Here is a 72,089-nt window from a genome sequence, read left to right on the forward strand (position 1 = left end):
CAAACGTCTACTTCACCCGGAAAATCATATCGTACGTGAATACTGCAAGATGGTTAGGAAATCGTTAAGCGAACACCCATTCCACCCAAAAAAAAGGTATGACTAAACACCGCAAGATGAAGAGACAAGAAACATACAAACCCTATACCACCTGAAAATTATACCATACATGAACACCGTAAGATGGCTAGGAAATCGCTAAGCGAACACCCGCTCCACCCAGAAATCACGATACGACTGAACACCGCAAGATGGCTAGAAAACCAATATGTAAACTCTAAACCACCTGAAAATCATATTGTATGTGAACACTGTAAGATGGCTAGGAAATTAATAAGTGAACTCCTGCTCCACCTGAAAATCACAGTATGACTAACACCGCAAGATGGCTAGGAAATAATAAGATATGCGAATATAACCAACAAGCCACAAGAGGGCACCATTAGTTTATCAAAGCCACGAGGGCAAATATGCGATCTAAGCCGTGTAAGACAAATATGCGATCCAAGCCGTGTAAGGCAAATAGGGACTGCAAGATAGTGTGTTCATGACAGGTTTCATTCATTACATCACTTGATCGCAGACGGCAAACATATACTTAATTAACAATGTACAACTAAAGATAGCATGTTATCATCAATCATTTATGCTTATTATAATTAAAAAGATATGTTCATTATCTAACATAGGAATCAGGTACGTAACGAATCAGTATATTCACATAATGAGATAAATAACTTAATGAGAGAAATCTTATCATCTTCTATGTCTAGATCGATGAAATTAAGTGGGAAGTTCAAAGGGTTAGTCCTCACCTTATGATTTAGTTTGTGTTGTCAGAAAGTGTGTGTACTTCTTAAGATTGAATCCTACTCAATTGAAATTACAAGGGGTCGGCTCGATCTTACATTGACTATCTTGATTTTTGCTTAGAGCTCAAATATGATGAATTCAAGAGACGTGTAAGGTTCCTACATATTCAAATAAAATTTAGAATTAAACACTTTCATCTATCATGACTTTAGAACTTAGCATATGGAGGTGCTACTTACCTATTCCACTGAGTCAACCCAACTTAGATTTGGGTCCAAGCACCACTCAACACCAACTAAGTCAACTCAAACAAGCTTTGCATGTTAACCAACAAGTAGAGGTAGCCGCATACTCCCTCTCTCCTCACCTTCTTTCACTCTCCTTCTCCCTTCCTTTCTTTCTTTCTTTCACTCCCCCTCTCTCATTCCATGCTGGAATGTCCAGCTAGACCTGGACTAGGCCCATGTCTAACTCAACCCAGCTGACTTGGATGGACTCGATTTCCACCGAATCAACTCGGCAGCCACCAAAAACCCAACTCCCTCTCTTCTTCCTTTCTCCTTTTCTTCTTCTTCTTTCTCACTCCTCTTCTTCTGCTAGAACACCCAGCAGCAACTCCAGCCTAAAACAAGGCTTTCAACCTTGCTGAATACTTAACTGGGTCAGGTCAGCAAGTCAGCTCGACCCGCCAGTGCACCTCCTTCTTCTCTCCCTTACACCCTCTCTCCCTCTCTCTACCTCTTGTTGTCTAACCCTCTATCCTCAGCACTGCCAGCAAACTCGCACACAACAAGCTAGTAAGCCGCAACCCGGGCAACGGACCAGTGCAGCACAGCTCGGGTCTTCTCACCCTCTCCGTTCTTCTCATTTCCACCTTCTTCTTCCTTCTTTTCTTTCTTTTTTATTTTTGACATCACCTGCAAACTCAAGGTTTGAACTGAACTAGCCGAAGTCGGTTCCGACTCGCCTAAAACCCAGCAGATGCGGCAGAGGAGGAGGTGGTGCTCTCTGAGAAGAAACTCCAGCTCCAATGGTGGATCGCCATCCGATGGATTTTTCTTTAATTTGAGTCTTTGGGACAGTAAGAATCAATCCAAGGGAGCTTACAGGAGGGAGGTTTCCGAGCTTCGGGGTGATTTTCCCGGTGGGTTCGGTGATTTCACCAGTTTCTAGGGTTGTTGTAAGAATGGGGAAGACCCGGATTGTAGTCGATTTTTACTTTTCTTATAGCGTCCCCCTAACCCATACAACATCCTCGAATTGAAAAAAATGCTCCTCATTTGCTCTGTTGCTGGGAGATGGTTAGGGGTGCACATTTAACCAATAGAACTGTGGATCCGAACCGGAACTGTTGGATCGGTCCGGATTGGTCCGATTCTAGACAGTACCGGTTCTGGTTTCGGTTCCAAAATTGTAAAAACCGTTGGATACGATTCGGTTTCAGTTTAGGGGCATGTAGAACCGAATCGAACCGTTACCCGAGCCGTGGAACCAATCTGTTGAACCGTGGCCCAGAACCGTGGATTTGAACCTTAGATCCGAACCGTTGATCCCAACTTAAAGATTAAAACCAAAAAAACCTTATCTCTTTCTCATTCTCTCACGATCTCCCTCTCTCTCGCCATCTCTCTTTGGTCGTCCCTCTCTCTCACTCGCCGTCTCTCTCTCTCTCTCTCTCTCTCTCTCTCTCTCTCTCTCTCACCGGAAATCTTGAAGCTCCCCATACCTGCTCAGCTCGCCGGAAATCTCCCTATGCAGCTCCCAATACTTGGTAGAGAATAGAGTTGCATTATTCTTTTACATTTTTAATTGACAGCTGATAGAGAAAAATATTAAGAAGAATGTTTTCTTTTTTTTAACACACCCAAATCTATAGAATAGTAGATTTGTTGTTTTAGGATGTAATTTGGTGAATTGGAGTTTTTTCTTAGTAGAAAATGAAGTAATATTTTGTGTCTTCCATTATGTTTTTAATTGATAGCTTGTAGAAAAGGAGATCAGGAAGATTTTTCTTAAAATATTCAAATCAATATAATAGTAGAGTTTTTGTTTTAAGATGTGATTTAATGATTTAAAGAGTTTTTGGTTGTTGGATTTTATTTTTTTCACCTTTTTTTCTTTTGTTGAATTTTCTAAAAACCCAGAACCGTGGAACCGAACCGGTTTTCATGGTCCGGTTCTGGTTCGGTTCTAGTGTGCTAACGGTCCGGTTCCAGTTCCAAAAATCCCAAAACCATTAGAAACGGTTCGGTTCCAGTTTTACCCCAGAACCAGACCAAACCGACTAGTGTGCACCCCTAGAGATGGTTATAGGGAGCCAACACAACCAAAACGGGCTGCTGTTTTTCTCCCCGGTATAGAGGAAACCCTAAAACATGTCACTTGAAGTGGATGACTAGGATTGCTTTGTGGTGAACGGTTAAGATGGAAAGAAACGAAGTCACGCGGATCGCCAGCCTTGCGGCAGCAAACAGTTTCCATTTCTAGAAAGATCGTTGCACACAACCATCTTGCACTCGTGATTGTGTAGTTTCACGTGGGAGGAAATGTGTGAAACTCTGGGGGTTCGGTCTAAATCTCCTATCCTTCAAGATGGACGGTTCAGATCGACACTTTGGATCCTGATGGTGGCCCATTGACGAACGCATGGTGGCAGCCCGGTTTAAACGGCATGGGAGGGAAAAGCTGGAGAGAAATCTCCTTTTCGAGAGAAATCGGGTCAAACCCAGTTTGACTAGGTTTCCAGTCCAGTGCATGGCGGGTGTGCAACTGCTGCGCACTTGCGCCACGTGAGTGGGGTCCATCATGAGGACTTCAACCAATCCACTCCGTTCGTTTGTTTTGTTGACCCACATTAGAGCCCAGTCCAAGGAATGAGGTAGATCCTTGGCTTAGGTGGGCCATACACACCAAGTTCGTGTTTGATCAGTGCTTTACGCGGCCCATAGTAACGTTAAGTGAAATCTGGTCCGTCCATCAAATCCCAATGGTCCAAATATGACCCCTGACCAAAGATCAAGCTTATCCAACTCAGGTGGGCCATACTTTAAAATCTCAAACTTTAATCATGGATTCTCGCTGATCTGATGGTCAGATCCTTCCAAATCTGTTTGCCAGTAGACCTAATGGTTTATAATCACATTTAGGATAAATTTGACAGCTATTCAAGTACTTAAATGGTCTTACACTTCGATTGATCTCACGATTGTGAATCCCGTCTCCTTTATCGTTCCAGAACAAGTTATCAACGGTCCTAAGAGTCAATTGGAACATCTAGGTGAAATCTAATGGTCGCTTTGGATGATCAGAACCCTAGACAGATGATGAGGGGGTCCTAATCTAATGATCATCCTTATATCTAACCATTGATCCTCAATTTCAACGGTCGAATCTTATGGTCCAACAACATAATTGTTTCATATTCACTTCTCACTAGTCCTAAACGCCCTAAGACTGTATAAGTGGAAGTCTGACCACTAATATTGTACATATAGGATCCATTAATTTCCTATAGACTAGATAACTGCTTATCCAAAGGTTCTAGGGGTCCAAGGACTACCCACCTAATGGTTAGGTTTGGATTTGAGGCCCAACCCTTACATTCTAGTCGTGTGTCGCTCGCAACCTATTTATAAGGTTAACGATTGATGGATTTGATGATACATCACTATAGGGTGGACGGTCAAATTCTCTTATCAAGGAAATCAAGTCTTATAAATAGGTTCTTCGCATAATGTGATGGCCCATTTTTAGAAATTGATAGATGGATGACTCAATTTATGGGTGAGGATCCTTTTACTGGTCAAAATTAAGTTAGGATGAAGGTAAATGTTTAGATGAGTTGACTTTGTGTTTGTTCTAAACTTATTTCTCCCGTAACACCCGGGTACTAAAAAATATAGAGTGTTACATCTAGTCCATGCGCCATTTAAAATGGACGCACATTGCATTGTGATCGGGTAGACGTCATTCCTACTCTCTAAAATTAAAAAGATGCATCCAACTCTCCATCCTCCGGTGAAGAAGATAAGAAGCTTTGAACGGTAGAGTGCAAAGAGACGTCGGGGTGGACCTCACTGGCTGTCCGTCTTTCACTCGTAAGAAGGTTTCAACGGTGGGTGTTTAATTACCACTATTTTAAATGGTGTGGCCTACCTTTTTTTTTTTTTTTTTTTTTGATCTGCCTGAAAATTTTGGAACGTGGCCAACATGATGCTGGCCATCTGATGGACGGATTGGATATGTCACAAACACGTCAGAGTGGGGTTTCAATTTAGAACCCATCACGTTGACCCACCTTTATCTAGGTTATCAGAGTAAAAAGTAAAACAGGAAAAAAAAAACACGTTTTTGATCAGGTGGGCCTCAAGAACATGGAAAAGATTAGCATCTTAGAAAAATTGCCTTCTGATTCTGTTTCAGCAGCGTGCAAGGGTGAGGGGGACACCAAAACTCAACTCGATCCACAGCTATAAAGTCGGCCACACGATAGGAAACAAACGGGAAGGGGATGCCAACCACAGGTTTGTTTGTGCGCCTTGTTTGTTACTTTTGCATATTCCATCAGGGGGCCGACCTGACTTTTGAATCAGGATGGATTCTCAATTGAATATGAGTCAGTCACTGTAGGCTTTCAGCCGTCCCTTTGGCTGTGAGTAATCAATGGGAAGACAATCTACTGAGAGTGAATTCATTGAATCTGGCCTATCCTGGTGGGGCCCACCTAATGCCTTTGAGTGTGAGTAATCAATGGGAAGACAATCTACAGAGAGTGAATTCATTGAATCTGGCTTATCCTGGGTGGGCCCACCTAATGGACGTCCTGTATTAATGTTATACCGTGGTCGCAAGTGGACCCCATCTGGTAATGTGTGATTAGTGTTCATTAGTCGCGACGCACATGGAACTGGTTTTCCCCTAGAATTTGTACTGATGGACACGTGTCCAGAGCACAACTACCCACGTGTGGATGCAGGTGTAAACGTTTTGCTATATCACACGCATGCGCAGCCGGCCACATTGACGTAATCCCACGTGCCAATATGATACACGTGTAGAGCCCACCATGTGAGTTTTGATTAAATGGACCAAGACACATGCCGGCCTACTTACCTGTTTGGTCACGAAATCAAATGGATGGATGAAAAGCTTAGTATCGTTATCCATCTTTTACATTCATTGTGGTCCGCCGCGAGATGAATACCACAGGCTGTATTATGAGTGACGGGTGGGCCCCACATGATAAATCGATCAGATGCTGTGTCGATGTACGGATATGGTACATACGCGTGTACGGTTATTTAGTGAGTTTCAAGATTGGAAAGGTGGTCTTTCGGTCTCGGTTCATATGCTCTGCACCAATTATTACATGAGGGATACTTGCAGCCGAACTTTGCGGGATCGGATTCGGTAGTACCCCTACAGTACCGACGTCGGTGCTGGAGGAGCTCTGTGAGAGCCAACATGATTTATGTGTATTATCCATGCCGTCCATACATTTTTAAAGATCATTTTAGTGCATGATCCAAAAAAAGAGGCATACCTAAATATCCTGTGGACCACACCACAGGAAAAAGTGGTGATTGAACACCAGTGATTAAAGACTTCGTAGGGCCCACTGTAATTTTATTTTTATTTTTATTTTATTTTTTTTGTCACCCAACCTGTTGATTAGATCACAAAGACCTGGATGAAGGAAAATCACGAATATCATCTTGGTACAAAACTGTTGTGGCTCCACAGAAGTTTTTAATGGTGGCCGTTCAATCACTATTGTTTCCTTTGGTGTGATCCACTTAAAGATTTGGATCTGCCAATTTTCGGGTTCATCACCTAAATTGATCTGGAAAAATGGATGGACGGTGTGGAAAAAACACATACATCATGGTGGGCCCACGAAGCTTTTCCAGGACTGACCGGGCGCAGATCGGGTACTACCCGACCGGGCCAGCTAGAGATGGATCGGGGCTTACCGTGATCTATATGTTTGATCCACGCCGCTTATCTATTTTGAAAGATCATTTGATGTCTTAGACTAAAAATATGCAGGTAGAAGGTTCAATCAAGCAAAAAACATGAAGTAGTTGACAGCTCCGGTGTACCACACCAAAGGAAGCTGCAGTGATAATGACACCTACAGTTGAAACCTTTCTAGGGGCACCGTGATGTGTTTTTTTTTACCAGTGAAAAAATAAATATCAGCTTGATCCAAAACTTCTCGAGCTCCCAATAAGTTTTTAACGGTGAAGTACAATGCCTAATTTGTGGTCCACTTAAGCCTTGCTCCTGCCTAATGTCTCGTATAATACCTTCATCTGAGAAAGTGATTAACGGCATGAATAAAACACTTACATCACGGTGGGCCCCACAGAGCCCAATCCACGTCCTTTTTAAGTCATGGTGATGCATTTTGGCTGGTTTCGCAGCCACGGGCGCGGATTGGATTTGACAAGGTCACCAGCCAAATCGCTACTGAAGTGACGTCACCAAGCTCAGTGGACTCCACAGGATGCATGTGTTGTATCTATACGGTCCAACTATTTTTAGAGATCGTTTCATGGCATCACAAATAGAATGAAATATATCTAAAGAACAAGTAGACCCCACCATAGAAAATAGTGGGGGCAGTGACGTCCACTGTTCAAAACTTCTTAGGGGCAACAGTAGTTTCCAATGAAGCTGATATTTTTGTTTTCACTTCATCTATCTCTACATTAACTTATGGATAGGATGGATCTCAAAAATACATCACCATGGGCCCTATGAATGTTTCAACGGTGAGTTGTGACGGCTCCCACGGTTTAACGTGGTGGGTCCACTTGAAATTTAGATCTATCTCATTCACTTTGTAATGCCATTTACAAACTCACCAACATGATGTCAAAGTAAAAGGTCAATTATCATCACCGATTTCCTGATGGTGTGCATGTTGATTCTTCTATGTATTTTCATGATATTTTCTCTGCTGCAAATCCTTGAACGGATGTTCATTTTCTTCTTCTATTTTGTGCTCACTGTTAAGGTTGCTAGACATGGTTAATCCATGAACCAGTACCCTAGTATTTTTATAAGAATTCAGTTGATTTTTTTTTTTTAAATTATTTTTTAAAAGAAAAATGGCAAAAGTATATTATAAACAATTGCCAAAAAGGCAAAGGAATTATACAACAGAAGGGCTAACAACCACCGAGTCTAATTAGATGATGAGAATGTAAAAATATTAACGAGACTAAGAACCAAGCTGGTTAGGAGTGAGTTGGTATGAGCTGTGAGAGATGATAAATGATATGAAGACACGACAGGCTCAGTTGGAGGAAATATTGCATACCCTCATGTCACAACAACTCCAATTATATCCTCAGTGGTAACTTGAATGCCATATTTAAATTATACAAGTAGTATAAAATTGTCACTAATAATCTTTTATTTTAATAATTTTGTAGATTTTTCTAAATATTGGTGTTATCTTCCCAGGCCCTACCACATTATCGATGACGCACACTTGTTTATTCATTTTTATTAGACAATTTGGACATGTGTACTTTTTTATGTTTTGGATACTTATAAATTTAAATTTAATTTAATTTAATTATTTTTATATTTCAATGGATGATGATGAATATTGATTAATAGAGGTTATTTTGTTTGATTAAGTAGGTTAAAAAAAAAATTGATATCATTTTGTGATATGTAATGGCGACGTGTTAGCTCATCGCTAATATTTTGTGAAAAGTTATTAGGTCGTTTCAAATAATTAACTCATTAGCAATGACTTGTTGTTTTTGTCACTAAATAGAATTTGTGATATCGTATTTGCGATATAATTGACAACAATCAACACTCGTCGCCACAAAGGCTTTTGCGACGACTTTATGATTTCTTTAGTAATAAGTGGACTCGTTGCAAAATGTCTTTATTCGCGACGGGTTTTATATTTAGCGACGTTTTACGATATGTAATGGCGACGTGTAAACTTATCGCAAATAAGCTATATTTAGTGATAATTTATTAAGTCGTCGTAAATAATTAGTATTTGCAATAAAATTGGCAATAAGCAATACTCATTGCAAAAAAGCTTTTGCGACAAGCGTGAGGTTATTAGTGACGATGAGGACTTATCGCAAAACATCTTTATTCATAACAACTTTTATATTTAGCAATGTTTTACGATATGCAATGGCGACATGTAAACTCGTCGCAAATAAGATATATTTAGCAATGATTTATTAAGTCGTCACAAATAATTATTATTTGTAACAAAATTGACGACAAGCAACACTCGCCGCAAAAAAAATTTTGTGACAAATTTGGGTTTGTTAGCGATGACGAGGACTTATCGCAAAACGTTTTTATTCGCGATAAGTCTTATATTTAGCGACGTTTTCCGATATGCAATAGTGACGTGTCAACTCGTCGCTAATTAACTATATTTTGCGACAGGTTATTAGTCGTCGCAAATAATTGAGTTATTGATGCAACGAGCAACACTCGTCACAAGAAGTTTTTAGCGACGAGTTTGGAGTTTTTGGTGACGAGTTGACTTGTCGCGAAAAGACTGAATTGTTGTAGTGATATGTGCTTAGTGTGTCCTGATTTCATATTATTTTTCAGTTTTTTTATAATTTACAGAAAAATCATTATTTATGTATTATTCTTGACACAATAAAGATGGGTGATACCATCCACCTTTTAAGAAAGATTCTCTATGTGTCTATGAAAAAGAGAGGCTTCAAAAATCAGAAAACTGAGCATTGATAGCATCTCAGTAGAAACATCTTAAAGCAGGGATAAATTTGAACTCCAGCTGAAGAGGGATATGTTGAGGTCCTCCAACGTGATGAGCTAGAAGAAAGGTAATGAGCATAGCTGGCAAAACTCCTTTTGTTCTCAAACCAATTAAACTCATCCTCTGGAACAATACTATTGTTTTAACTTTTCTTTTCAGCAAGAAAATAATTAGACTTTGTAGTTTTAATGAGATTTAAAGGTGGGGATTGAACGAACACTATCCACGCCAATTGGGATTATCTGTGTGGGATTATATGTCTTACCACATGTGATATCCACATATATGCAGTCATATATGGCCATTTTTTACTGTCTTCGTCCATCAAAGCGTTATTAAACTTTCAAACTATTCATTCTGCAATTTTTTATTTTTATTTTTTTTTTTTTGGCATTTACATTCTATTTTTAGGCCCTGTGTGATAGACACCTAAAAATGAATTCATCTTATACATTAGACACCTTGATCTCTAATGCAAAAGGAGTTCATGTTAACGGTAATTACATGATTGTTGTTAACTAAAATGAGATGAACTCATTTTTTAAGCATCAAGGAAACCGAGCCTTAGTCTTTTTTAAGAACTGAAATCGAACTAAATCATCTCTGCTAAAAGATTTTCCACAAAGGTAGGGGTTGAGGGAAATGTTGAGGTGCTTGCTTCTTTCCCCAACGCTGACCCAGACTGTTCAACTAGAAGCCTCCTTTGTAGATGAACCATGGCTACAATATTGATCACAAGTCGTTTTCCTTCAGCTACTTATGCCTCAAGTAGCTAATTTCAGTTTCTACTCTCTCTCTCTCTCTCTCTCTCTCTCTCTCTCTCTCTCTCTCTCTCTCTCTCTCTCTCTCTCTCTCTCTCTCTCTCTCTCTCTCTCTCTCTCTCTCTCTCTCTCTCTCATTTACTGTTGGGCACCATCGCCAGCAGGGCTCACTGGCGGCAGCTGTGGTGCCACCGCTCATGGCAGCAGCAACAACCATCATTCCCACTATCTCACCGTTCCTTCCATCCCTTACCACCCACAACCGTGGCCAGCAAACATGCCTGCCCAAATCAATGATCAGTTTTTTACTTGATGGGGAAGAAGGAAAATAGTTTATGCAGCTAGCTTTTGCCGCCCAAGTACCTGATTTGCTGCTGTCGGTAAAATAACTAAGGAGTCCGGATCCTCTGTTATCAGGTCTACAGAGAATTCCTGATACCCTAATTCCCATTGGTCCACGTCACCACTCACTAAAAAAATAAAAAATAAATAAAAAAACAGCTTCGGACGCCAAACCATTAGGGTAACAGGAATTCTCTGTTGACCTGATAACAGAGGATCCCGACTCAAAAATCAAGGTGTATCTAAACGCAGGCTTAGAGATCTCACCATCAGACCATGGCGAGTTAGAGACAACAGTCAAGCGAGTCAGTTTCTAACTCATCTTGATATGGATTGTGATAATTTTAGTGTCTACAAATTAGAGACAAAGACGGTTCAATCAATCTACCTTTTCAATTCCAGCTTTTTGGGTCCCAAAATTTGGATGCTTTAATTTGCTTATGGTACACCATCTATATCCTGCTATATCCTGTATTAGGCAATCTGCATAATATGGTCCCTGCCCGAATGCTTTGTCTGTGAAGCTTATATTCCCATAAACCTCTTAACAAACCTATAGGTGTTGTGCTCCCACTTTTGTGTGTGTGTGTGTGTGTGTCGAGATATATATATATATATATATATATATATCCCATGGGAACTTCCCATGAGGTGGAGTTGTGTGGGCCCACCGTGATGCGTGCCGAACATCTACCCCATCAGTTAGATGCACGAGTCCATGGAACTTCCCATGAGGTTGAGTTGTGTGGGCCCACCGTCATGTGTGCCAAACATCTAACCCATCAGTCAGATGCACCATTCCATGGTGGGCCTGGGGCTTAAAAATCAAGTCAATGCGTGACTTTTGTGCGCCACACCACATATAGAAGTTGAGAGGGGCTACCCTCCATTAAAACATTCATAATCATTTTTTGGGCCAACCGAGATGTGGTTCACAAATCCAGCCCATCCATTATGTGTCTCCCACTTGGATGAGGGGTCAGACCAAGTTTCAGACGCATCCAAATTTCATGTGGGTCGCACCAAGTGATTGCATATGTTTTATGCATGTATTCACAGATTTTAGATGGTATGGCCCACCTGAGTTCCATATACGGATGATTTTTGGGATATCCCATAATTTAAAAGGGACCCATCAAATGCACGGTGTTGATGTTCGACACACATCACGATAGGGCCCACGCAGCTCGACCTCATGGGAAGTTCCCATGAGCTCAACCACATAGAACCTTTTCCATATATATATATATATATATATATATATATATATATATATATATATATATATATATATATATATATATATATATATAGAGTCATGCTCCCTTGCGCACCTACGCACGTGCGCACTTTTACACACGTGTCATGGGTGTTTAATTTGAACGGTCCATGTGATGCAGAATCCCATGAACCCCATGTGACAAATTTTCACCCTAATCTAAAATTCTGGTGGGCCTTAGCAAAGAGAAATGCAAATCAAAGGAGGAAGCTGTTTTCATTTTTCATGCCCATCAAAGTTTTAGATCAAAGTAAAACTTGGTCCCGGGGGTTTCACGAGGTGCTGCTTCACATGAACGGTTCAAATTTTGGATCCACATCACGTATGATGGGTTCTCAAAAAAGTTCGTATGTAGTACGCACGAACTAGTCTGCAGGTGAGCATTTCCGAGATACACACACACACACACACACACACACACACACACACACACACACACACACACACACACATATATATATGGGAAAAGGTACTATGCGCTCGACCTCACGATAAGCTCTCGTGAGGTCGAGCTGTGTGGGCCCCACCGTGATGCGTGTCGACCATCAACACCGTGCATTTGATGGGTCCCCTCTAAATTATGAGATACCCCAAAAATCAGCCGTATACGGAACTCAGGTGGGCCATACCATCTAAAATCATGTGAAGACACCGTTAAAATGTATAAAAGCACTTGGTGGGGCCCACCTAAGTTTTTAATGCTGTTGAAACTTGGTCTGAACCCTCATCTAAGTGGGACACACATAATGGATGGGCTGGATTTGCAAACCACATCTCGGTGGGCCCACAAAACTAATTATGAATGTTTTAATGGTGCACGACCCCCCCCCCCCCCCCACTTCTGTATGTGGTGTGGCCCACACAAGTCACGGATTGACTTGATTTTTGAGACCTAGGCCCACGATGGAATGGTGCATCTGACTGATGGGGTAGATGTTCGAAACGCATCACGGTGGGGCCCACACAGCTAGACCTCATGGGACGGACTCGTGAGGTCGAGCGCACAGTACCTTTTCCCTATACACACACACACACACAACACACACACACACACACACACACACACACACACACGCACGCACGCACGCACGCGCGAGCGAGCGCGCAAAACTCTGGTGGGCCATACCATCTAAAATCGTGTGAATACATGCATAAAACATTTAAAAGCACTTGGTGGGACACACATAATAGATGGGCTAGGTTTTTGAACCACATCTCGATGGGCCCAAAAAATGATTATGAATGTTTTAATGAAGGGTTGCCCCTCTCAACTTCTGTATGTGGTGTGGCCCATGCAAGTCATAGATTGACTTGATTTTTAAGCCCTAGTCCCACCATGGAATGGTGCATCTGACTGATGGGGTAGATGTTCGACACGCATCACGGTGGGCCCACACAGCTCAACCTCATAGGAAGTTCCCATGAGCTTGACCGCATAAAACCTTTTCCCACACACACACATACACACATATACACACACACATATGAAAATGGTACTATGAGGTCGACCTCATAGGAACTTCCCATGAAGTCTAGCTGTGTGGGCCCCACAGTGATGTATGTCGAACATCTACCCCATCAGCTAGATGCACCATTCCATGTTGGGCCTGGGCTTAAAAAACAAGTCAATCCAAGGTCAGTTTGAAACAAGGTCAAGCGAGTCAGTTTCCAAGTCATCTGTACACAGATGGTGATATATTAGTGACTATTATTTTTTAATTCTGTGAAGCTCATCCTGAGTAGGAATATCTACCCGAAGAATGGTTTGAATAATCATGTGTGATTGTGGGCCTCCTTAGCATCAAGAATGAAATACTTTGAGGAAAAAAATTGGATATTTCTCAAATTGAACTGTCCAAATTGTGAGACTCGATTAGATGATCGTGAATGAAAGGCATAGCCAATTTTGATGACGTGCCTAGTAGATCGATGGACAGTTGGTGGAAGAATGACCAAATATAACCAACAATCATACTTATCCAAACTTGTGTCTATAAATCAGACATTAAGGGCTGGTTTTGATACCAATCAATAAGTAACTTTTTAACTTAAGTTAGTTTAGTAATCACCCTTATAAAAGCAACATTAAATCAGGCACCCAATCACTACCAGTCCACACCTACTCCTTGGATCAAGCCTCCAACTAATGTGTTAGAATCCTAGGAAAAGTGGTTATCGCGAGTAAAAGAGATGTACCAGGACAGTCCTGTGAGGCTGCTACTTGTATCTGCCCCATCTCCAATTCGGATAGGTAATGAAAATAATGAGTTTTCCAACAAGAACCTGAGGAGCACATCTGATGATGCTGTTGCAGCAGATACTCAAATGAACCCAACAGAAACTCCTGAGATGGAAAGGCCAGGTTTCTACCCTGTTAAGAAAGAAGTAGAATGAGAAGTCCAGTGAAGAGCTAAACCTCTGGATAGACATTCAAGGCGTTTCCAACATTCAGGCCATGTCAAATTCAGGTTTCTAGTTCTGAATCCAAGCATGATGATCAAGGAAAAACAAAGAAGAAGAAAAGGAGAAACCTCCCAAAACTCAATATCATCAACAGAAAAAGTCAGAGACCAAAGAGCAAACACAAATGGGCTAAGCAAAGAGGATGGGTTACTAATGATTGGTGTCCTATCATGGAATGTGAGGGGGGTAGGTAATGCGCAGACTACCCATTTTTTGAAAAGAATGATCAGAAAACATCAGATTAAGATCCTTTTATTACAGGAGCCAATGATCAAAGAAGCTCGGAAAGCCACAGTAACTGCGAAGCCGGGTTTTGCTAACCATATTTCAGTTGATGTTGTCGAAAACACAATCTGGATCCTCGGTAAAAGCCATATTCAATTCCAACTGATTCGATCCTCTTCCCAATGCATCATGATTGAAGCTAAATCTGATATATCCACCATTTTGGCAACCATCACCATAGTCTACGCTAATTGCTCCAGGAATCTTAGGATCCAGCTCTGGGATGAACTTAGAGAGGTCCACAGGATTATCAGGGGCCCTTGGCTAGTGTGTGGGGACTTCAACACAACTACTTCTCCCGATGACTGGCTTGGAGGCCCTAGTCAGATGTCTGGTTCGATGACCGATTTTCAGGAAGCTATTTCCGACACCAGCCTGATCGATGCTGGCTACTCAGGCTCCCCTTATATTTGGTGCAACAATCGCACGGGTAGTAGCCACAGATGAGCCAGGCTGGATAGGATGCTCACCAATACTGATTGGGTAACGACGTTCCCTCACTTTAAGGTTCACCATCTCACAAGAGCCTGTTCAGATCACTCTCCCACTCTTCTAATTACCATCAATGATGAATCCATTAATTTCCGTCGTCCGTTCAAATTCGAAAGGATGTGGATGGCCCATGATGATTTCTTGCAAGTGGTTAGAGACAGTTGGAAGAAGGAGATTGCTGCCTCTCCCATGTACAAACTCCACATCAAGCTTAAAATCCTGAAATCTAAACTGAAGTCCTAGAATAAGGAAGTTTTTGGTGATGTTCATAAAAATGTCCAGCAGGCCGAGAGTGAAGGATACAAGGCTGAGACCCTTCTCATCAATTCTCAATGTCAAGACGATATGTAATGCCTCGTGTTTTCAGGACCCGAGTATATAACTTATTTTCCAAAAACCCGAGTGTTAACCTTAAAGGATGGTCAAATTGGAGTATGTATTTTCTTTTCATTCTATCAGAGTAAGTAGATGAGCGTAGAATGAACAAATCAACATAAAGGAAGATTTTCATTATCATTCAAATATACAAGAAGCTACCCATAATAACTTATACAAACCAATGTCTCCATTCTTACAAATACAAACTGAGATAACATTACATGTGAAACAAAGCAAACTGCAACAATCTTGAATTGTGAAATCCTGTAGTAGCCCTTAGCAAATATAATCATGCACCCTTGTCAACTATAGCATACTCCTCACCAACATGAATGTGAATATCATCTAAGCCACCTATACTACCTATACGGTTATATATTTGATGGATGAGTGACCATCTCAGTATGAATTCTCCTTAAGATTACACATCACCGCATTAGGTAAGCATGGTTATAAAACAATAAGGCAATCAAAATAATACATGATGCAGTCTTTTTAAATGCATGGATGTGTGAATGCACATCGACCTGGGGATGCACATCCAGTCGGACTTGGGCTCGTCACCCATGCAAATCATCGACCTGAGAAAATCATCCAGTCGGACAAGAGTCGATAGTCGGTGGTCTAAGAGCTAGCGAAACAATACCTCGAAGATCCTAAGGGCACATGCTATAGCATCCAGAATAGCCACCCGTCATCACCAACATATTATGAATGCATGCTTAGCCAAACAGTTATTAGTCCAGTTACAATCAGCCAATTTAGGTAGGCTTAAAGTCACTGTGGGGAGCTCAGAGTCCAGCGTAAGCTGACAGCTCGGGCATAGTATCTCATTACCACCACCCCCCGCTCATGAGACTACCAGTTTAGGATGTTTAATGGAAACCTGACGACTAATAGCCAATCGTATTACAATATATGCAGGCTTACCATCACATGGTTGCACGATATAAAACATCGCACCCATATAAGGCAAATAGCAAAATAAAGCCACATAGGGCGATATCGAAACAAGCCACATAGACATATATCAAAATAAACCACATAAGACGAGTATCAAAACCATGCAATAAAAGACTATCCTTGAAAACTGTTGGACACAACAACCCTGGATGGTAGGCCCACATCAATGGTTAATTTAAATCATCATAGCCGAAGGTCCATTACTATCACAACCAGTCGAGTTATATCCCAAGTATGGGTGTACACATATAGGTGGGGATTTCCCACTGGTGTACCAGATTAAGTTCCATAAGCAATCCACAAATAATCTACAAGCATAAATAAATATGCAAGATAAATATTAAGCATGTAATATAGCAATTTAATTCCAACAAATAACATGTGTGACCATGAAATAGAGATATCAATTACAAGTTAAAATAGAAACTATAACTTAAGCTAATGGAAAAATGGAAATCTTAAAGGGAAGAATCATCACCTTATACTTTGAATCGCTTACCAGTGTTGCTAGGGAGTGCGTGTTTCCTTAGAATCAAATCCTATCATAAATTGTAAAGTTATACAGTTAGACCCCAGGTTTATATGTTATTCTTAGTTAAGGTCTTGACCTATGGTTTAGATTTCCTTGGTTTTAAGGTTTCTCCCAAGAGTCTAGGTCTAGACGTAAACCTTATGGTTTGGAATTGCTTATTTCTAAGGAATAGAATTTGGTTTTCATTTTAAAGTTTAGTTAAACGCTTAGACTTTAAGATTTGAATGTTAATTAAAGTATAATCACAACATCGTCATAATCCTTAATGATATGATTAAGATTAGCCATGCAACGTTAATAATCCTTGCGATATAGTAAATAATATGATCTACTATCAATGATTGTACATAAAATTGATAAATAAAATATTAGTATTTAGTAATAGTGAGCTTTATTTATAATAACAACTATTAGCATGGTTACCCTACTAACAGTTAGGATCATAGCTTACATTTTAGACTACTTAGGTCTAGGCTAGGTTTAGGGTTTGAATGTTAGTTAATGTAAAATTACTTACCATGTTAATTTAATAACTATAACATAAGTGTTAACATTAATGGTACAACTAATATTAGCTCATTATGATAATAATAATCAGTATGATGGTAGAAATTACTATACTCCTACTATTGATGATGATATGGTGAGCAGAATCATATGTTTAATAATTTTAGTTTTATTTATAATAACTAATACCACTATGAGAAATTTACTAGTGACTAATCATTTTTAATAGTAGTGATAATTATAGTAATGCCAAAGGTAATTAAATGATCTTAGAAAGTATTTAACCACAAGAGGAGGCTCACCCGATTCTTGCCTAACGAGTGGCCCAGATTGAGGCCCAAAATTATCTCTAACTAAGGGCCGAACTGGGCCTTGCTTTGGCCCATTTGTTGGGCTGAGGTTTGGCCCACTGATCTAGTTGGGTGAGGCCCATGAGGATGGAATATTCTCAGGTGCGGCACACCCTGTTCATATGGTGTGGCCCACCAGATCCAAAGTGGGGCCCACAGTGATGTGTAGAGAGGCCCACCAACTGATTGCTTGGGCCAGATAACAACTCAAACTGGATAGCCATTTCCAAACTGTTGTAGGGGCCAGAAAAAGGCCCGGCTTCAGCTCATCGCACTACCTGATTTTTGACCCATATTTCAGTCATTTGCAAGTCAAAATTTCAGCTGTTATCAGGCTGATTTTTAGGTCAGATAAGAACCCAACTGAAGGCCATTTTTCAGTCCAAATCGCAGCCTTGCTGGGGGCCATTTTCAGCTCCATACATGGTCCATTTTACGGGCCATATTCAGCTCATTTCAGGGCTCAGATAGAACCCGTTGTATGGGCCTGTTGGTGGGATGCTTACAGTCCAAATCAAATCCCGGTTAGGAGTTTGTTTTCAGCTTGAACAAGACCTGATGGAGTCTTTGTTTTATCTTAGCTTGGAGTTCCAAGAGGAGGTGGAGAGAAGGGTTACCTGACTTGGTCCGGTGGTGCAGCAGCCGCACCACCCTCCTTTTCCTTTCTTTCTTCTTTCTCCTCCTTTCTATTCTCCCTTTTCTTTTTAGACTTGTCCCACGAGGCCGGACGAAAACCAAAACCATCAACCACCGCCTGCTTCTCGGTGGAGGAGAAGACAACCATTAATGGCGTCTTTGACATCACCATACCTTCCTCCATTCTACCTCTTTGAAAGGGTCCTAATGGACTCTAGGAAGCTTCCAGAAGGGGTCTTTCAGAGCTTGGGGAAGATTTTGGTGGTGGGTTTGGAAGGAGGAGAAAATGGTCATTTGCGAGCCACCACAAGAAACGGGAGGGGATCCTGCTGCTGCTGCTCGATACTCTTCCTCATATAGAAAATCCTACTGCTATCTGGACCGTTTGATGAAAAATAATGGTCAGGATTGAGCTGGTTTACATCGGTTTCCAGGTATGGCTGGCAAAACCAAACTGTCAGCGGTTTCCCTTTACAGTGGGTAGAAAACCTTGGGGCGGTTTGAAATGGGCGGTTAGGATAGTCCGAAATGAATGGCCAAGATTAAGGGTTTCCACTTCACGCGGATTGCCTACATGGCAACAAACAGTTTCCAGTTTTGGAATTTTTTTGTGTTTTTGGGGCTATTTTGCGCTGGTTCTCGTGTGCCCACATGTGCATGAAATTTAGTTTTGATTAGTTTTATTTTGGTCGAGCCTGCCCCTTGAATCAAATAGACGGTTTGGATCATTGGGAAGGTGACCGATGCTGGGCCACACTTGCATCAAACGGACGCTCTCCGTTTTTCAAAAACGCCTGTAGGCGGGTGCAGCTGGAGAGAGAAATCTCCGTTTTGGGCTAGGCACGGGTCAGAGCTTATCTGACCGTGCAGGCAGTCTGGTGCACCTCGAGTGTACACCAGCTATGCACAAGCGCATCACTAAGTGGCTTCTGCCATGATGTTTCCGATAAATCCACACCGTCCATTTTATTCGGTGGGCCCTGCATTAGCCCCTGACCAAAGGTGGGGTAGATCCAAGGTCCAGGTGGGCCATACGAGCTAAGTCTTAGCTCCAATGGTGTCTTTCCATTGATCCAACACTTGGATCATCCCAAGATTGGACGAAAATGGTTAAAAATTCCTAACTAGCTATCTGTAAGACTTTCATCATTTATTACCAACCAACACTAATATTTTATATAAATTTCATCACTTGTATATTACTTATAATTAAAATGAAGCACATATATAAATATAACCTTTTAATATTAACATACTACACTATGTACATGCTATTGGTCATGTATTCATTAATATATAATTTATAATATACAATATTATACTATACATATATGTATGAATTGGAAATTGTTTAATGTCGCGTTTAAAATCCACTTGTTAAGTAATATACCATTCTATAAAAATATCTAATAGTTTTCATGCACATATAAAAAAATATTTAATACTACGTTAATATTTATAATTCAATTATATCGTAAAATTATGATTCATTATTATTATTATTACTTTTGTTATTAATAATAATAATATTATTATTATTATTATTATCACTATTATTATTTTTATTACCTTCTTCTTGAGGCCAAATTTTATTTATTTACTTAATTATTTATTATTTTTTAAATTGATTATAACTCGTTCCATGGGCGAATGGCTCCATCTTGTGGTTACAGGCCACTTCTATTCACCATCCCAGTTCTTAATGGTGATGCTCGAGTACTAAAAAGTACGGGGCGTTACACGATATCATCAACCTCAACTGAGCTCAGGCAAACCTGAATAAGGCCCTTCTGCAGCCATCCTGCAAGAGGAAATTTTTTGGAAACAAAAATCGAGAATTTTGTGGTTGGAGGAAGGAGATAGGAACACTAAATTTTTCCACAACTCTATTCTGGATAAGCATAGGAGAGCGTCCATTAATCAGCTCAAGAGATTGACAGGTAAAAGTATTGAAAATACAGAAGATATAAGTGATGAAGCTGTCTACTTCTGTAACGCTCCGAATTTCGAGGTTAAGCAAAGCTCAACTCCCGAGATCTGTCGCATCACTTATGCAACATAAATAATGATGATTAAATATTTTCTGTATTAGTACGTTAAACATGAATGGGATTACACCAAAACAGCATATCATACTCCAGAAATACTTAAAATAAGCAAACAGGAAACTGTGATAGATATAAAGAGTATGTAAGTGATTATCGATCCCTAGAGTATGAGTATGGCACCAGGCCAAAATAATTACATGCATAGTTTCCAAAATTTACATAATGATTAAATGTGAATGTACGACTAAATCATATAATCCCTGTAATCCCGTCGATCAGTACAGGGCATACATAGACCCACCTGATAGCTGCATATAGGAGAACTCCTCCTCCTCGTCGTAAAAGTTCTACTCCATCGCATAAGCCGTATCATCATCTGCAGCTAAAACAGAGTCTGGTTGGTGTTTTAAAACACCGTTCCAAAGTGGGAGTGAGTGATCAACTCAGTGGAGCTATAAGGCAAAAGTTAATATGTTATCAATTCAGTCAAGCAGTAATGATAAAGCAGTACAACAATCATGTCCTAAGTACTCTTGTTAATGCAGAAATGATATGCTATAATGATGCATGCCCTCGCCTGTACTCCCTCAGCAACATCATCTCACGATCGCGTGCGCTTCCTCATCAAAGAACATGCAATGCGGTGCATGGTCATGTTAGCAAAGTTCTTATTCAGGCTTATTCGTACAGCAGGTTCGGGAAGCTAAGGTACCTCCCTTTATATAATTTACCCAAACAATGATCCATCTAGGGTCATTAATCCTAGTTTATCAAATATGATAGGCAAGTTATAGGGCAACATTACCCCTGATTTAAAAATATTGGATAGACAAGTTCACGAGTTTTCACTTGAGGTCACTGCGGGAGGCTCGTCACCATCCGCATAGGCCTGTTTTATACTCGAGGTCACTACGAGAGGCTCGTCACCTAATCGCAGGCTAACAGCTCGAATACAGTGTCTCATACCACCGTATTCGGCTAACGAGTTTGAATTACTCACTGGTCACTACGGGGAGACTCGTCACCCCAGCGTAAGCCGACAGTTCGACCACGGTGTCCCATACCATCATGCCCGACTCATGAGTATTAGCGGATCATGGTATCATGGTTAAACGGGCTTTATATTAGTAAGTGGTACCTTATATTCAAGCAGTGGCATCCATACATGATAAACACACATTAGGCCAATCGGGTTACTTGACAAATTCGATTGGTACAAGCGTACACAAAATTAATCGACATGGAGAGTATACGCACTCCTCGTGGCCTAACTACTGTCGATAATCACCGTACGACTCGGATTCATCGAACATATCCGTTGCGGTGAGACTAGTTCGAACACTAGATCGAAAACCATTACCAATTACCTGGACTACGTAACAGTCCCAATTACAACCAAATGCAATAGATAATTACATGTGATAATCATAACAGTGTTGAGCAAACAATTCAAACATTACAATCATTTAAGCATTTTATAAAACACAAAATGAATATATCATCACACATATACATCTCATACATAAATCACATAGTTGGATTTAAGTTACACGAAGGAATTTTATACATATAGCTAAGGTAGTTGAGGATCTCATCTCAACACCCTTATAAAGTACAATTCATCAAACACTTGCTCATTCAGACATTTTATCAAACACTTAGGTTACATATTTCGACATACATGATATAACTTAGTTATAACATATATTAGGGCAAATCCTTTCACATAGAAGTTATCATACCTATAAAAATTACGTATTCTAGATTAATAGTCATGGCAAGCACAAATCATGATTTTACTTTCATTCAAACATTTCAATAAACACATGAAATGCATTATATTCGACGTAGTTCATATAAGTATAATACATGAAAAACATCGTATCTAAACACATGTGACAGCAATCAAGTCAGTTAAAAATCATTAACTGACATTGAAAGCCTTGAAAACCATAACCTAATCGTTTATAGTATGCACCTTTCGTCGGTACGCCAATTACGAACTCGATTCGTATACAACGTCTTTACTACGGCACAACAGCTACGTAAACATTGAAATATGTTAGCTATTTCACCGATTTCTCTATTTGGATCCCTAAAACAGATTAGGGTTAAGATTTCTTACATAAAAATGGAGTTGAAATCGATGGTGTAGCGACACGGGAGAGCCGATTCAGTACGTGGAGTGGTGGGAGTGAATCCCAGCAACAAACCACAAATTTCTCACACTTCTCCTCACTCTTTTCTCTCCTCTCTCCTAGGGTTAGAGAAATTCGTATGGAATGAGCGAGGGGTGGATTTAAGGCATTATATAGGCCCAGAAGCGATGTCAATGGCCCCATCGCCATGGTATACTTAGGATATAGGCAAAGGGTGTCTGTTTCAGGCCAACGGAGCTCATCTGGAGGTTCATTACCTACATACGGTCTGAAAATTTTTTTTTAACAATGGACCTAAGCCAAGTTAAGATTTCGGTCTGATCGGATTTGTGGATCGACCGTGAAAGACTCATTTCAGTTCAACGGCTATCGTCACTCGATCAGGGCCAGAAGTACAATGACATGTGTAGAGAAATCTTCCTGATCCAAGGGTGTAGTTAGGTTAGAATCTGACAGTCTGAAACTTTAAATTTGGCCCGCAAGCGAATGGCCCAATTCACTTAAGTTTGAGTTCATTTTCTAAAGGTACTCACGTTTCTTACACACTTCACTCCAGGCTCAAGTTGTGCGTTTCTAGATGCTATTTGGACTCAATTCCTATCATGGTTGTCAAGTCCAATAAGGTGGTCATAACCTTATAGTTTCGCGGTCATCAGACTTTCGACGCGCGGTCCAAGTCCAACATGGAGTTTCAATATGCTTCCGAGAGCAATTGGGTTTTGAGATTGCTCCTAGGTTTTTAGGTAATGTTGAGTTAGCGATTTTAATGGTTTTGGGTCTTGCAGTTCGTATAGAAAGTGCTTCAAACTAATTCCACAGATTATTTAGTTTAGCACTTAGTTAATTTTTGTCAAATTTCTAAAGGATTCGGTCTTTAGTGAGTTTTGCCTGAGGTGGTACTTGGGTCTTTGTACGGATTTTTCCGAGATGTTATAACTTCTTCCAATAGCTTTTCACCTCAAAAAGAAGCAACCGTCCGAGCCATATCTTTAACTGCATTCTTAGATTAGTGGACGACCGCATGAATGAAATTCTCACAAGCCCGCCAACTATTGACGAAGTCAAAGCTGCGGGCTATGCCATCCCTACTGAGAGTGCCCCTGGTCTCGACGGGTTTGGTGGGGCTTTCTATTCGTCATGCTAGGAAGTGATAAGTGATGATGTCTCAGACGCAGCCAAAGACTTCCTTAGAGGAGGCCCGATCCCCAAGGTGTTTCAATGCACTCTTCTGTGCCTCATTCCTAAGAAGAAGAACCCGGATTATGTAAAAGACTTCAGACCAATTAGCTTATGTAATTGCATCATGAAGATCTTCTCCAAGATTTTAGCCTCCAGGTTGGCTCACATTATGCCCATGCTTATCTCTAAAGAGCAAGGTGCGTTTGTCAAATGAAGATTGATTGTCGAGAACATTTCCATTGCTAGGGAGATGGCCCATGAGATAGATCGCCAAGTTTATGGGGCAATCTAATTATTAAACTGGATATGGAGAAAGCGTATGATAGGATGGAATGAGACTTCATCTCGCTAATGCTCCAGAGTTTCGGTTTCAACCCTTCTTGCATCGACATATTACAACATTGCTGGAAGGACATGTTCTTTTCTGTGCTCATCAACGGTAAGAGCTTTGGTTTTTTCAGAAGCACCAGAGGCCTTCGTCAGGGAGATCCTCGCTCCCCATCCATCTTCATCTTAGCATCTGAAGCCTTCAGGAGAGGAATTAAAAATCCATTTACCTCTGGGACCTGTCAACCTTTCTGCCTTCCCAAAGCTTGTCCAACTATTTCCCATTTGTTTTTCGCTGATAATGCTATTATGTTTCTTAATGGCAGGATATCAAACATGAAAATCCTCCTAAACTTTTTTTATGAGTACGAAAACTCCTCAAGTCAAAAGGTCAATACGGTAAAATCCATCTTCATTGCTCCAAAGAAAACTTCAAGAAGCAAAGCCCAGCGACTTAGCAACATTTCGGGCTTCTCCCAAGGTTTCTTTCCAACAACATACCTGGGCGTCCCCATCTCAAAAGGCAAAATTTCAACTCCGCTTCTGCAGCAGCTCGTCCAAAGGATTATCAAGAAGATAGATAGCTGGAAAGTAAAGCTTCTCAACCCTGCAGCTAGATTGGTTCTGATCAGACACATCCTCTCAAACATTCCTATTCATCTACTGTCAGCGATAAATATCCCTAAAGCTGTTATTAAATCCATTGACAGTGCTATCGCAAACTTCTTCTGGGGCAGTACGGAACATGAGAACAAGAGGCACTAGGTTAAATGAGAGAAAATATGTGCCCCTTATCAAGAAGGTGGTTTGGGTATCAGGCGGCTTGAGGATGTTATGCCGGCGCTAAGAATCAAAATGGCCTAGAACCTCCTCAAAGGAACGTCATTTTGGGCCAACTTATTTTCAGCGAAATATTTGTGGAAGTATTTCTCTCGCCAGGGCAGGATGTTGTCATTTGCCTAACCAAGTTGGAAGGAAATCACCAGAGTTTTGCCCTTCACGCTCCTGCATTCTAGATGGCTTCTTGGTGTGGGCAACATCAGCTTTTAGTTCCACAACTAGTTAGGTAATGGGATTCTCACTAGTGCGGTCGTTTCTACCATCCTAGCCCATTTATTCTATGCTTCAATTAGATATTTCAATCCGATGTCGGGTATCCAGAACCTTTCTGACGTCCAAGATATAATCTCTCCCTCAGTTATGCAGTCGATTCTGGCAACTAAGGTAGGCTTTTCCAGTTGCTCTGATAAACTGATCTGGGACCTATCCTCGTCTGGAGATTTCTCCATTAAGGCGTCCTAGAACCGAATCAGATGGCAGCAACCGAAGACCCCTTAGTCCCCTTGGATCTGGAACAAATTCTTGCCCCCAAAGCTAGCCATTTTTGCATGGAAAGCTCTTGTCAGGGCGGTCCCTGTAGACACCTCTGTCCAAAGGTTTGGAGTCTCGTTAGCATCAAGATGTGAATGCTACATGCCTCAGACTTCAGTCAATCTGATGCAAGGCCACCAGGCTCTCTCTGATCAGCGTCCTCACCAGCTCCCCCCCCCTTCTTTATTCAGCTAGCTGTCAGATGCTCTACAGTCCAGCATTCACCACTCTGCCCCTGTTATTCTTAGCTCTCAAGGATTGGAGGAAAGCATCAATCATTTGTTCTATCAGGGCATAATAGCTAAATGGACCTGAGAATTCTTTGGCAAGCTTTTTGACATTCCCTTAATCCATGGTCAACCTCTTCTCCATCGGTTCAAACTCTGGATGGCATCAGCTAGCCTTCGTTCTTGCTCTACGATTCTCACTGGCCTCCTTCCCAGCATCCTCATTTGGGAGATCTGGATTAGTAGGAACTCAGTAAGATTTGAAGGCCACACCATGTCAGTCTCCAAGATAATCTCCAGATCTTGTCGCTAGCTGCGCGAGATTGGCTCCTCCATTCCTGTCTCAGGCAATCAGATCTTCATTGAGAGCACCATACTCAGCATTCTGCAGATCTCTAATCCCAATCCTCCTCCCGCTGTCAATCCGATTATAGTGCGCTAGTCCAAGCCACCGAGGGGCTGGCTGAAGCTCAATATTGATGGGTCTTTTAGAGGCAAACCTATGGAGAGTGGAGGCGGAGGTGTTTGCCAGGATCACTCTGACAATCTCATTTTTTACTTTTCATAAATACTACGGATCGGCTTCCAACACGATTGCTGAAGCTCAGGCCATGCTTGATGGTTTGAACATTTGTTCTAGTCTGAATCTTGCCAACATCATAGTGGAGTCCGACTCCAAGCTCATAGTGGAGGCAGCAGGAGACCCTTCTTTATTAATTCCGTGAAAAATCTGGTACACTATTGGAGAAATTCATTCCATAAAATCGAGCCTCAACCTGTCCTTCTCGCACATCTTTCGTGAGGGGAATGCAGTGGTGGATGCTCTAGCTAGGCTGGCCAGTGATGGGTGTCCAGATAGAATTTATAGTAATCGGTCCTCTCTTCCGAAGCATGTGAGAGGGGAGCTTGTTTTGGACAATGCGGGGCTAGGAACAGTTAGACCTCCTTGACCCTTGTGCAGTTTCATGTTATGCCCCATTGGTATCTTTCGGTCCTTTTCTGTTTCTAGTTAGTGGGTACACCATAGGTGCGGTCCAATCTCTTTTTGTAGGGACCCACCCGAATGGCTGTAAATCTTGTTGATTAATGAAAGTCTTTCGAGTTAAATAATAATAATCATAATAAAATAAAATAAAAATTTGCTTCTCTCTCCCCATGTGATGTAGGGTCCATATCAAAGGAGGCCCCACATGATGGATAATCCATATCAAAGGTAGGGCCCACATAATAGATGGTCCACATCAAAGGTGGGCCCCACATCAAGGTGAGTGCACATAATAGATTGTCCACATGAAGGGTGAGTCTCTAATGATGAATGATCCAAATCGAAGGTGGGGTCCACATGATGGACAGTTCATATCAAAGGTGGGCTCCACATGAGGGGCGGCGGATATTGAAGGTGGTCCACATGATAGACAATAACACTGAAGGTTGGCCCCACATGATGGATGGCCCACATCAAGGTGGGGCCCACATAATGGATGGTCCACATCAAAGGTCAGCCCCTAATGATGCATGGCCCACATCCAAGGCCGGCGGGCCTCACATGATAGATGACCCACATCGAAGGTGGGGCCCACATGATGGATAGTCCAAATCAAAGGTGGGCTGCACATGATGGGCGATGGACATTGAAGGTGGCCCCCACATGATGGACAAGTTATTTTGATGGTGGGTCCCACATCATGGATGGCCAACATTAAGGTGGGCCCTACATAATGGACGGTCCACATCAAAGGTCAGCCTCTAATGAAGCATCCAAGGCGGGCCTCACATGATAGACGACTCACATCAAAGGTGGGGCCCACACGATGGATACTCCACATCAAAGGTGGGCTCCACATGTTGAGAGACATATATTGAAGGTGGGCCCCACATGATGGACAAATTACTTTGATGGTGGACCATACATGATGGATGACCCACATCAAGGTGCGCCCCACATATTGGACAGTACACATTAAAGGTGCCGATGATGAATGACCCACATTCAAGGTGGGCCTTGCATGATGGGTTGTGCACATCAAAGGTGAGGCCCACATGATGGATGGTCCACATCAAAGGTGGGCTTTACATGATGGGCAGTGGACATTAAAAGGGCCCCCACATGATGGACAATAACATTGATGGTGAGCCCCACATGATAGTTGACCCATATCAAGGTGGGCCCCACATGAGGATAGTTCGCATCAAAGGTCGACCTTAATGACTAATGACCAACATCTAAGGTGGGTCCTGCTTGATGGATGTCCCACTTCAATGTCAGGCCTTTCATGATGGACAGGCCACATTAAAGGTGTGGATGGCCCGCATCCAAGGTCAGCCCTACAAGATGGATAGCCCACATCGAAGGTGGGCCTCATAAGGTAGATGGACAACGAAGGTAGGCTCCACATGATGGATAGTTCGCATTGAAGACAAGGTCAAGTTGGGCCCAACATAATGAACGATCTACATCAAAGGTTGGGCCCATATGATGGATGTTCACTCCCCAAGTATAGGGTTGTGATGTAGTAATAAACTCGGTAAGACCGAGGTCGAATCCACAGGGACTGAAACTTGTTCGTGATCTGAAACTAACTAGGTATAGAACTAGCAAAAGATATAATCTAAATCCAACGTAATTTGATGAATAATGGTGAGAGATTAATCTAAACTTAAGGAATTCAGAGGAAGGGAAACTGGGGATTCAGAGGATCCACTTGTAGAGATTAGGGAGATCTTATGCCATCATCATGTAAACTAAACTGAACTTCTTTTAATATAGTTTTTAAAGAGATGAAAGTTATATGAATTAGAATGGATTCCATCATCAATCCATGCCCAGGAGGCAAAGCAAACAACAGAATTAAACTAATTACCAACCAATCAATAATGCATGAAAGTTTAGGAAGCGTATCATCATCCGACCATGCCCAGGAGACAATGGTGAACAACAGGGCTTCCTGACATCATATACATCAAAAGGGAAAAGGAGATATTCAAGGCCATTGCAGATCCATTGTAATTTCAGTCACAACAGACCATTAAAGACAAAAAAAATATTCCTTTAATTAAACTAAAAACAACATCAATTCAGTTTGAAAAAACAAAGCATAAGTAAAAAGCTCCCATCAGGCTACAAGCTTCACCTCTTAGCCCCAACTAAGGGGTTTAGCCAACCCTAAACATGATTAGCAAATCCCTAAAAAAAAAAAAATTTATACATCCAAAGCAAAAAAGGAAAAAATACCCTTTAATTCCCAGCCTTCTCTCTCCACGTTCCAACCCCGTCCCTCCTTTTGCTCACGTTCCCAGCCTCCACGTTGATCACCTTCCCTTCCATTTTCTCCCTGGCTCTCTCTCTTCTCTCCTTTTATAAAGACTTGGAGTCGGTTGGAGAGAGTCAGCTAGAGGTGTGCGTAGCTCTCCTTGCGTAAGTTAGTTTACACAGTTAAAAGGCCGGCACGCCCAACTCCCTATTTTCCTTGCCAATCAGCGAACTAACCGCCACTTCTTGATCAGATTTTCATCCCTACAATATGGACGGTGCTAATTCTTCTTAAACATCAAAACAGAGGCCCACAGCAGGACTTTACGCAGCAGGATTTCCAGACGCGCACTCCCTGCGTAAAACAAGTTGCGGTGAGTGTTGTGGGGCCCATGATCAATCCTATGCAGTAAATCCACTCCGTCAATTGTCTCTACAACGAAATTTCAGCTGGATGTGTCCGACTTTGGAATGTTATGGACGCGGCCAAAGGTGGTAATCACGCTGCAATCGGTGCAGGGCTGTCCGTTTGTGACCGTTGAAACCAGCACGTATGGGTGCATGAGTATACAATATCAACATGGTTTTGACCATATTGCGCCCCTATGCATGATTGACGGCTCGGATTGATCTTTTTGTCCATGATGATAGCCCACTGAGATCATCCGCAGCCTCTGTTTTGTAGACAGAAACAGAGGACGCAATGCTATTTGAGTCGGTGGTGTTTGTGGGCCCACACTAGAATTTCAATGGAAAATCCACTCCGTCCATTGAATGGCCCTCAAAAAAATGTTCATATTTGATCAGTTTTAGATCAAAACCGTGGTAGCTCATGGTTTATTTTATTGCACCGTCGGTCGTCTGTTGGGACGGTTGAAAAACGATCGACGTTGACTTCTTTAATTCCACCACCTAGGCTCGGATAATACGGACCATGGGAATATGATGGACGGTCCAGATCACTGATTTGGATGATTGGTGAGGCCCACTACATAAAAACGGACAGACAGCGTCCGTCCGCTATTCTCCGTGTGCGAGAAGGATCAGGTCAGCGGCGCTGACCGATCGTCTTGATTCGGTGTACATCGAGTGCACTTATGCACTGTGCACTGACGATGTCAATGGGGTCCACTCGTGATGTATCTGTATAATCCTCTCCGTCCATCTTCTTCCCCTTTTAATTTAAGACGTTGAGTCCAGAACTGAAGCGCATCCAGAGATTAGGTGGGCCCCATATCACTGTTTTGGTGACTGATCTATCAGTTGTGCCACTTCTAGAGGCATCCAATGGCTGAAATTTTACGTATATGGTTAATTTATGGACCTCAAGCCATGTATGAATTTTTGAGCCAAACAGATGATGGAAACCCAGTGATCTTGCATTTTAGCTGACTTTCAGGCCGCTTGAGCTTCAGTTTCTCAATTTTCGCGGACCCCTGGTGTGAAATTCCGTTGATCTTGGTCCCCTGGAGTCCGTCCCTTGCCTTGGTGCATTCTGAACGTTAATTCCATGCTTTTAGTACCCTTTCCCAATCCAGGTTCGTGAATACGCCCTGCATCACAAACATGATTAAATCAGGCCGATAAACAGTACTATGTTTGTAAATCCTGGCAATAACTGGAGTCTGATATGCAATATTCGACCCTCAACACAACCCCCAACCAGCATCTTGCTAGTCCCGAGCAAGGTATGCAAAAAATAAATTGAGAATTACAGGACAATTTCTACAAACTCAAGAGATTTATGAAAAACAATTCAGATACTTGAATTCTAAGATCATGAATGTTGGCATTACTTTCTCCTAAAATCAAGCTCACGGTAAACTTCATAATCAAGCTCAAATATTAATCCATTAATTAGAACAATTCTAAATATTGAGTTCCATGGGTGTATCGTGTAATCTCGGCTTATCATTAAGGTTCACTTCTTAATTTCATGATATTATCGGTAAACACTAAGATAATTCATAATAACTCAAACTTTCCTCACTGATCATCTTTTCATTAATCGACCTTTGATATGTATTTTTTTTTTTTCATAAAAATACCGCGAAGGGGAGGAATCAAATCTTCACCTATAGGGAGCAAACCTATGATGAAGACCATTGCCCACCCCTTTCCGCCGGCTACTTTGGGAAGTTGAACCTTCACCTATAGGGACCAAACCTATGGTAAAGATTATTCACCCAATCTTTTCAATTTTCTCAGGCCGGTTCCTTTCATGCTTAGTGAGTACTAAGTAAATCTTTTAATATCAAAATGAAACCTTAATGTGAAAGCGAGATGTGACATGTGAGATCATAACTCAATCAATGTGTACGACTTCTAATTCTGGATTAACAATTCAGACTTAATTATGCAATCCAATAGATACTGAATCCAGGCGTCTTAAATTTCCAACATCATGTATCTTGAAATTCCAAGTGCCCTAGATGGCTGTCAAAGTCCCTTCGAATTCACAAGAAAGTCCAGAAAAATTTAAAAAATTTCACAATTTTTGTTCAAGACCAAGAAAATGCTGATTAGGTCACCTAATCTCCAACCACCAACCTAAAATCTACATTGTCCTCAATGTAAAAGATATGAACGTGCAATGCACTTGGGACAACGAAAAGTAAATATAAAGTGATGGGAAGATAGTACCTGGATGATGAATCGAGAGACACTTTCCAAGAGATCGCAGCATGGGCGTCGGTCAGCACGAAAGAGAAGGCAACATAAAAATAACAAAAAATAAAATCCTACCTATACCACTTTCGTAGGTGCTCTCGATTGCATTTAGCATATGCAACAAGCCTTTAAACCCCTAGGTTGCCCCTAGTGGATGAGTTGTAGTCTCGTGAGGGTTTGCATTAATGTTACCCACAAACATTGAACTAACTAATGATAGAAATGAAATGAAATGAAGAGCTGGGTTGCCTCCCAGGAGCGCTAAGTTTACCGTCTTCAGCCAGACAAATAAAGCAACTGTTCTAGTCCTATGAAAGCGATAAACCTACCTTTACCTCCATCAAACTAGGAGATCTATCCTGATAAACAGGAGCAGTCAGGGGCATGGACATGTCCTCTGAATCAAATTTCTCGACAAATGGTTTCAATCGATGTCCATTGACTTTAAACTCCTTGCCATTGTCGGAATCTCTTATCTCAACGGCCCCATGAGGAAAAACAGTAACAACAATGTAAGGGCCGGTCCAACAAGATCGAAGCTTACCCGGAAAGAGATGTAATCGAGAATTGTACAAAAGGACCTTCTGATCAGGTGTGAATGATTTTCACAAAATATGTTGGTCATGAAATGCTTTCATCTTGTCCTTGTAAATTCTCGAATTATCGTACGCATCATTCCAGATTTCCTCAAGTTCATTCAATTGAAGTTTGCGTAGCGAGCCAGCGTTGTCCAGATTGAAATTAAGATTTTTGATCGCCCAGTACGCTTTATGTTCCAGTTTCACAGGCAAGTGACAAGCTTTCCCATAGACAAGTCTAAAGGGAGACATTCCAATAGGGGTTTTAAAGGCAGTACGGTATGCCCATAAGGCATCGGTCAATCGGATTGACCAATCCTTACGATCAGGGTTAACCATTTTCTCCAAAATGTGTTTAATTTCCCTATTAGAAATCTCAGCTTGCCCACTTGTCTATGGGTGGTACAGGGTGCTCACCCGATGAGAGATACCGTATTTCTTCATTAAGCTCTCAAATGGTTTATTACAAAAGTGTGAGCCCCCATCACTAATGATGGCTCGAGGCGTTCCGAATCGAGAAAGGATGTTTTCTTTTAGGAATTTAATGACCGTGCGATGGTCATTAATTCGACACGAAATTGCTTCAACCCATTTAGTGACATAATCCACGGCGAGCAAAATATACAGATTTCCAAACGATTGGGGGAATGGTCCCATGAAATCGATGCCCCAGCAATCAAATGCTTCAATGATAAGGATGAGATTCAAAAGCATCATATTTCGACAGGACAATGCTCCCAATTTCTGACAACGTTCACAAGCTTTGCAAAACTTATAAGTGTCCCTAAACATAGTGGGCCATTAAAAGCCACACTGCAGAATCTTGGCCGTGGTCTTTTTAGCAGAAAAGTGACCACCACAGGCCTGTGAGTGACAGAAGGAGATGACGCTCTGATGCTCATTGTCTGGTACACATCTCCTTAGGATTTGGTCTAGGCAATATTTAAATAAATGAGGATCATCCCAGAAAAAGTTGCGCACCTCGGTAAAGAATTTCTTCTAATCCTGCGCAGTCCACTGTGTCGGTATGACACCTGTAGCAAGATAATTAGCAATATCAGCGAACCAAGGTGAATGGGAGACTCTAAATAGTTGTTCATCAGGGAACATGTCGTTGATATGGGTCGTCTCAAGGGAATCAGAGATATTACGGCGAGAAAGGTGATCGGCCACAACATTTTCTACTCCCTTTTTATCTTTAATTTCCAAATCAAATTCTTGGAGTAGAAGGATCCATCGTATCAGGCGGGGCTTAGAATCATTCTTAGAAAGAAGATACTTTAGTGCCGCATGATCTATATAGATAATGATCTTGGATCCGATTAGGTAGGACATAAATTTGTCTAAGGCGAACACTACGGCTAAGAGTTCTTTTTCCGTAGTTGAGTAGTTCACTTGGGCTGAATTTAAAGTCCTACTCGTGTAATGGATGACGTAGGGTCTCTTCTCTTTTCTCTGGCTTAGAACCGCTCCAAGAGCATAATCAGAAGCGTCACAAATAAGCTCAAAAGGAAGGCTCCAGTCGGGTGGCTGCATGATAGGTGCAGTGGTTAACGTGCCCTTAAGCTTGGTGAAAGCTTCCTGGCATTGCTCAGTCCACTCATACGGAACATCCTTTTGAAGAAGACTACATAAAGGACGAGAGAGGAGACTAAAGTCCTTTATAAATCGCCTGTAAAATTCTAGGTGTCCTAAGAAGGATCGCACGTCTCTGATGTTCTTGGGTGGAGGTAGGTTAGAGATAAGATCGATTTTTGCCTTATCTACCTCGATTCCCTTAGACGAGATGATATACCCAAGGACAATTCCCTTCTGAACCATGAAATGACACTTCTCCCAATTAAGTACCAAGTTCTTTTCTTCACATCTTTTCAGCACACATTTAAGACTTTCCAAGCACTTGCTGAAAGATGGACCGTAAACAGAGAAATCATCTAGGAAGACCTCTAGATATTGCCCCACCATATCAGAAAAGATACTAAGCATACATCACTGAAAGGTGGCAGGGGCATTACATAGTCCGAATGGCATCCTTCGGTAGGCAAAGGTGCCGTAGGGACATGTAAATGTGGTCTTTTCCTGGTCTTCAGGGTCTATCTCTATCTGGTTGTAGCCCAAATACCCGTCAAGGAAACTGTAATAGGAATGACCTGCTAACCTTTCCAGGATCTGATCAATGAATTATAAACGAAAGTGGTCTTTCCTCGTGACGGTATTCAACTTCCTATAGTCAATGCACATTCTCCAACCAGTAGTGACTCTAGTTGGCACGAGTTCATTATTAGCATTGGCTAAGATGGTGATTCCGGACTTCTTAGGGACCACTTGAGTTGAACTCACCCATTGACTATCAGATATAGGGTATATGATACTCACGTTCAATAGTTTAAGAACGTCGGCCTTAACCACTTCCTTCATGTTTGGATTAAGTCTACGTTGTGGTTGCCGAGCAGTTTTTACATTATCCTCAAGATATATACAGTGAGTACAAATCGAGGGATTGATTCCCTTGAGGTCCACTGTCGTCCATCCCAGGGCTCCTTTATGCTCAATGAGAGTAGATATGAGCATACTCTCCTGTTCTTTCTCCAGGTGGGCAGAGATCACCACCGGGTATGTCTCATCTTGACCTAAATAAGCATATTTCAAATCAGAGGGCAAAGGTTTTAGATCAAGCTTCGACGGCTTGAGATTAGATGGTAGAGGCACTACATCGGTTTGTAGCAATTCTTCAAATTATGGCCTCCACCGGTTAACTTCAAGTACTGGCGCAGTATCAAGCAAGGCGCACGTCTCCCTAATCATGTCATCATCAAAATCATGGGAGTGGGCCAGGCACGTCTCTAGATGGTCAGAGGATAAGGTTAGAGGTGTCGTATCTTCCACGAAAGAGTCAATCATGTTAATGTTGTGGAAATCGTCATCCTCCTCTAAGTTTCTGCCATTATTGAAAAAGATGTTTGACTCCAATGTCATATTCCCAAAAGACATAGTCATGACACCATTCCTGCAATTGATAATTGCATTTGAAGTGGCAAGGAATGGGCGGCCAAGAATGACGGGGATCTGAGTGCTTATGTTATTGATGGGTTCTGTGTCCAGGATGATAAAATCTACAGGGTAGTAAAATCTATCAACTTGGACCAACACATCCTCAATTATCCCTCTTGGTACACGAACAAAGCGATCAGTAAGTTGTAGTGTGGTTAGGGTAGGTTTTAATTCACCCAAACCTAATTGTTTGTATATCACATAGGGAATCAGATTGACGCTCGCTCCTAAGTCAAGAAGTATATGATCAATTCAATGGTCCCCGATTACACATGATATGGTTGAGCTACCGAGATCCTTGAATTTCTGTGGCACGTCTTGCTTTAGGATGGCACTCACTTTCTCGGTCAAGAAGATCTTCTTTTGAATACTCTGTCGTCGTTTGGTCGTACATAAGTCTTTCAAGAATTTGGCATATGAAGGTATCTGTTTTACGACGTCAAGTAGAGGAATGTTGACTTTCACTTGTTTCAACACCTCTAGGATATCCTGAGAGTTAGAGAGAGGTTTTGGTGAAACCAACCGTTGGGGGAACGAAGCAACTGGCTTCTCTAGAAGTTCCGGTTCTAATCTTTGTGCGGCATCACTAGATCCATCATTTTTGTCGTCTTTTGGTTCTTGAGGCTTTTCGGGCCTAACCGGAAGAGTTTTATCAATGATCTTTCCACTCCTAAGAGTGGTGATGGATTTAGCGTGCCCCATCTGATTTGAAAAGCTGGGATCATTAATCTCGTATTGCGGTTTAGGAATGGGGAGAGGTTGTGCAGGAAGCATCCCCTTTTCTATAACCGTCATACGAGAATCTATCATTTGCATAAAATCTTTAATTCCCCGCATTGCTTGAGCCAGCTCTTGTATGAAATTTTGAACCGGTTCTTTTTGAGGTTTCACTTGGTTTGGATTTTGATTGAAGAAACCTTGAGGGGTAGCCATTTGTCCATTCCTCCAACTAAAGTTTGGATGATTTTTCCAACCAGGATTGTATGTATTGGAGTTAGGTCCAGTGAAAGGTCTTTGATAGTTGTTTACAGCATTGGCTTGTTCATTCAATACTCCTCGAAAGGCGGGTATTGTAGGACAATTTTCAGTTATATGAATGTTGCAATCACAGATGCCGCAAACAATTTCATTAACCTTATCCTTCTTTCCTTCCATGGCCTCAACTTTCCTTATGAGCGTAGTCACTTTACACTTGACATCATCCTCTTCTTTCAAGAAATATAATCCACCTTTCTCCTTTAATTGAGTCGGCCTAGACGTAGTGTTCGACTTTGGGTAATAGTCCCATGATTGTGTTTTTTCAGCAAGACTATTGAGGTAATCCCATACCTCGTCAACATCTTTATTAATGAACTCTCCATTACACATTGTCTCGACCATTTGGCGCATGGAAGATGTCAGTCCATCATAGAAAAAATTTGTAATGCACCACGTTTCAAATCCGTGTTGTGGGCATGAACTGACCAAATCTTTGAACTTTTCCCAACATTGGAAGAATGTTTCATCTTCCTTTTGGGCAAAGTTCATGATTGCTTTTCTGAGGGTAATCGTTTTATGATGTGGGAAGAATTTTTTTATGAATTCCCTCTGCATGTCATTCCATGTGCCAATGGATCTAGGACGCAGTGAATGTAACCATGTCTTAGCTTTCTTTTTTAAGAAAAAATGAAAGAGTTTCAGCCTGATTGTATCCTCAGATACATTATGAAAACATAATGTAGCTATAATCTCATCGAACTCTTTCAAATGTAAATATGGACTTTCTGATTCAAGTCCATGAAATTTGGGAAGGAGTTGGATAACTCCTGGCTTGATGTCCATTTGTCCTGTGTTTTCAGGAAAAATCATGCATGAGGGCGTACTCACTCCCGTCGGTTGTAGATAATCTCGTAAAGTACGAGGCGGGGGTGCCTGATGCACCTCGTTCTCATCTTGGATATCCTCCATCCTGGGTGGAAGTAGAAGAGGTTGGTCTTCAGTCATAACTTCAATTAACTCAGGGGATTTCGAGTGGTGTCTAGTCCTGCGATGGATAGTCAACCCCTTAATCAATCCTCCTTCAGTCAAGAGACGTCGAGTGTTGTCACGGGCCCACTTGGGCATGAAACACTCGTAGCCCTCAATCAGATTTAAAACCTAACCCTAAGAAAGGAAAATAAAATCTAAAAAAGAAAGAGGGGTTTGGAAAGAAGTTACCAACTTGGAGTCCCTAAGTTAAAAACCTGCAAAACAAGATAAAATAAGTTAGATTCTAAAAATAAAAAATAAAAATCCTTAAAACAGAGATAGCAGTAAACTGATTTAAAAAAGAAGAAAGTCCTAAACTAGAAAATAAATTACTAAAAGAGAATTGAAAAATAGAACGTAGAGGGAAGGAACTCACCGAATTAGAAATTTCTATCTTAAAGGCCTACAGAATAGGAAAGTTAGTTTCTAAACTAAAATTCTATAAGTAGAAAATTAGGAAACAAAATTAGATTCTAAAAGAGTTAAAATTAGAAAGTTACTAAAAATAAAATAGAAAGTTAATTTCTAAAAAGGGAAATAACTAACCTAGTTTCTAAAAACAAAAGAGGAAAGTTTCTAAAAATAAACTATTTCCTATAGATAGGAGGATATTAGAATTAGAAAATTTCTAAAATTTTAACCCTAACTTTAAAAGTAGCAAAAGTAGAGAAATTAGGAAGGAGTTACCAATTTAGAAACTTATGTCAGGATCCTACAAAACAGGAAAACAAGTTAGTTCTAAAAATCAAAAAGTCTACAACTAAAGTTAGTCAAATTCTAATCTTAAATTAATTCTAAGCCTAATTAATTTCAGAGAATCGCAACCGTCAGTTCCCGGCAACGGCGCCAAAAACTTGATCACTCCCCAAGTATAGGGTTGTGATGTAGTAATAAACTCGGTAAGACCGAGGTCGAATCCACAGGGACTGAAACTTGTACGTGATCTGAAACTAACTAGGTATAGAACTAGCAAAAGATGTAATCTAAATCCAATGTAATTTGATGAATAATGGTGAGAGATTAATCTAAACTTAAGGAATTCAGAGGAAGGGAAACTGGGGATTCAGAGGATCCACTTTTAGAGATCAGGGAGATCTTATACCATCATCATGTAAACTAAACTAAACTTCTTTTAATATAGTTTTTAAAGAGATGAAAGGTATATGAATTAGAATGGATTCCATCATCAATCCATGCCCAGGAGGCAAAGCAAACAACAGAATTAAACTAATTACCAACCAATCAACAATGCATGAAAGTTTAGGAAGGGTATAATCATCTGACCATGCCCAGGAGATGATGGTGAACAACAGGGCTTCCTGACGTCATATACATTAAAAGGGAAAATGAGATATTCAAGGCCATTGCAGATCCATTGTAATTTCAGTCACAATAGACCATTAAAGAGAATAAAAACATTCCTTTAATTAAACTAAAAACAACATCAATTCAGTTTGAAAAAAAAAAAAGCATAAGTAAAAAGCTCCCATCAGGCTACAAGCTTCACCTCTTAGCCCCAGCTAAGGGGTTTAGCCAACCCTAAACATGATTGGCAAATCCCTAAAAAAAAAAAAAAACAAATATACATCCAAAGCAAAAAAGGAAAAAATACCCTTTGATTCCCAACCTTCTCTCTCCACGTTCCAACCCCGTCCCTCCTTTTGCTCACGTTCCCAGCCTCCACGTTGATCACCTTCCCTTCCGTTTTCTCCCTGGCTCTCTCTCTTCTCTCCTTTTATAAAGACTTGGAGTCGATTGGAGAGAGTCAACTGGAGGTGTGCGTAGCTCTCCTTGCGTAAGTTAGTTTACGCAGTCAAAAGGCCGGCATGCCCAACTCCTTATTTTCCTTGCCGATCAGCGAAATAACTGCCACTTCTTGATCAGAATTTTCATCCCTACAATATGGACGGTGTTGATTCTTCTTAAACATCGAAACAGAGGCCCACAACAGGACTTTACGCAGCAGGATTTCTAGACGCGCACTCCCTGCGTAAAAAAAGTTGCGGTGAGTGCTGTGGGGCCCATGATCAATCCTATGCAGTAAATCCACTCCGTCAATTGTCTCTACAATGAAATTTTAGCTGGATGTGTCCGGCTTTGGAATGTTATGGACGCGGCCAAAGGTGGTAATCACGTTGCAATCGGTGCAAGGCTGTCCGTTTGTGACCGTTGAAACCAGCACGTATGGGTGCATGAGTATACAATATCAACATGGTTTTGACCATATCGCGCCCCTATGCATGATTGACAGCTCGGATTGATCTTTTTGTCCATGATGATAGCCCACTGAGATCATCCGTAGCCTCTATTTCGCAGACAGAAACAGAGGATGCAATGCTATTTGAGTCGATGGTGTTTGTGGGCCCACACTAGAATTCCAATGGAAAATCCACTTCGTCCATTGAATGGCCCTAAAAAAAATGTTCATATTTGATCAGTTTTGGATTAAAACCGTGGTAGCCCATGGTTTATTTTATTGCACCGTCGGTCGTCTGTTGGGACGGTTGAAAAATGATCGACGTTGACTTCTTTAATTCCACCACCTAGGCTTGGATAATACGGACTATGGGAATATGATGGACGGTCCAGATCACTGATTTGGATGGTTGGTGAGGCCCACTACACAAAAATGGACAGACAACGTCCGTCCGCTATTCTCCATGTGCGAGAAGGATCGGGTCAGCGGCGCTGACCGATCGTCTTGATTCGGTGTACATCGAGTGCACTTATGCACTGTGCACTGGCGATGTCAATGGGGTCCACTTGTGATGTATCTGTATAATCCTCTCCGTCCATCTTCTTCCCCTTTTAATTTAAGGCGTTGAGTCCAGAACTGAAGCGCATCCAGAGATTAGGTGGGCCCCATATCACTGTTTTGGTGACTGATCTATCAGTTGTGCCACTTCCAGAGGCATCCAATGGATGAAATTTTACATGTACGGTTAATTTATGGCCCTCAAGCCATGTATGAATTTTTGAGCCAAACAGATGATGGAAACCCAGTGATCTTGCATTTTGGCTGACTTTCAGGCCGCTTGAGCTTCAGTTTCTCAATTTTCGCGGACCCCTGGTGTGAAATTCCGTTGATCTTAGTCCCCTGGAGTCCGTCCCTTGCCTTGGTGCATTCTGAACGTTAATTCCATGCTTTTAGTACCCTTTCTCAGTCCAGGTTCGTGAATACGCCCTGCATCACAAGCATGATTAAATCAGGCCGATAAACAGTACTATGTTTGTAAATCCTGGCAATAACTGAGGTCTGATATGCAATATTCGACCCTCAACACAACCCCCAACCAGCATCTTGCTAGTCTCGAGCAAGGTATGCAAAAAATAAATTGAGAATTACAGGACAATTTCTACAAACTCAAGAGATTTATGAAAAACAATTCAGATACTTGAATTCTAAGATTCATGAATGTTGGCATTACTTTCTCCTAAAATCAAGCTCACGGTAAACTTCATAATCAAGCTCAAATATTAATCCATTAATTAGAACAATTCTAAATATTGAGTTCCATGGGTGTATCGTGTAATCCCGTCTTATCATTAAGGTTCACTTCTTAATTTCATGATATTATCGGTAAACACTAAGATAATTCATAATAACTCAAACTTTCCTCACTGATCATCTTTTCACTAATCGACCTTTGATATGTATTTTTTTTTTTTCATAAAAATACCGCGAAGGGGAGGAATCAAATCTTCATCTATAGGGAGCAAACCTATGATGAAGACCATTGCCCACCCCTTTCCGCAGGCTACTTTGGGAAGTTGAACCTTCACCTATAGGGACCAAACCTATGGTGACGATTATTCACCCAATCTTTTCAATTTTCTTAGGCAGGTTCCTTTCATGCTTAGTGAGTACTAAGTAAATCCTTTAATATCAAAATGAAACCTTAATGTGAAAGCGAGATGTGACATGTGAGATCATAACTCAATCAATGTGTACGACTTCTAATTCTGGATTAACAATTCAAACTTAATTATGCAATCCAATAGATACTGAATCCAGGCGTCTTAAATTTTCAACATCATGTATCTTGAAATTCCAAGTGCCCTAGATGGCTGTCAAAGTCCCTTCGAATTCACAAGAAAGTCCAGAAAAGTTAAAAAATTTCACAATTTTTGTTTAAGACCAAGAAAATGCTGATTAGGTCACCTAATCTCCCACCCCCAACCTATAATCTACATTGTCCTCAATGTAAAAGATATGAGCGTGCAATGCACTTGGGACAACGAAAAGTAAATATAAAGTGATGGGAAGATAGTACCTGGATGATGAATCGAGAGGCACTTTCCAGGAGATCGCAGCATGGGCGTCGGTCAGCACGAAAGAGAAGGCAACATAAAAATAGCAAAAATAAAATCCTACCTATACCACTTTCGTAGGTGCTCTCGATTGCATTTAGCATATGCAACAAGCCTTTAAACCCCTAGGTTGCCCCTAGTGGACGAGTTGTAGTCTCGTGAGGGTTTGCATTAATGTTACCCACAAACATTGAACTAACTAATGATAGAAATGAAATGAAATGAAGAGCTGGGTTGCCTCCCAGGAGCGCTAAGTTTACCGTCTTCAGCCAGACAAATAAAGCAACTGTCCTAGTCCTATGAAAGCGATAAACCTACCTTTACCTCCGTTGATCTTAGTCCCCTGGAGTCCGTCCCTTGCCTTGGTGCATTCTGAACGTTAATTCCATGCTTTTAGTACCCTTTCTCAGTCCAAGCTCGTGAATACGCCCTGCATCACAAACATGATTAAATCAGGCCGATAAACAGTACTATGTTTGTAAATCTTGGCAATAACTGGGGTCTGATATGCAATATTCGACCCTCAACAATGGATGGTTAATTTTAAGGATGGACCGGACAAACTTGTGGAGTAAATACTTTTATGATGTTGGAAATCAAACATACTTTTCTATATTGTGGTTAATAAGTATGTTGTTTACTAGCTATTGAATAAGTAGAAACCAAGATAAGCCGCTTGAGGTATTAAGGTAACTTATGATCCAAATGCCCCCAAAACTATTCAATCAATCTACTTTCTCAAGTGCAGCTTACTGGGTCCCAAAATTTAGATGGTTTAATCTGATTTAGCGTACACCATGTGTACAATTTCTGAGGGGCTGCATATGAACCAGACATTGGAAGGTTAGGACCAGCAAGCTGACTAAGCTTTTGGGCATATTTCATTCATGGTGGGCCCAATAGACCGACCGTTCGAATCAGTGAAACAAAGGCCCCATTTGTATAATAGAAAATTCGACTGTACTGTGAATCTTTTCTGGCATGTGGTCTACAGGTAAACTTGCTCTCTCACCTTCTCCTTTTCGAGCCTAATCCATTCAGGCGGTTAGGCCTAATCATGTACCTCTCCTGAACCAAAAGTTTGGAAGGTTGGGTCATCATTAGGCCATGCATGCACGTTGAATGCGAACTATTTTTTGCATATCATTCAAAATGTCCAAACATTTTCTGCACGTTAAACCTGTTTTTTGGACACAACAGGCTCATGATGAAAAAAAAAAAAAAAACAGGCTCATGATGGGCCTTTCTGACATACCGTCCTGATTTTACTTGCGAGCAGATTCATTGCAGTTGGTACTTGGGGACTTATTAGACTATTGGAGGTGCATATCAAGATGAGCGGAAGTCTTCAAGCCTGGAAACATTGCATCTTGTCTGGTAATCTCAGATTATTTCATTCACCACTAGACCCTTCTGTCCTACCTCATGATCCAGGCCATTCATCTATGGCGTCCTCCCACAGTTTAAAAACTCAACTAGACTGCAAGGTCTGTTGTTCCTGGTCGGCTCGATTCAGGGTCTGCATAACTAGAACTTAGTGATGGTCCCATCCCACAAGTGAGCCTTCCCAACGGTATGAAATTTAGATGATGGACCATCTCTGCTAGGATGCACCTGATGAATGTCCTGGAACATCATACATGTGTCATATAAACAAGTTATTCGAAAATGCAAAATAGAGCATTGCTTAACCGACTGAGATCCGATCCAACCACCTCACATTTTGTTAACCAGTGGTCCCTGGTCGGAATCCTCTACAACACCTGTTTTACTGGATTGGAAAAGACCCAAGCACTGTGGGCCACCCACGTTGTCTGTTTGACATCCACTCTGTTCACCAGGTGTGATCATCAATGCTAGACTCCGGACCAAAAATGTAACACTTCAGTTTCGTAACCCGAGTACTGTATTTACGAAAACCCGTGTACTTATCTGGAGGAACACATGTACAATGCTACCTGTGGGCATCAAGGTACGAGGGAGATTAATTTTATTTTTATTTAAAAAAAAAAAAACAAAAAACAAAAAGAGCATGGCATGCCATAAATTATCAAATACCATCAAATCTTAGCCCACTGATCAATTGTGGACTTAATACAAAACCCAAGGTCATAAAATGTTTAAATAAAACTGCTAATAAGCAATATACTACCATCTACTTAGTTGAGTCCATATAACTTAATCATATCTTGATGGGGCTCCTCCTCGAAAGGTCCTTTTTCTTTTTTCTTTTTCTTTTTTTTCTTCTTTTTTTTTTGTTGTCTTTAACTTATGTCATCAAAATAGGTTCCTTTTTCAAGTTAAGTTAGTTTAATAAACATCCTTTCAAAAATAACTTAATACTTTAAAGTTACTTATAGCTGTTGGTAAAAAAAAAATTATTACTTCTTAACTTTTTACCTCTCTCTCTCTCTCTCTCTCTCTCTCTCATACCAAAGGTGGCTCCCCATGATAGATGGCCCACATCAAAGGTGGGGCCAAAACAATGGATGGTCCACATCAAAGTTGGGATCCACATGATGGGCAATGGACATTGAAGGTCGACCTCATGACGATAGACAATTAACATTGATGGTGGGTCTACATGATGGGTAACCCACATTAAGGTGGGTCCTACATAATGGACTGTCCAAATCAAAGCTCAGCCCCTAATTATGAATGACGCATATCCAAGGCATGCCCCATCTGATAGCTGCCCACATTGAAGGTGGGTCCCCCACAATGGACAGTCCACATCAAATGTGGGTTCCACATGATGGGGGAATGGATATTGGCGGGCTACACTTGATGGACAATAACAGTGGTGGTGGGCTCCACATAATGGGTGACTCATATCAAGTTGGGCCCCACATGAGGATAGTTTACAACAAAAGTCGGCCCTTAATGATGAATGGTCCACATCTAAGCCATGCCCTTCATAATGTATGGCCCACTTCAAAGTTGGGCCCTCCATGATGGACAATCCACATTAAAGGTTTGCCCCACGTGATGGGCAACCCACATCCAATGTTTGACATGAAGGATGGCCCACATCTGAGCTGGCCCTACATGATGGATAGCCCACATTGAAGGTGGGCCTTGCAAGGTGGATGGTCCACATTGAAGGTAGGCCCCAAATGATGGATAGTTACATTGTAGGGAGGGCAAAGTAGGCCCAGCATAGAGAACGGTCCACATCAAAGGTTGGCCCCATATGATGGATGGTGGATACTAAGGATGGACAAAACAAAATTATGAAGTAAGTTCTTATGTAATATTGGAAGCCAAACATATTTTTCTACCTTTTGGCTCAGAAGGATGTTGATTATCATACTTTTTATTTATTTTTGCAAAAAGGTGGGAGCACACCACCTCAAACTATATTGATTGGAAAATTGGTTGTACATCCAGATAGGTGGGCAGAGCCAAAAAGAGCCGTGCCACACCTAACAAAATTTAACCATTAAATAAAAAAAAAAAAAAAAGAAAAAAACCTAAAAAAGGATATTTAGACCTATACGGAGAGCAGATAGCTGATGTCACTGGGACCCTAAGAACAGAAGCCACAACTGCTCATGAGCCAATAGATGTAAGCATCAGGAATCAGCATCAGGAATCATAGCTTCCATGAAGGGCCGCAACTAAAGCACCGCAGCAACTTCAAAGGCTTGAAGATTCTTCTACATGCGACCCTCTAGCTTATGAAGATCACTAGAAAAATAAGGCCTCAAAACTTCCAACAAAAACCAACATCAAACCATCTAAGACATTCCACCACAAACACCACGAACCCCAACTCCACGTCAGCAACCCTCCAGCTACCCACTTTCTTTCTTTTTTTTTTGTGTCCGGAAAACATGGCAGCCGGACACCACAATGCAGCCACGTAAAAACGCCCTGCAGCGACAACTTCACCACTGCAACCTTCAAAACAAATAAAGAAATTGGAGGGGAGGCAACCTCAACATGCCATAGTAACACCTTCGATTAAATCAGTCCCAGCAGGAAGAAGAACCGTCGCTGAAACCTAACCTAATCAGCAACTTTTTTTTTTTTTTTTGAGGGGGGGGGGGGGGGGGGAGGGGAACGGGCTTATGTCACCCTGAAGAGCAACAAAACGGCCTTTCCCATTAACAAAGGAAAAACGGCCTCTACTGAATGAGTTGGTGAGGCTTCATTAGCTGGTGGATTAAGATCTTGGGCAGGAGGTGGTGTTGTTGTCCACTTTCCAGGGATCTGGGAGCTGTTCTTAGTGAGCTTCTCTAGGAGAGGCTACGGTTCTCTCTCTCTCTCTCTCTCTCTCTCTCTCTCTCTCTGTGTGTGTGTGTGTGTGTGTGTATATATATATATATATATATATATATATATATATATATATATAGGGAAAGTAATATGGTGCGGATGCTCTAGAAAGGTTGGTGTTGGGTCTAAAACCCAGCTTCCTGCTGACGTGTGGTTGCAGCCACCATGAAACAAAAACTTGAAACTTTTGGAAGAAGAAGAAGAAGAAAGAACTGCTGTCTTTATTTGAATGAATTAAAAATCGTATTACACTGCTGCCTATTTATAGGCTTTCTTATTGTGTGAAATTACTAAACTATCCCTGTCTAGATTCATCCTAGGGGTAGCTAAATAAAGAAAAAATAATCCAAAGAAATCTAAAAAGAAATCTACACAGCTAGCAATCTGATCTTAGAAGAAAAAAAAATCTAATCTAACAGCTTGCACATAAGATATGCACGGTTTTGGATTTGCAGAAATCACCGTTTCCAACACTCCCCTTCAAACCAAAACCGGCTTCATTACAAGTATTAATCTAAGTCTCCTGAATGTGTCAGTTGGTAATGCTTTGGTGAAGATATCTGTCATTTGATCAGTGGTATGACAGTATTCCAGCTTTACCAATTTCTGCTTTACTTGATCTCTAAGAAAGTAATATCTTGTGTCGATGTGCTTGCTCCTTCCATGCTTAACTGGATTTTTGACAAGTTCGATTGCCGACTTGTTGTCCACATATATAACAATGGATTCCTCCAGTAGATGCTTCAGCTCCTTTAGCAGATTCCTTAGGCAGATCGCCTCACATACAGTGGATGAAGCTGCTACGTACTCAGCTTCACATGTGGACAGGGCGACCACACTCTGCTTCTTTGAATTCCATGTAAATGCTGTCGACCCAAGATAGAAAACATAACCTGTGGTACTTTTTCTTTCATCTTGGTCACCACCCCAATCACTATTAGAGTATCCATACAACATCGCTTCATCATCATATGGATAAAAGAGACTGAAGTCAGTAGTCCCTTTGATATACCTCAGTACTCGTTTTGCAGCTAACCAATGTGACTCTTTTGGAGTTTCCATATACCCGCTTAGAAGCCCAACACTGTAGACTATATCTGGCCTAGTGATTGTGAGGTACCTTAAGCTTCCGATTAGGCTCTTAAATAGGATTGATTCGACGTTTCTTCCTTCTCCAATTCTTGTGAGCTTCAGGCCTGTTGTTACAGGTGTATTTACGGCTTTACAGTCGACCATCTGAAACTTCTCAAGAAGTTCCTTTGTAAACTTCTTCTGGGATATGTAAATGCCGCCGACTTGTTGCTTCACTTCAATGCCCAAGAAGAAAGACATCAATCCACCATCAGTCATCTCGAACTCTTTAAACATAGCCTGCTTGAATTCTTCAAACATCGCCTGACTGTTCCCACTGAATAGCAGATCATCAACATATAAACAAGCGATAAGGATATCACCACAGGCATTCTTCTTTGTGTAGACTGCATGCTCATACGGACATTTGACGAAGCCATTCTCTTGAAGATAATTGTCAATCCGTGCATTCCAAGCACGGGGAGCTTGCTTCAACCCATACAGAGCTTTCTTCAGCCGATACACCTTATGTTCCTCCCCTTGCATGACAAAGCCTTCGGGCTGGTCAACGTATACTTCTTCTTCAAGTACCCTATTTAGGAATGCAGATTTCACATCCAGTTGGTAGATCATCCAACTGTGATGACCTGCAAGGGAGATAATCATTCTTACAGTGTCAAGGCGAGCAACTGGGGTGAAAACTTCTTCATAGTCTACCCCATATTTCTATTTGTAGCCTTTTGCTACGAGCCTTGACTTATATCGTTCGATCTTACCATCAGCATTCCGCTTGATTTTGTACACCCATTTGAGACCAATGGTCTTCTAGCTTTTGGGGAGTGAGGTCAACTCCCATGTTCGATTCTTCTCGATGGCATGAATCTCTTCTTCCATAGCCTTTCTCCAACATTCTTCATTTACAGCCTCCTCGAATGTGAGAGGCTCGTGGTCCGCATACAGGCAGAGTAAATTCACTTCCTTAGTTTCTGCATAGATGTCCTTGAGGCTTTTCATTTTAATGGGAGCCAAGGGTGAAGGAGAATCGGATGAAGATGTGCTGGATGAATTCTGATGTGATGAAGTACTTCTAGGAGAGATGGAGCGTACTCCTGGACTTCTGTGATCCGAAAGGGGTGATGTGGGTGTCTGCTCTTGCTTCTCATGTCTCTCTTCTTCGTATTCTTCGACCTCGACTTGCTTTTCTTTGGCTGAGTTTTCCTCGTTCCATTTCCATGCTTCTTCCTCACAAAATACCACATCTCTACTCACCACCAGCTTATTGGTTAGTGGGTTGCAGAGCTTGTATGCCTTTGACTCTTCGCTGTAGCCGATGAAGATGCACTTCTCGCCACGATTATCGAGCTTTTTCCTTCTTGCTTCTGAAACTTGAGCGTAGGCAACACACCCATAGATCTTAAGGTGTATCACGCTCGGCTTGTATCCACTCCATGCTTCTTGCGGTGTCTAGAATCTGACACTCTTAATCGGACACCTATTGAGCAGATAGGCAGTATATGCAACTGCCTTTGCCCAGAAATTCTTTGGCAGACTTTTCTCCTTCAGCATGGTCCTCGTCATATCGAGGATGGTGCAGTTCTTCCATTCCGTAATTCCATTTTGTTGTGGCTGTAAGCTACAGTATGTTGTTGCTTAATGCCATGTTCCCTGCAATATTCTCGAAAAACATTTGAGGTGTACTCCTCACCTCTGTCAGATCGAAGAGTTTTGATTTTAAGACCACTTTCTTTTTCAACAAGGGCCTTAAAATTTTTAAAAATAGTAAAAGCAGCAGACTTCTCTTTAATTACATACACCCATAATTTTCTACTGAAATTGTCAATGAAGGTAATGAAGTATTTATTACCTCCAAGAGAGATTAGATCTAATGGTCCACAGATGTCAGTGTGAACTAACTGCAACGGTTCTCTTGCTCTTCGGGATACTCCACTCAGAAAGGAATTCCTTTGTTGTTTCCCAAGTGTGCACGCCTCACACACATGTTCCGGAGTTTCAATAGTAGGCAAACCATGCACCATGCTTGATAAGGACAGAAGTTTCAGGCCACTAAAATTTAGATGGCCAAAGCGAAGATGCCACATCCAGGAATCATTTTTTGCTTTTCCATAAAAACACTTCTCAAGCATTGTGTTTATATGGAGAGGAAACATACGGTTCTTCGCCATCTGGACTTTTACAATCAAACGTCCATTCATATCTCTAATGGAAAGAGAATAGTTCTCCATGTGTATGACATACCTTTTTTCGAGGAGTTGTCCGAGACTCAGTATGTTACTTTTCATGTTAGGCACATAGTAAACATTGGAGATATAGTTTGGAACACCATTCTTCTGAAAGATTTGGATTTTACCTTTACCTTTCGTAGGCATTTTTTATGAGTCTCTAAACGTTACATCGCCATGAACTCCTTCTGTGAGTTCCACAAAGAGTTTCTTGTCACCGCACATATGATTACTTGCACCCGTGTCGAGATACCATACATCATGCTGATCACTACCTTTCTCTTGTGCAAGGAGAAGTGTGGAGCTTTCTTGTTCATGGCTTGATGCTTCGACATAGTTGGATAGCTCGTCTTGAGTCACGGCTTGCTTCAGCAATCAGATGCATAGTGGCCAAGCTTGTTGCAATTGTAGCATTGGATGTTCTTTGTACTTCCTCGTCCATGCATAGATCTACCTCTACCATTTCCTCTTCCATGAAAATTGGTATTTTTCTGCTAGTTTTGGCCATGGCTTTGTTGGTTCCGCGCCCTCTGCCTCTTGCGCAATTGTTAGCAAAACGTCCACCACGTTGTGAACTTCCACGTCCACCATTGTTATTATTCAGAGTCAATCTTAACTCTAAAGCTTGTTCCATCGGCATGGAACTGACATTCTTCTGCATTCGTTGCTCATGAACTTGCAACGATCCCATCAACTCCTCAATGGAGAGTTTCTCAATATCTTTTGATTCTTCGATCGCCACAACCACATGCTCAAACTTGGTTGTGAGGGATCGAAGTATCTTTTCAATAACTCGGACATCTTCAATCTTTTCACCATTTCTTTTCAAATTATTGACAATTACAAGTAAACATGAAAAATAATCAGTAATATTCTCACCTTCTTTCATGTGAGTCGCTTCAAACTCAGCTCTTAATGTTTGAAGACGAACCCGCTTCACTCGATCTACACCCTTGAAGATGGTGCTAAGGGTATCCCATGCTTGCTTGCTTGATATTGCTTCGGCAATCTTTTCGAAGGTGGATTCATTCAACCCTTAATAGAGGAGAAACAAAGCCTTATTATCTCTCTTCCTTTGATTTTTTAGAGTGATCTTTTCTTCATTGGTGAAGGCGGCTTTTCTTTCATAGTGGGTTCTTCATACCCATCGGTGACGATCTCCCATAGTTCTTGCGACCCGAATAATGCCTTCATTTGAATGCACCATTTTTCATAGTTGTCCTTTGACAACTTAGGAACTTGCGGCTGGATTGTGCTAGCCATCTTTTCTATTTTTTAAAAGGAATGGCTGTTTCTTTTTTGAAAAATGAAGGGAGATAGAAAAATAATTTTTTTTGGCTAAAATCTAATTTTTTAAAACAGATTTTTTTTTTTTTTTGCTACAATCAGATTTTTTTTAAAAAAAAAACAAATTTTTTGATAACAGATTGTTGCTGCAATCTGATTTTTGAAAAACAGATTTTTTCAATCGGTTTTTTTTTAAAGCAGATTTTTTTTTTTGCTAGAAATTGTTTCTGATAAAAAACTAGACCTGTGGGTTATGGGCCCACCACAACTGACGTATCAAACAAACCTGGCAGAGGGAAAACAGGGAGTGCGAGACCTCCTTCCACGACTGATTTGTCTTGGGTATTGCAGACCCAAAACAGGCAGTGTAGAACCTCCTTCTTACGGCTGATGAGGCCCAAGGATCAACAGCTCCTTCTCATGGCTGATGAGGCCCAAGGATCAAGGGCTCTGATACCACTTTGTTGGGTCTAAAACCCAGCTTCCTGCTGACGTGTGGCTGCAGCCACCATGAAACAAAAACTTGAAACTTTTGGAAGAAGAAGAAGAAGAAAGAACTGCTGTCTTTATTGGAATGAATTAAAAATCGTATTACACTGCTGCCTATTTATAGGCTTTCTTATTGTGTGAAATTACTAAACTATCCCTGTCTAGATTCATCCTAGGGGTAGCTAAATAAAGAAAAAATAATTCAGAAAAATCTAGAAAGAAATCTACACAGCTAGCAATCTGATCTTAAAAGAAAAAAAATCTAATCTAACAGCTTGCACATGAGATATGCACATGGTTTTGGATTTGCAGAAATCACCGTTTCCAACAGTTGGGGACCGGCAGTTGGCCTAAGAGGATGAGAAAAGGGGGCTGTGCATTTAAGAGAGGTTGCCGCTTGCAATTCCGTCGAGTGGAGGAGCAGGGAGAGTTTATCATACTTGTTGAATTAGAAAAAACCAAGATAGGTTACTTGACGTATAAGTAGCTTATGTATAGTAACGTATGTTTACGTGTTTTATGTAGGTCTGGTATTCACCGATGCCATTGTTTTCAACGGAATCATAGGGAACCTGATGTCTATTCTTGAAGACATTTTGGGGAGGAATATGGCAAAAAATGCAGCAATCCTCGCTATTCAGATGGGCTTGTCGTCTTTAATAGCGATCGCTGGGAGATTTCTCACTGATGATTATTTTGGCAAGTACATTATGATCAACATTTCCATCGTCATCTATATCATTGTAAGTTCTCCCTATGGAAAGAAGGCTAGACTATGTTGATCACACACACACGACCTGACCAAATACAGCTACAAGTCTAGCACGCCACTTGTGCAGGTCATCCCTATCATTTGAACCACGGTGGGGCCCACCCTGGTGTTTGTGAGAAATCCACCCCGTCTGTCCGTTTTGCCAACCAAAAATGAGCCGGAACCAATACTCAAGTCGGCCACACTATGTCAAAAAAAAATAAAATTGATGTATGGCGTTTCTTATTTGAATTCATCCATGTCAAAAACCGTTGATGTTCTTTCTCGATATCTAGTCAATGGACGGTGAGAGATTGGGATGGATATGTTCATCTATATTTCCTTCATCCTTTTAAAGCCTGGAAAAAACTTTTTGTAGGCACTTGTCATTTTATGTTTTTTACTACGGATAGAGGAAGATGCTTCCATCTACGTCACGTGTTTCCTAATAGCAGTAGGCCATGGTTGTTTTGAATCATTGCTTGAGGAGTACGGAAAAGATCAGATCGACACTGCTAACTTCGGAGGGAGGAGGGTCCTTCACTATGTCTGGTGGCGGACACCTAAGTTCTTGGGCTCGGCAGTGGGCTCCATCATACTTCTCATTGCAGAGAAATGTGGGTGGAAATATGAGTGGAAATATGCTGGTTGGCTAACTACAGGCGTGATGGTTGTTGCTTCTAGTTTGTTCTTCTGTAGCAAGTTCTTGTACGACTTCCGTAATGACAAGCCAGCTACAAGCCCATACGGACGTGTGATTCGTGTCTTTGTCGCTGCCACGTTGAATATACATCTTCCTGGGCCCGTGCCCGGTGATCTCCACGAAGAGGAGGAACATGACCATATCTTGCCTCACAGTAATAGCCTAAGGTCAGCTCCGCTTGACTCGGACTCATCAGTTTTTTCTTCCGACGGGAGATTCAAAGCTCAACTGGACCAGACCTCATAAAACAGTGGAGATTGAACGCTAACCATTTAAATATTATCCCTATGGTGTGGTCCACTTGAGCTCTAGATCTGCCTCATTTTCCGGGGCATACCTTAGAATCATTTGGCAAATTGAATGGATGGCATAGATAAAACACGAAGCTTCTATTCCCATCACAGCGCTTATATGAGGGTGTGAAGTGTGAAAGATTGTGGCATGAAGCCCGCAGCGTCCCAATCAAATACGTCATTTATTTAGTTTATTTGATATCCATACTCGATGCGTTCTTTGCAATTCCGTATTATAGTTTACGACTCTCACTCATCCCACGTGCATGGCCCCATTACCCCATGCGCACATGGAGAGATTTCCTCTTTCCACATGCATGGACCCTTGGAATCTCTTACCTATCCTTCGGGATATAGTTCCATCTACTTAGATTTTGAACGTCCAACACTCTTCATCCTCTAATTCCATCGATTTCTCTATATTTTCTTCTTTGTTCCAAATCCAACATAACCATATTTGATGAGCCTTTGGCACGTGCAGGTGCCTTGACAAAGCTGCCATTCGTCCCAGACAAGAGGATGCGGAAAAAAACAAATGGTGGCAATGCAGAGTAACAGAAGTAGAGGAAATTAAGTGTCTCTTGCACACGTTCCCCACCTGGGCAACCTTAGTTATGTGTGGGATAGTATCGACAGTGCAACAAACTTTGTTCATCGAGCAAGCATACTACATGGAACGTCGACTTGGCTCCGTAAAAGTTCCGGTCACATCGCTGTTCATGTTGGCCGGACTTCCAAAGCTACTAATCGACAAATTTCACCCTCGGCGACCTGACAGGATAATTACTCTTGGGATATTCTTCTCGATATTGTGTTGCATAACTGCTGCTCTGGTGGAGAGTAGGAGGTTGAATGCTTATAACGGAGGCCACGTTTTATATGACGAAGAAGACCAAGAAAATAAACATGATGTTGTCAACGTGAGCATTTTCTGGCTACTTCCGCAGTTTTTCCTGATAGGAGCAATGGATGGATTAGTCTATAGCGGCATCCACGATTTCTTCGATGATCACCTCCCTGATTCTATGAAGAGCTTGGATTTCTCATTCTTCAAGAGCGTGCATGCAGCTGGATACTTTCTCTTTGCACTTTTGGCTACCATAATGAATAAAGCAACAAAATGGTTTGGCGTGGACATAAATAGTAGCCGTGTGGATTATGTATATTGGGGATTAGGGATACTGAGCTTGATCAACTTTTTTATTTATGGTTATATCTCAGGGATATTTAGTCCCATCAGAGAAGGCAAAGAGAATGACCTCAACGGTACCAACAATGACAACGATGAGACAACAACATCAGCACAAGGAAGAACAACGACAATCGAAATGAGAACAGTGGAACAACTGGAATCGGGCGCTAGCACTGCTAGCTCCGAGCACGTCTGAGAGCATCTTTTATGAAGAGTACGTTGGATCCGTGCTCGTTGGTTTGGCTGTTAAAACTTACCTTTTGTTAGTATTTGAATTAAGAAATTTATCTGAACAAGTTTGCACCTCTTGATGAAAAGTTTTATAAAGAGCAGGATTTTAATGGCTTTATTTATTTATTTATTTATTTTTATTTGAGAAACGTGAGAGCACACCACATGTAACTTCATCTATAGTAAAAAAAGATTTACATACACTTCAGGCAGGCACTACAAAAAAGAGCCGTGCCTCGCCTATCATATGAGTCGGGATCCTCTGTTACCAGGTCAACAGAGAATTCCTATTACCCTAATGGTTTGGCGTCCGAAGCTGTTTTTTATTATTTTTATTTTTTTAGTGAGTAGTGACGTGGACCAATGAGAATTAGGGTATCAGGAATTCTCTGTTGACCTGATAACAGAGGATCCGGACTCCATTCATATAGCCCAACAAAAACAAAGAAAGATATTCGAATATACAACAAATGACCCCCACAAAATTTATTCCAAAACAGAAAAATCAAAACTAGAACAACTCAAAAACAGACAGCCCAAAACGGAACCAGAAGTTACCTTTCCTCTAGGTAGAACATATTGCCGTGAAGCCTTTACAAACTGATGGCTCCTAATAAACATAAACCAGCCTTGAACCACAACACCAAACCCAGAGTAGCCGAGCTTTATAACAGAGAGTAAGAAAAGAGATGATAAAGCTTTCTTGCTAGACAGAGAAGGCTCAAAAACAACCAACCCAGGTGGAAGTTTCTTCAAATTAAGATCTCTAGGTAGAGCACCCCAAATCAACATTTCCAGACAACTCATATAAGCCTCTAACATTCGACCAACTACTGGCCTATTTCCTACATCCCAGACTGCTCAGATTCCATCCTCATTAGACCAGCATCAAATCATCCAGCATAGACAGCAGCTCTGTACCCCAGCTTCGCCCGTAGCCTAGCTCCTGCTGCAGATCCTGCCTGCATAGCTGGGCAGCATATCAAACCTGGGGTCCTTTCAGCCCAACTTTCTGCCAAAACGAGTAGCACGTTCCAAACACTCAACCTGACTGACCCCAGCACATTCCGAACGACAAGCACACGACTAGCATTCCATAGCAAACAACAACCACGAGGAACCAAGAACCAAAATATACATACATACAGCACACAACACTCATTAAATCATCCTTGATTTGTCTAAATAATTCAATAGGCTTCACAGGGACTTGTGTCAGTCTTTCTAACATTTTTTAGTACTAGAAAATTATATTATAAGTTATTAATTATATAATCATAAGGTCTGTAACACTGTCAAATAAAGTGGTTGGAGTGGGCTAAACTCTTGAAACAATTCACACCATTGGATTTGCCTAGAATGATTATGATGTTCTATGCTTGAGGTATGATGCTCAGGATGGATATGGATTACACGGATCATCATTCAACATGTAGAATGTATGTATTTTTGGACACCTCGACCAGGCCATTACTTACGGCCAAAAAAATAAATAAAAATGCAGGCTGCATTAATGAATTGATACCTTCTGGACGAAATGAATTATTCCCAATGGTCCATATTCAATGTTGATTGTTGCATGTGGTTACTTTCATCACGCCCAGAGCAACCTTATGAACTGCTTAGACGCCCAACACAGTTGCCAACCAGGTAAATGTCCTGTGTTTAAAAGTGCCGTGAGGGACTAGCAAACCTCAATCCATCCCTGATAGTTCAACATCCCGAATATTTTTTCAATGGATCTGGATGGTGTTCTGCTTGATAAACGGCTTGGATATAATACCCAGATTAGCACGAGTAGTATTTGCACGTACGCGGAATCCTCTACAACACCTGTTTTTAGGCAGCAATTAAAACAACCAAATCCTTTGAGACCCCATATTGTGCATGTGGAATCCTCTACGCCCATCAGATGATCCTTTTCATTTTCACCGGATAACCCTAAAATCAGGAGTATGAAAAAGTTGGTTGGACCATCCCACAAACAGCAATGTAAAATCACGAGTGAAACTTCTTAAGCTCAAGCAGTGCGTCCTGCCTGAGTTTTGAAATGGATGATAAACGGCGGGCTTGAATATACATGCCATGGTGGACCCTACAGACAAACCTATTGCAGTTGTTTCCTCCCCATGGTTCCCTGTGGTGAGGTCCATATGACTTGTAGATCGGACCTCAGGTTCTAAAATCGAGGGTGCATCCAATAAATGGAGCGGATTCCACACCTACAACCCTGCTGGCCGGACAGAGCTCGAGTGCAGAGGATTCTGGTCCCTTTCTGTCGTTTTCTTTAGGGACCCACACCATACTTTGGTGGGCCTAATTTGGAACAAAGGCTGACTTTGATGGTGCATGATGCTTCCACCTTTAGGGTAAAGGATTGGACCCACCTGACCAAGAGAAAGAAAAAGTTCAACGCTTCTAACCTGATTGTTGAATAAGTCCATTGGGATTTTGTGGGCCAGGTGTTGTGTTGGGCCTGACTAATGGGCCAGGGGCAACATAACCCAATTGTGCTCACTTGGAAAGAGCTTTCTAGCTCAAAACCATCGCTTGACATTTTTCACTAGCTGGGATACCTGAAAATTAGACCCGATTCGACTCAATATTCAGCTCTGTTGAGTTGACTCGAAGACTCAACCCAACTCAACTCGTTATTTAATTATGATAAATTGAAAATATTAGGATTGTAAATAGTTATCTAAAATAATTAATCTTGTGTAAGTAATATTAACCGTAACTCAAAACAACAATATTGATAGCTCACTGATTAAGGTTGTTAACTTGGAAGTTGTTTTGGGGGGTCATTGTCACGCCCATCTCATTGAATATTTAATAAAGCCCTGCTACTTTGTGGGAACCACCAACTCAACTCAACTCAACAAACTTGAAATCTCATTGGCCCCGACCTCTCATTGGGCCAAAAAAGTGAAATGATCAAAGGTTTGAAATAGTTGAATCTAAGAACTTTTAAGTATATCTTATCCATCCATGTGTCTCTCTTATTAAACCATCCATTCTTTTTCGAAAAGTGAGGCGTATGCGTGGAAAGGGGCCTGGTTTGGGCCGGATGATGCTAGGCCTGGACTAACCCAACACTTACCAGCCAAGGCCAGGCCTAGCCTGAACCTGAATGGTCCTAACATAGCAAACCCAAGCCGGGAAAAATTGGTTGGGCCAGGCCTTGACCCGAATAAAATGGTTGGTCTGCGCCAGATACGATACAATCTGATCCAACCCAAAAATTGAAAAAATCTTCATTAACTTCGGTAGACTGGTATGCATGTCCGCAGCTGATGGGCTGGACTTCGACGTGCTTCGGCCCAACCATGCCTAGCCTGATTGCCACTCTAGTCTGGACCTGTTCGTGAATGGTTATCTTGCGAAGCATTCCATTCAAGCCTTGGTTCAACGTGGTTTGTATGATGCCAAAGGCTGAGTTTGGTTGAACGGTATCATGAAATTTCATAATTCATCCCTCTAATTTGTTGCAGCAGATGGATAGTACCCTGATTGTTACATCAACCTGACACGTGTATTGCAGGTAGGGATGACAATGGGTTGAGGTCGTCCAATTCAGAATCAGCCCAACCCTTTTAAAAAACAGGCCTAGAATTCTAGCCCAAACCCAACCTGCGACCCTTGCAATCTGGCCTAACCTTATCGACCTACTTAAAATTCATTCAGCCCACGCCCGACCGACCCCACTTTGTTGTAATCGGGTCAGACTCGACCGACCCCAGCCACTTGCCGCAACAACACTCTGTTTAAGGAATTGAAAATGGGGCTTAAGGTATGCCCAACCCCATCATTTAGTGGACCATACATACTTGCGTACATACATACTTATATATTGATTCCGACTTCAATTTAGGGTGCTTTAGAGCAGGTCACTTGCCAAGCCCAATAATAAACTACAAAGGTGAGTCGAGTTAGGTGAAAATGACCACCCAAAGCTCACTTACACGGCCCGTATTTTCTATCCGGAGCTAAACCCACTATCCATTGAGCTTGGCCTAAATCCGCCTTAGAAGTGGACAAAAACCACCCGACCCACTGTCATTCATAATTGCAGGGAAAGTGGTCCAGGTATGAAATGGACATTAATTGCCTGGAGCTGTAAAGGGTTATAAGAGATTCTGTAATCCTGATGTGGTCCAATGAAAGTAACATGTCTACCTATTAGACACATGACCCGCAATAAATAAATAAATAAATATATATATATATATATATATATATCTTATTGCACCCAAGAGAAACTTTTCTTTTCAATGCGAATCCACATCTGACGAGGACAAGCAACACAGTATTATTAAATAATAAAAATCATGATAAGGTCTATATCTCCACTGCTATGCTTTAAACCCTGATTCCAGTTCTCCCATGCCATATATTTTTGGTTTGAAGAGTTACTCCAAGAGAGCCATCACTGTGCGGTCAGCCACCGAGACGTCCAGTTCTCCCATGCCATATATTTTTGGATTGAAGAGATACTCCATGAGAGCCATCACTGTGCGGTCAGCCACCGAGACGATTCTCTTGCACGCAATTGAATCTAATCCAAATTAAAAAATATGGGAATATTTTATAGATGGATCATACCCCATACTTTTTTCTTTTTCTTAAAAAAAAAAATTATTTTTTACGCACGCACACACACCCCCACACACTCACGCTGGTGGAATTTCACCACCTATTAGTACTCGAACCATTAACCAGGAGACTCCTGAGAGTCTACCACCCGAGCAAGAGTAAGGACCCATCATAGCCCCATACTTGAGAAAGATATGACGATCCTGACCTCTCACCCATGATGTTTGTTTGTGGAATTTGTACCGTTGGCTATTTTAAATTAAATGCCAGCCGCTGGATTAGATATGCTTATAATTCAGTGTAATTTTTGCGTTGCTAGCCATTAAAAAATGTATCCCACGGTTTTGGGAGTTAGATTTAGAGGTTGTTTGGTTTTCCAATTATAATAGTAAATGACTGCAAATTTATTTTTTTTTATTTTTTTTACACACGCACACACACCCCACACACGCACGCCGACACACACACGCACCCTACACATGCATGCCGTGGGATTTCACCACTGTGGTTTCTCGAACCCTTGACCCGGTGAAACTCCTAGGAGTCCTACCACCCGAGTAAGAGTAAGGACCCAGTAAATGACTGTAAATTGATAATAACTGTTTACTCTTGTAATTATGTGATGACATTACTTATATTTGATAGTAATAATGATTTTGGCACATTGTTTTTGTTTCACCCCAAAACTACTCTGTATGAACGGTAATTTTATAAAATGAAAATATAATGATTACAATTTAATTTACATACTTTCTTTATGGGTGTATTTGGTTCTTGATTTATAAGCATTAGTCCCTATTTAAACAAACACATTTCTCGATATGTGCATGTCATCCTTGCACAGGGCCATGCTAAAAATGATAACAATGACTCATTTACTATGCATTTTATATGAAATTGGAAAACCAAACAACGCATTATTGACTATATTTGCCACTTGTCTACCAAATGTGTGAGTACATATGGATTATCACAGTTCCCTAGTATCAAAAGTTTCACTTATGTGAAGAGGGTTGTAATGAGCTGATCGATCGACCAATCAAGTTAGCTTGTGTCACTATGCGTAATGGGGTGCATATTCACATATTCAAAGATATCTCTGTACAATGAACTGTTCATATTCTCTATACTACCATAAATATAAAATAATCCAATAATTATGTTTTAGCGATGATCCTAAACTTCATTTTCTAAATTTTAATGCTAGCCATTTAAATTTTGCTTTCTTCGTTCTAATTTCATCTACACATAATAATGATTATAATTATGAGTTCAGCATATTTTTCTTTTGGTAGAACTTAAGAGGGTAGATTTCCAAAACAATTTTCTTTTGTAGACGTGAGATATAAATAGTTCAATCTGATGACAAATTATTATTGCCTTCCATGTATATAGATTGTATTTTAATTTCCTTCGATGTATAGCAAGATTTATTTTTATTTATACGTTGTATAGCTCTATAAATAAATTCTATTGAGGCTAAATCAATATATGAAACTCTAGAGAATTCTCTAAATCTTATTGAGTTATCATGATATTAAAAACATATTCTTTTGTATGCTGTTGATTTGGAGTATCATCTATAAGGCCCTCGTCACCTTCAGCCTGTCTTAGATCTGTCTAGTTTCTCAATTAGAACAAATCCCAGCAAAGTCATTGGAGTCATTACGTCATTGCTCTGCCACAACACCTCCCCAAGATAAACAACTCTTCATTGCAGTCAATATTTGCATAAATATATTGCCTCCTATCTTTATAATGTTCAGTCGTACAAAGGTAACCAAGTCATATTTACTACAAATATTGAGCTTGGTTATCAATCCCTTCTATTGGGTTCTTATCTCTCCTTATTCAAATTGTACTTTTACTCTAAACAATTTCTTTCATGTCTCAAATTTGTCTGCTAATTTTATTTTTATGGGTTTGCTTATACAAAACCAATGTTTAACAATCTTTATTATTATTATTATTATTATTATTGTTGTTGTTGTTGTTGTTGTTGTTGTTGTTGTTGTTGTTGTTGTTTTGTGCAGGATCTAACAATAGGAAAGGTAGTTGGGAATAAAAGGAGAAAATTATGGCTCTTCTTGCTTAATCTTAATAGCTCAGACTCATTTCTTATTTCTTTTCTCTTTCTATTAATATTAGTAATGCAAATAAAGTGTGAAAATTCTAACATTGTTGCCTTCACCATTAAAAATAAATAAAAATTCAAATAGATTATTCCACTTATTTACTTCTGCTATTTTAGAAAAATTGAAAGTCAATTAAACTTTTATTGATCTCTTGCCTTTGATGTTATTTATCTAAGAGTAGAAGTTTGCATTTTTCTCTTCAAACTTTTAGATCCATCATTCATTAATTCCTACACTGACTCATCTTCATGTTAATAATATCAATGCTATATAGATTGCTTCTAACACCCTTTTTTCACCAAAGGACAACATATTGAGGTGAATTGTCATTTTATTTGGAAAAAGTTTCAGTATATAATTTTTTCTCATCCGTACATGTTGTTCCCAGGATCAAATTGCCGATATTCTTACGAAGAGCTTGACAACATCCTGACATTCTTTTTTAATACATAAACTGTTGCGATATGTCTTAAATTTGAGTCCTTTCACAACTGGGATATGAAAGAGTCCCTTTGCAACTGGGATGTGAAAGGGAAGTTGCCTAAACTATAAAGAGGTGTTCGTAGGGCTATTCTAGAGTATGGAAAATAATTCTAAGGCTTTCTAAAGGGGTTCTAGGGAAATCAAAGGGTGTAGCAAGAGTGAGATTCAAGGTTGTTCGAATCGGGTAAGTCCTCTCTCTTTGTAAATTCTATTTTCATAGTGGAGATCTGTCGCTTTGTGCCGTTTTTTCCCTCAAGGGTTTTTCACATTAAATGTGTGTTCTCTTGTATGTACTTGGTGTTATTGTATTACTATCCTAGATATAGATCTGTGTGATTCCGCAGTACAAATCCCAACAAGTGGTATCAAAGCTATCGTTGGGGCATAGATCTGAATCTGAAGGATTAGTAATAATGGCGAGTAATAGGTATGAAATTGCGAAGTACTCAGGAAAAAATAATTTTGAGTTATGAAAAATCAAGATGATGAGTTCCTTAATCAAGCAAGGCGAAGATGGTGCTCTTGAGGAGCGGAAGTCTACTATGACTGATGATGATTGGAATACTCTTGATAAGAAACCTTTATCATCAATCCGTTTATGTCTCACGGATGAGGTTCTTTATAACGTTATGAGGGAGAAAACTGCGACTAAGTTATGGGCGAAGTTAGAGAATGTCTATGTAAAAAAATCCTCTGAAAATCGTCTGCACTTGAAGCGGCAGTGGTATAACTTCAAGATGGCAGAGGGCGAAAATCTGGAGGCTCACATTAACAACTTTAATAAATTAGTTTGTAAATTGCTGGATATGGAGGAAGTGATGAAAGATAAAGAACAAGCACGTATGTTGCTGAATTCTCTTCCGGCGTCGTATGAGTCATTTAAGGACACTATGTGCAGCACGAATAAAACCCTGAGTGTCGACACCGTTATCTCAACCCTTCAAGGGAAGGATATCAGAAAGATAAACGGTGACATAGGGACATCTTCTAATGCACTGTTTATAAGGGGTAGGAATTCTGAACAAGGTACGGGTTCTTCAGGTTCTAAATCCAAATCCAAGGGCAAGGGCAAAGGAAAGATAAAGTGATGGAATTGTGAGAAGGAAGGACATGTAAAGAAAGATTGTGAAAATCCAAGATCGAAGAGAGAAGATTCTGAGGCTTCATACAGAGAGGCCAATGCTGTCACGTTAGATGGATTGAGTGGATGTGATAGTAATATTTTGTTTGTCTCTACTATCAGGCGGCTATACGAAAATCGTAAGGACGAGTGGATGCTAGACACATGGGCATCTTTTCACATGACTCCTTATCGGAGTTGGTTCACCAGCTATAGGGAGTGCGATAGTGGACAGATGTTTATGGGCAATGGCTTTGTCTGTAATGTTATAGCTATTGGTTCGGTGCGCATTAGGATGTTTGATAGGGTGGAGCGTACCTTGACTGATGTCAAGCACGTTCCTGATTTGAAACAGAATCTGATTTTTCTTGGTGTACTTGAGGTAAAAGGATGCAAGTACACAGGTATTGATAGTGCTCTTAAGGTATCTAAGGGGGCACAGGTAATCATGAAAGCGCAACGACTCGGTAACTTGTACAGGTTGATCGAGAGCACTTCAAAAGGTGGAACTGCAGTGGATGTAACAGATTCCACCTCTGCATGTGTGTGGCATATTGAGCATAGCCATATGAGCATGCAGGGCAGGAAGACTGAGACGCGCAGACAGGGATATAGAGCAGGTGGAGCAGCCACCCGTGAGAAGAATCACACAACATAATCGCAGGATATCAGCGAGGTACATGGACGACTCCAATATCGAAGAGGATTTATCTTCTATTCAGATGGCTCTAGGTGAGCCTGGTGCTGAGAAGTGAAAGATGATTATAGGTGATGTGATGGATTCATTGTACCAGACCGATATATGGGAGCGGGTGGAGCTTCCAGTGGGCCGGAGAGCGGTTGGATGCAGGTGAATCTTCAGGAAGATACAACATAAATACACGGCGAGGTTGGTAGCGAAGGGTTATGCTCAGAGAGAAGGGATCGGCTTCTCAAAGATATTCACGCTGACGGTATAGCAGGTGTCTATTAGATCCGTGATTGGCACTGGTTGGCCAATGTGATCTTGAGCTGGAAGGATGGATATGAAGTCTGCACTTCTATAAGAAAAAGTGAAGAGCAGATCTACATGAAGCAACCAAAGCAGTTCGAAGTTTAAGGGGCTGAGAAAAGACTTTGCAGGAGGTCGTGATTCGACCTGTCGCTTAGGCAGTAGTTTGATTCCTTCATAGTGAGTCAGGAATTGATGACATGTAGATCGCCAATTATGACATGTCTGAAATCAATATACTGAAGACTCGGTTAAGTGGGACATTCAGGATGAAGGATCAGGGGGCTGCAAAGATGGTTCTCGGCATTGAGACTGAAGGAGGAGTAAGCCTTAGTAATCACAAAAGGAATACCTTGTGTGTATGTATTTATCAAGGATGTGATGGGTCAGATAAAGCCGGAGAGCGTTCCCTACGCGTCTCTCCTCAAGTTTTCCTCAGGACAAGTTCCAAAACAGATGAGGAAAAGTAGGATATCTCATGAGCCTTATTCGAATGCGGTTAGCAGTATATGTCATGATCTGAATTAAACTGGTTATTTCACAGGCTGTCAGTGTTATGAGCAAGTACCCCGGGAAGCAATATTGGGTAGCGGTGAGATGGTAAGAAGACTACGTCTTTCCTTTTGAGAAGACAGGAGTAAAGATGGTTGGGCATGTGGATTCTGATCCAATAGACATGCTCTCCTAGATCGTTCCTGTAGAGAAGTTCAAGATCTGTAAAACTTCTCTGGGCTTGGCGATAGTGTAAAAGGAAGACGGAGTGTGCAAGAGAAGTATGATGTGATGCAAAAATAAAAGAAGAGGTCAAGAAGCTATACGGTTGAAGATTGAAGACATGGTGGAGATTGTTGCGATATGTCTTAAATCTGAGTCCTTTCGCAACTGGGATGCGAAAGGGTCCTTTCGCAACTGGGATGCAAAAGGGAATGCCTAAACTATAAATAGGTGTTCTCAGGGCTTTTCTAGAGTATGGGAAATAATTCTAAGGTTTTCTAAAGAGGTTCTAGGGAAATCAAAGGGTGTAGCAAGGGTGAGATTCGAGGTTGTTCGAATCGGGTAAGTCCTCTCTCTTTGTAAATTCTATTTTCTTAGTGGAGATCTGTTGCTTTATGCCGTGGTTTTTTCCTGCAAGGATTTTTCACGTTAAATGTGTGTTCTCTTATGTGTGCTTGGTGTCATTGTATTGCTATCATAGATCTAGATCTGTGTGATTCCGCAGCACAAATCCCAACATAAACTATTGTTAGTTAATCTACTACATTAGTTTGTGGAAGGTGATAACGAATAATTATTCCCTTCCATGTATGTGTGTGTGTGTGTGTATTTCATTTGTACATCTCTATAAATAAATTCTATTGGGACTAAATCAATATAAGAAACTTCATAGAATTCTCCAAGTCTTCTTGAATTATCAAAACCATTTATTTTAAATGTATCATGCATGAACCAAAATTTTTATCTTATTTGATGATTTGACTTCAAATTAGTGGACAATTATTAGACGGTTAAAATGAAAAATATCAATGATCCTATTTCAACAAACAAATGTCTATGAATCCACACTTAAGGTTGTTTAAACAGTCTGACATTGGGATTGTGACTCGAAGATAGTGGGCTGCATAATATAGTTTATTTGAGATAATATATGGCACATTTACACGTCACAAGCAACGTGAGTCTCGTGAGATTATCATCTTCCTACTTGAAAACCTTTCATGCTCTGGCAGAGTGCCATTGACTATACACAGGAACTCAGAAATTACTTATAAAGTGCACACGTGGCATGAAAGTAATTCAGATCAAGCCGTCCAAATTATAAGCCTCTGTTTAGAAGTATTGCGAACTAAAAATTATGCATATTTGATCTTCTGACTATTGGATGGTTGGACGTTTATTGGACGGTCAAAATGAAAATTATCCGGCGGCATATTTCAACAAACAAGTGCCTATGAATTAGATGTTTTGCCCATGGCTTTTATTTTCAGTTTCCTTACATGATAGGATCCTGGGCTTTTTATCGGGCAGCCCGAAAGAGGTTGAAGTCTCTCTATATGTTACCCTCTTATATGATAATATAACATCCGGCCTTTTTGAAAAAAAAAAATAAGTGTCCATGAATAAGATGTTAGGCACTTATAATTGCCAATCAATTTTATTTTGAATTATCTAGCCATAGTGAGCTCAACAACTTGATTTAATTTGAGTGAAAGCACCGCCACATGTACAGTCCAAGTGCCTGCGTATCAAGCCTCATAAGCAGCCGGAGTACTATCAAATAACCCCTGCTTTTGACACAATCATGCAAAAGTGGGCTACCATCCATCTGGACAGCCTTTTGTTTGGAGGACAGAACTACCATCTGGATTTTTATGAAGTACGTTTGGCACCCAACCGTCCATGTGCGAGGCCAGCACACATGCACTTCTGATCCGTCCATGGTTCACGTCGTGGATTGAGCATCACAATATTGGATTAAGCTGGTCTTCTGCTGAGCAACGGATGGACGGTTGAAAAGGAAAGGTATTCCCTCCATCCACACTGTGGCCCACAAGATGGACGGTCTGATGTGGGGAGCATATCTGCCATGCGCACCCACAACAAGGGAACGGATTGGCTACTCCCCCTGACACCAGCCCTGGGGCTGATGGTCGGTGCTCTGTGGGCCCCACTATGATGTATGTGTTTCATCCATTCTGTTCATTCATTTTTAAAGATCATTTTAGGGATTTAACCCAGAAATGAGAGGTATATAAATCTCAGGTGGACCACACCACATGAAAACAATAGTGATTGGATATCCACCATTAAAATCCTCCTGAGCCCCTCTGTATTGTTTATTTGACATCCAATCTGTTGATTAGGTCATACAGGCCCAGATGAAGGGAAAAAACAAAAATCAGCTTGATCCAAAACTTTTATGGCTCCCAAAATGTTTTTAATGGTCAACGCTCATTCAACACTGTTTCCTGCAATGTGGTCCAATTGAGATTGGGATATAACTCATTTTTGGTCTCATATCATAAAATGATCTGTAAAAATATATGGACGGAATGGATGAAACACATACATCATGTTGGGCCCCACAGAGCACTGACCAGCAGCCATTGGCTGGTGTCGGGGGAGTAGCCATTCCGTTTCCCCACAACAAAGGCTACCACGTGGACCTGTCTCGGAATGATTGGAAACTTTACAAAGCAACGACAAAGCTTTGGAAAAAGTTGATGGGACATGACATAGACACGCGAGTCATGCACTACAAACCAAGAGCTCTAAAATTAGAATAAAACAAAGTCATGCACTGCAAGCCAAGAGCTCGAAAGTTTGCAGAAAAAGAAAAAGGGTTGGTGGCCCACATGAGACCTTATCTCTTTCTACACTTAAATGGCTCGTGACTAAATTCTGCATGTAAAGAATTTTTGATCTGTGCCGTTCAAACAAGGTAACGTCTGAATTGTAGCCGATGACTATGTGTAACTATGTAACAAAGACTATCTTTCTCATGTAAATTTGGATAGACTTTCTGTGACTTTCCTCTTGCGTCAGCTTTCTCCATTTCTAACCAACTTGATTGCATCGATAGTGACAAGCACTAGAACCGCGATATTATCCGTAAAAGTCAGGCTGGATGGAAGAAATGAAAATGAGCTTTTGGAATTTTATAAGACCCTTGAGTATTAAAATTAAACTAAAAGGAAAATTTTATAAGATAATTATGAGTCCAATTATGTATTATGAGATGGAATGTCCGTTGGTTCAAAAATAACACATTTATAGAGTAACCCATGGTAAAACGACTATGCTTAGGTGGATGAGGTGTAAGAAGAGAGAAGATATAATTAAAAATGAATGTATTCAAGATAACTTAAGAAAAACACTACTAGGTAATAAGATGAGAAAAAATGAATTTGGTATGGTTATGTGAAATGACAGCCAAGTGATCTAATTAAGAGTGAGTTTGTACAAATTAAAGAATGAAAGACTGAAGGGAAAGCCCAAAATAACATGAGTGGTGGCAGTAAGATACAGCATAGGACTTATGATCCAACAAATGTTGCGACCTCCTTGGTAGAGTGAAATATTGAAATAAAAAATGTTATGTAGCTAACTCCAATTAGTTGGGATAAAGTTTTGATGATGATGATGATTATATCTCATCTAATACGGTGGGTACTTTGGATATTTTTTGTTTGGGAATTACAGAAACACCCAAGTACGAATCAAACAAAGTACTCACAATCGTGCTCTTGCTCCGGTGGTAGACTCTCAGGAGTTTCAACACCTGGTCAAGGGTTCGAGTACCCATAGGTGGTGAAATTCCACTAGCGTGAGTGTGCAGGGATGTGTGTGCGTGCGTGTGCGTGTGTGTGTGTATGTGTATGTGTATAAAATCGTACAACCAAGTCTAAACAATAACATTTCAAATTTTAGGTGGAAATACCATTGTGGGAAAAAATTATGGACGAGTATGCACTGTGAAAGTAAAAACTACAAGAAATTAAGTATTATCGGTTCGAATAAGCCTCAAATCCACTTCACAAGTCCTAACTATGCCCTTAAAACCCTCAGGAACAAATTAAAAAGCCCCCTCTATACTTTAATCCCGATTACACACTCGATATATATACTATCACAACTGGAATAGGAAACAAATTCTGCACTTACATAATTGTACGTACATCTTTGATGGGACCTTGGATGCTATCAACCACTCTCGATGTCATGAAACTTACTTTGATAATATCAAATAGAAACACTAAAATGTTCCAGCAACAAACGCAGGATTTTTCCTATGAAATCGAACATATATCTTTCAATGGCATTAACCTCTGCTCGAATGTATCAATTGGTTTGTCAATGGTATTGACAAACCTTGTTATTGACATATTTAAGACATCAACAACAATGTTAGGGTGTTTTTGTCTATCATGCATCTTTAAAAACTAATAAATAATAAATAATAAAAGAGAACATTAAAGAATATCAAGATGCATTTTCAGAGTTGACCCAGTGTGGTCAGAATACTCCTCAGCAAGAAAGTTCCCATTCATCTCTAAAAACAGTAATTCTTTAGGACTTAAAAAGGGTTGTGTTCAACTTGATAAAGGGTTGTTGAAATAGCAGTGCTGTAACCAAGAGGTCATGAGATAGAGCAAGCATACAAGTTGCCCATGTTATACTTGTTCAATTTAATAAAGGGCTATTGTTGTGGTAGCGCTGTAACCAAGAGGTTACAAGATGGAGAAAGCTTACAAGTTGCCTTATACTTCTTTGGGTATAGCCACGGAAATTGATTGGGGCTAGGATCACTTGATTGTAATAATTTTTTAAAGGGGTGGCAAATCAAAGGGGCAAATGTGTTGGACGATCCAGATCACTGGTTAAACCTTTTCTGGTATGATTGATATGGTCCATTCATTTTCCAAGTCATCAATAGCATGATTAAGATTGATCAATCAATTTTTTGAACGGGATAGGCAGCCCGTATTGATGATCAAACCTTTTCTAGCATATCAGCATGGTCACACTGGTTTGAGAAAAAATGAACAATTTATAATGAAAATAGACAAGGGCCAATATCCATGTGAAGGCTCATAAACTAAGTGGCTTGAAAGTTATACACATGTGCTTGATCTATGTCCATGTGAACCAATATATCATTTGTAGCAATAAGATGAGTTTCAAGATTTTTACATCGAAGCTTAAGACACTGGTTCCATTGAATGTCTGAGTTGTCAACCAAACAACATGAGTTCCAGGAAGTCATCTTGAACTCGACTTCAATGGAAGATCACTTCTTCAATGACATCCGGATTCACCGGCCAAGGTTGGAGTCATCCACTAGCTGTGACGGACTTGGATTTGGCAGAGTCATCCCGTACAGAGGTCTCCCTATTGGTTCGTGTTGTGGGCCCAACTATAATGTATGTGTTCCAGCAAGGAGTTTGAAGTTTTTAGCGACAAGTTGACTTGTTGCAAAAAGATTGAATTGTTGAAATGAATTTTTCCACGCATAATCCCATAAAAGAGGCAGATCCAAATCTTAGGTGAACCACACCACAGGAAATGGTGGTGATTTAATTCTAGCCTGTTAATTAGGTCACACAAACCTGATTGAAGAGAAAACACAAATACCTGCTTGATCCATTACTTTTGTGACCCCCATGAAGTTTTTAATTGTGGGCATTCAATTATCACTGTTTCCTATGATGTGCTCTACTTGAGATTTGGATCTGCCTCGTTTTTGGGCTTTTGTCCTAAGATGAGCCAGAAAAATGGATGGATGGCATGGATAAAATACATACATCATTGTGGGGCCCACATGCAGCATTGACCAATAACTACTGAATCCGGGTCCTTTGCCATCCTGGCAATTATTGATCATCCGGTTGCCCCCATACACTACGGCCTACCTAGTTGGCGGTGCACTGACCTGAGATTTTACTAGTAGGATCTAAATGGATGGCTCTAGTGTTGCGGGTGTATGGAGGAAAGGAGAAGAAAGATCACAATCTTCTTCCCTGTGCTAAGCCTTGAATCTGCAGGTGGAAAGACCTCTAAAAAAAATAATAAAAAAAAATAATAAAATGTTTAAAAAAATTTTAAAAAAATTAAAATTAGAAAAAAAAAAAAATGATAACACTAAAATATTGTTATTTGCATCAAACTAGATATGTCTCATATAAGCAAAAATAACCAAAATTTCTAAATATTCTCAAAATAATAAAACTTGCCAAAAATATCAAAGACATCTAAACTCAAAACACCATTAACTATTCTTAGTCTAACCCAAGTAAGGACTTGGAGATAAGGGCGCAGATTGAATACTGACAAGGACAGTAGCCAAATCCCCACTGAAGTGAGGTCACCAAGCTTGTGGACCCCACCATAATGCATGTGTTGTATCCATACGGTCTAGCCATTTTCAAAGATCGTTTTATGGCATTGCAAAGAGAATGAGATGGATCAGGGAATTATGGAGTAGAAGAACCTTCACTATCTCCCTTATTATGAGGAAAGCAAACGGTCAGCTGATGGAAAAGTTTTTCTCGAGCGTCTCTCTCCTCCCTCGTTTGATTAAAGGCTGTGTTCTGTTGGACAAAACCGGCCTTGTGTCTATTAGAAAGAAAAGTGCCTGGATATATAGAATACGATAGGCAGTGCAGCTAAAATGTTGCTGGCTAGCCCGAATATAGGCTAAGTTGTATATTTTGCCTATCAATGGAGCTGTTGGGCTTGATTCTGGGCCTTTCTTTTTTCTTTTTCTTTTTTGGAAGAGAGAGAGAGAGAGAGAGAGAGAGAGAGAGAGAGAGATCTAAATTTCAAGTGGACCCACGGACCCACCATAGAAAACTGTGGGAGCCATCACACCCACCGTTGAAACATTTATAGGGCCCACAGTGATGTATTTTTGAGATCCATCCTATTCATAAGTTAACATAGAGATGGATGAAGTGAAAACAAAAATATCAGCTTCAACAGAAACTACTGTGGCCCCTAAGAAGTTTTGAGTACGGTGGATGTCGCTGTCTCTACTATTTTCTATGGTGGGGTCCACTTGAACTTTAGATCTATCTCATTCTCTTTGTAATGCCATAAAACGATCTCTAAAAATGGTTGGACAGTATAGATACAACACATGCATCATGGTCGGGTTCACAGAGCTTGGTGACGTAACTTCGATAGTGATTTGGCTACTGACCTTGTCAGTATCCAATCCACTCCCTGGAGATAAGACTAAACTCTTAGAATCCTAAACCAAGAGAAAAATAACAATATTGAAACTTACTTAAAATAGTAAATTTTAATTAACTTCGAACTGAAATATGAATCCCTAAAACAACTTTTTATTTTTTCTATAAAACTATTCAAAGGGCGAATAGCCTTTGGTCCATTGGCCAGGCATAGTCGATAACCTTCAATGACATATTACATGTGTGATTTCCATAACCGGTTGCCAAGCTATAGCCATCAGAAGCTATGTGCACATTAGGCAGTTTTTGACCTACAACAAACTTTCCGGCCCAATTTCTTTTGATCTTGAAACTCCATAAAGTCATCCTATGCATCTAGTTACAGCAGATGAATGGCTTGGATGTTCTCACGCTTGCATGTAGATGACATGTGTGGATTTGCATGACTTCAAGAGAGAAGCAGAAGCAACTCAAGATTTAGATGAAAAGTGAAGTGTGCGCGCGCGTGTGAATTAATAATCTGTGTGTGTGAGAAAGAAATAAAGTGATAGTCTGGGACAGGGCGAGACTATATGTGTGTCATTTAAATAAAATATTTATGCCTTTCTTTATAAATTTAAATATCAATAAAGATGGGTGATATCGTCCACCTTCTAAGAAAGATGTCCCTATATGTCTTTGAAAGAGAGGCTTCTAAAACCCGAAAACTGAGCATTGATAGCATCTGAGTAGAAACATCTCAAAGCAGGGCTAAATCTGAACTCCAGCTGAAGA

General features: G+C 40.7%; 1 protein-coding gene and 1 non-coding gene across 2 annotated transcripts; both read left to right on the plus strand.

The window, feature by feature from the left end:
* The first annotated feature begins 9,567 nt into the window (after positions 1–9,567).
* Positions 9,568–54,420, plus strand: LOC131243979 (protein NRT1/ PTR FAMILY 5.6-like). The gene is made up of 5 exons (XM_058243641.1): positions 9,568–9,665; positions 43,044–43,141; positions 51,658–51,875; positions 52,263–52,753; positions 53,361–54,420. The coding sequence occupies exons 2-5, from the start codon at positions 43,099–43,101 to the stop codon at positions 54,265–54,267; spliced, it is 1,659 nt and encodes a 552-aa protein (XP_058099624.1). The 5' UTR covers positions 9,568–9,665; positions 43,044–43,098; the 3' UTR covers positions 54,268–54,420.
* Positions 36,885–36,991, plus strand: LOC131244752 (small nucleolar RNA R71). Its single transcript, XR_009170530.1, has one exon. It is a non-coding gene; the product is annotated as a small nucleolar RNA R71 (small nucleolar RNA).
* Positions 54,421–72,089: the final 17,669 nt, after the last annotated feature.

This window comes from Magnolia sinica, chromosome 4 (genome assembly GCF_029962835.1).
Source record: "Magnolia sinica isolate HGM2019 chromosome 4, MsV1, whole genome shotgun sequence".
Lineage (NCBI taxonomy): Eukaryota > Viridiplantae > Streptophyta > Magnoliopsida > Magnoliales > Magnoliaceae > Magnolia > Magnolia sinica.

Bases quoted from the DNA above. Each gene is read 5' to 3' on its own strand.
- LOC131243979 (XM_058243641.1), top strand. From the start codon at position 43,099: ATGAGCGGAAGTCTTCAAGCCTGGAAACATTGCATCTTGTCTG. The intron at 43,142-51,657 runs GTAATCTCAGAT...TGTTTTATGTAG, and splicing joins GAAACATTGCATCTTGTCTG to GTCTGGTATTCACCGATGCC. The intron at 51,876-52,262 runs GTAAGTTCTCCC...AACTTTTTGTAG, and splicing joins CCATCGTCATCTATATCATT to GCACTTGTCATTTTATGTTT.